The sequence below is a fragment of the Rattus norvegicus genome, chromosome 2 (assembly GCF_021556685.1).
Source record: "Rattus norvegicus strain SHRSP/BbbUtx chromosome 2, alternate assembly SHRSP_T2T, whole genome shotgun sequence".
In the NCBI taxonomy this organism is placed as follows: Eukaryota; Metazoa; Chordata; class Mammalia; order Rodentia; family Muridae; genus Rattus; species Rattus norvegicus.
Window position 1 is genome coordinate 196,635,230 of NC_141535.1, and position 72,089 is coordinate 196,707,318.

The 72,089-nt window shown below is 40.3% G+C and overlaps 1 pseudogene; it reads left to right on the forward strand.

Annotated features, from left to right (window-relative positions):
* The first annotated feature begins 12,827 nt into the window (after positions 1-12,827).
* On the forward strand, positions 12,828-33,716 carry LOC100912756 (60S ribosomal protein L31-like; annotated as a pseudogene).
* The last annotated feature ends 38,373 nt before the right edge of the window (positions 33,717-72,089 follow it).

Sequence of the window (72,089 nt, forward strand, 5' to 3'; positions counted from 1 at the left end):
GTGTGTGTGTGTGTGTGTGTGTGTGTGTGTGTGTGTGTGTGATGTACTATTCAGTCTCTTTGGCCATAAACGTCATATCATATGCTGAGGATTATTTGTTACATGTAAAATAATTAAAACTTAAAATTACGAAAACAGCCCTATACTCATCTTATCCATGGCTAAGAAGCTTGCAGCTGTTAAACACAAATAATGTAGTGCTGAGCCCCACATTTAAACTACTGAACTACCACAGTGTACTCAAACCTCCGTCAGTCCTATACCATACAATACAGCAAGCGCAGGCACCTGCCAGAAGGTGACAACACATCCAGACTGTCCCTGCACACTGTGTACCAATTGGTCAAGGTCTCCCATTGTCTGGAGACCTGAGAAAGAAATTCATCACCTGCACTTCTTCCAGAAACAGTATGTGTTACTATGTTTCTTCATAAATTTAAATTGCCACTCTTTATCACCAGAGTCTCTGTGGTTGAGACTAGCTTATTTTAAAGCTAAAGGACACAGTCATTTGGGCAGATCCAGGAAAAGCTTGGCATGCAGATGACAGCATTCCACTTAAAGAATTTCACAATGGTTTGGTCCCACAGTGAGAGTGGCCCAGACTGGACATTTTCAAGCAGTTCTCCACCCAAAATATTAATTATTCATAATGCCCTTAAATACTCTTCTATGATAAAATGTTAAGTGACATATTAAATATTCATTACGATGCACCTAGTACAAAGCCAAGGGTAGAACAGAGCAAAACAAATGTGATTTCTGATTATATCTCTTTAATTTGAGGCACTGCAAACCCCAGGAGGCTAGGACTCCATCCTATTCTAAAAGAAAACCAGGAAAGCCAATTGCAGCAACCCTTCACATCCTGCCAAACTGTCTGTATAGTCTTGGCAAAACATCTTTTCCATTTTTTTAACTTTTCAAAATTGAGGTATAACTTATATGAATATATATATATGCACACCCACATAACCAACACCTACATCATGTTATAGAATACTTATAGCAGCCCAGAAGTTTCCCTTATGCTTCTTCCAAGTCAATATCCATCCCACACACATACGAAGTCATTATTTTGACAAGAAGTTGTTTTTAAGTCTAACTTACATTCTTCCTGTTGTCATTGCTTTGACTTCTTATCCTTTTAAATTTGGAGCACAGCCAAGTAGCCATCACTGCCCATTGATTTCAAGTTGGCTGATGTTTGGAAACGGAAAACAGGAGGCCCCCGGGGTTGTTCAGGAAAAGATGGTAGGGCTTGAGTGTGGAAGAGCTTAAAGGAAAGGCAGGACAGGGAGATCTGTGGGGTGATGTGTAAGTGGTAACTGCAGAACTAGAGGGAGAAAAGTGAAGGAAAAATGGGGCCTGTTTCTGGGTTCTGATGAAGGCATCTTAGACTATGCAAACCATTTGCTTAGAAAGGGAAGATGGCAGATACCTTCTTAGAAGCTAAGAAGGTAAGGTAAAATCAGGAGCTCTTATGGGATCTGCTGCCTTCAGTCACATAGGAGGCATCCAAGTCATCTTAGACAAGAATCATCCTCCCATATGTAGGTTTCAAAGCTAATGGCAGCCTGGGCTCACAGAATAGAGACAAGGCCTGATATAGTCATGTAACTGCTCCTGGGAATGTTCATGCTCACTACCAATATGCCCTACCAATGGGGAAGAGGAAAATAAACATTGTGTAATACATAATTCAGTCTTGAAATTTAAGAAATTCATTTTTTAACCTGGGAGGGTTATTTTCAAAGGTTCAGGATTCTCACATGGTGATAAAAAGGGCCTTTGATTCTCCCTTTTGGTTGAGTAGCTGTACCTTTGGAATCCCAGTGGTCCCCACACTGAAATAACAGTGGTCACCACTCTAATGTCGTGTGTGTGTGTGTGTGTGTGTGTGTGTGTGTGTGTGTGTGTGTGTGTGCGCGCGCATGTGTGTGAGGGTGTTGTAACAACAATAGTTATAAAAGAGGTTGAGAATTTGAGAAGGAATGTGGAAAACACAGGAGAGGAGACAGGAAGAATGAAAATAATGTAAAATGCAATACTCGGGTATAAAATTCTTGAAAATGTTAAAAGTTTAAAGAGTTTAAATAAAAACTAAATAGTTCTAAGTGGTTATATTGGGCAGAGCAATTCAAGGCCTAAACCTCACTGATAATTGTTAACAGTGAATTGATTACTGGCTTTTAACACAGTGACATGAGTTAGGCACCCAGGAGATGGTTGAAAACATCTGCAGAATGAAAGAATCACCAAATAAATGTGAATAAATAACTTAATTCATCCTAAGGAAATGTCATAAATGGAGCTAGTTGCATTCAGGAGGGGATTCTTGGCAACAGTTCAGTGGGAACGGAAGCTAGTACAATTTGCATTACAGTGCCTTTCCACTTCCTTCAGACTCGGAAAAGCAGCTTCCTCTTTGCAAGTATTTGTTTACCCAAGCCTCCCAGCAAGGAAGACTCTCCATGTTGGAAGTAGAATGTCAGGAAAATGGAAACAATTGTCAGGAGACCCCAGTGACAGCTGCCAAGACTTCCTTTCCAATGCATAGAAAAGATTTTCTTCATGAACATCTCACAATAGCTCCTGCCCCCGATTTTGTTGACTAGATTCAATGGCTATGCCACAAACACCCATCTTAGCTTCGCCTCCTCCTTTCCATTTTACTTCTGAGCATCCCATAAGTACACCAATGCTTGATCTTAGGTTCACATCATCTAAACACTGATTGTGGCAGGTATCTGAGACATTTCCAGAGAAAGTGTGTAACACAAACAGCATATCCCCCTCCCATTGCTGGAAAACCTAGCTCAAACATTTGCCATGGCAACATGAACAGGATAGGCGTAACATAATTGATCCCTCACCCTTACCCAAGCTCAAAATTAGCTATATGCTGCTGTAACTTATGTAATCTTTGCTTCTGTTTTGAATTATGGGGTAGATGTTATTACATAAACCATACATAACAAAAATCTATCACTTTACTACTACTAATACAATCCCATGGTTCAGCTACCACTATCTCAAAAACTGTTAAGCCTCCAAACCTGATAACCACTAATCTAGTTTATTTTTCTGTAGGTTTGATAGCTATGAACTTTAGGGGACTCTTTCCAGTAAAATCGTAAAATATCTGCCCTTTTGTGATTGAGGGACATGATTTTTGGTTTAAAAAGTCCCTTTGAGATCCACTCTAGAGAAGAATTCAGAATGCACTGTCAGCAAGTGCCATGCCTTGGTAAGAGGCTGGAGGGGACTAAGTGGAGCACCATAGCATCCACCTCAGACTCCCAAGAAAAATCTTGCTATATTTAGGGGAGGAGGTTCAGGTCCTATAATCTGCCTAATGGTCATGAGCCATAGGGAAGGGTGTTTTAAAATTAACAAGAGAGAAAATGTAAGTTCTCTCTCTCCCTGATAAGTACATAGTTTGGATTGTTACCATCCTCTTTCTAGATAGATTGACAGACAGACATATAGATTAGACAGATAGATATAGAATAGGTATAGCTGCAAATGTAGTGAATCATTAGTAGAAGCCAAAATGAAACTAACTAAACCTCTTACAAAGGACTTTTATAAGGTCAAGCCTTTTTTATTGATGGTCCCATAAAAAAAATAAAATATGCTTTATCTCCACAATTCCCATGTTGCAGCAAATTTAGATTTTTTTCAGGGATTTAAAACTATATTGTTTTACAGACCTCTTTAAAAATGCAAAATTATGAGTAAAAATTGATATATTTCCTCCAAGGCCACCGAAGAAGGTCTTTCAGTCTTAAGGGACATTTCTGCAAGGAGAAATTTGAGGCTTCTTCCTTAAGGGAATGTGAACAAATTCTTTCTTGGATAAGTTCCCAAGAAGTCTTACTTTCAGGAAGGTACACTTACCTGTACTTCTGGAGTTACACAGTTTTCAAGAATAGATTTCCTTAAGCTGAAGGAATAGGGCCAGGCAAATCAAAGATATAATTTCTTGCTCTGAACAAAGAATAAAAGTTATCCCTATAATGTGCCTAACCCTACAGAGACTTGATTACCCAGGGTCAGGGGATGCCCAGGAGGACCCCACCCTCTCAGAGGAGAAGGGGAGGGGGTGAGGGAGGGACCCTGTGAGGAGAGTGTGGGGAGATAGGGAGGGGGTCATCGATTTCCTAAACAATATTAAAAAGATAATTTTTAAAAGGGTACCCTTAAGAAACTACTAGCAATGGAAAAAAGTAATGATTATTAAACAGTTAGCCCTAGATCTAATCACTTTACACAGATTTACACAGAACTCTCATATAAATGTACATAATTATATGTATATATATATAATTTTTATTATCATTTTAAAGCCAAGGGATTGGGGTACAGAGAGTTTAGTGAATCCAGACTCTCACAAGTAAGAAGCAGTGCAGTAGGGTACAAAGCTAGACCAAAGCTAGACTCTAGTGGCTTTTGTTCTATGACTCCCCTATATAACATGTATATACACACTACATCATGATGTATCACAAGAAGACAAGGAACAACATGTGTCCTCACTCAAAACATGGCCATTTACAGTTCTACAGAAGAACTCCATAGAACAGATTTCTGAGGGTTTTAAGTCCTCTGTTGAAGGGTTATGGGTTGTGTTTGATTTTTGAGAAAGTCTATGTAGCCCATGTTGACTTCAAACTACTACTTCTCTTGCCTCACAAATGATGAGGCTACATGGGTATGCCATCATGTCCAGCTCCACTAAAGGGTTTCAAATGCCAGCATCAGGCATGTGATATATCACTTAGGGTATGTTAAAAGGCAGAATGGGGCTTGCCATGCTTGTTCTAAATATTGCATAAAGCCTGCTTTATTTCTCTTACATTAACATCCCTTTTGCTTTAGAAATTGATTTTTTAATTTAATTTTACTTATTCATTTTACATCCTACTCCCTGTCCCTTCCCAGTTACCCCCACTCACAATTCTTCCCCATTCCCCCTGCCATTTCCCTCTGGCACCCCCTAAGTATGCCCCTAACCCTGGCACTTGAAATCTCTGAGAGGCTAGGCACTTCTTCTCCCACTGAGAACAAACAAAACAGCTCAGCTAGTAAATCATATCCCATGTACAGGCAGCAATTTTGGGGTTAGCACCCATTCCAGTTGTTCAGGACCCACATGAAGCCAAGCTGTACATATGCTACATATGAATGGGAGACCTAGGTCCAGCATTTGAATTTCTTTGGTTGGTGGTTTAGACTCTGGGAACCACAAGAGCCAAGGTTAGTTGGTCTTCCTGTGGAGTTCCTATCTCCTCTAGGACCCATAATCCTTCATCTAATTCTACCATAAGAATTCCCAAGCTCCATCCACTGCTTGGCTGTGGGTGTCTGCATCTGTCCGAGTCAGCTGCTGGGTGGAGCCTCTCAGAGGACAGCCAAGCAGTCTCCTGTCTGCAAGCATAACAGAGTATCGTTAATAGTGTTAGGGATTGGCACTTGCCCATGGCATGGGTCTCAAGCTTGGCCAGCTATAAGTTGGCCATTCCATCAGTCTCTGTTCCATCTCCAGTGCCTGCATTTCTTATAGACAGAATAAATTTGGAGTTGCAAGTTTTGTGGGTGGGTTGGTGTCTCTTTCACTCCACCAGGGTTCCTGTCTGGCTGCAAGAGGCGACCTCTTCAGGTTCCATATCCCCAATGTAGTGAGTCGTAGTTAAAGTTACCTCCTTTGACTTTTAGGTACCTCCCTTATCCAAGGTCCTTTATCTGTCTCCTCCTGGAGGTGCCCAACCTCCTCACACCCATCAGGTGCAGATTTCTAATCATTTTCATGGCCATCTTGCCATCTTTCTTGTCCTTTCCCACACCTGATCCTGAAACCCCCATTTCCCTTCCTATCCTAACTCTCTCCCAGGTCCCTCCCACCATTTGCCTCTTATGACTATTTTATTCCCCCTTCTTAGTCAAATTCAAGCTTCCTCATTTGGGTCTTCCTCCTTGTTTAGCTTCTTTGGGTCTGTGGGTTATAACATGGTACCTGTATTTTATGACTAATATTTACTTCAAAGTGAGTACATAGCATGCTTCTCCTTTAGGGACTGGATTACCTCACTCAGAATGATATTCTCAAGTTCCATCCATTTGCCTGCAAAATTCATGATGTCTTTGTTTTTAATAGCAGAATAGTATTCCATTGTGTAACTGTTCCACATTTTCTTTATCCATTCTTTAGTTGAGGATCATCTAGGGTGTTTTCAGTTACTAGCTATTACGAATAAAGCTGCTATGAACATAGTTGAGTGGGTTTCTTTGTTGGAATGTAAAGCATCTTTGGGTATATCCCCAGAAATGGTATAGCTGAATCTTGGGGAAGAACTATTCCCAGTTTTCTGAGATTGATTTTCAGAGAGGTCATTCAAATTTTCACCTACACCAGCAATGAAAAAGTGTTCCCCTTGCTCCACGACCTCCCCAGCATGTGCTATCCCTTTAGTTTTTTAACTTAGCTATTCTGTTGAATGTAAGATAGAAATTCTTGTTTTGATTGCATCTCCCTGATAACTAAGGGCTCTAAACATTTCTTTAAGTGTTTCTCAGATTCCTCTGTTGAAAATGTTGTTTGGTTCTGTACCCCATTTTTGAATTGAGTTATTGGTATCTAATTTCTTGAGTTCTTTGGAAATTTTAGATATTAGCCTTCCGTAAGATGTAGGGTTTGTGAAGATTCTTTCCCAACCTTTAGACTTCTGATTTGTCCTATTGACAGTGTCCTTTGCCTTACAGTTTTATGTGGTCCCATTTATCAATTGTTTGTCTTAGAATATGAGTCATTTGTGTTCTGTTAGGGAACTTGTCTTCTGTGCCAATGCATTCAAGGGTATTTTCCACTCTATGAGATTTAGTACATCTGCTTTTATGTTGAGGTCCTTGATCTATGTGGACTTTATGCAGAATGATAAGTATGGATCTATTTCATTCTTCTACATGCAGACATGCAGTTAGTCTAGCACTATTTGTTGAAGTTGCTTCCGTTTTTCTATTGTACGATTTTGGCTGCTTTATCAAAAATGAAGTGTCCATAGGTGTGTGGGTGCGTTTCTTGGTCTTCGATTCTATTCCACTGATCGACGTGTGTACCAATACCATGCAGATTTTATCACCAGTGCCCTATAGTACAGCTTGAAGTCAGGAATGGTGATTCTCCCAGAAGTTCTTTTATTTTTCAGTATTGTTTTGTTAATACTGGATTTTTGTTTTTCCATATGAAGTTGAGAGTTGCTCTTTCAAGGTCTATAAAAATTGTGTTGGAATTTTCCTTTTCTTTCTTTTGTTTTTTTCTTTTTTTCGGAGCTGGGGACCGAACCCAGGGCCTTGCGCTCACTAGGCAAGCGCTCTACCACTGAGCTAAATCCCCAACCCCTTTGTGTTGGAATTTTAATGGGGATTGCATTGAATCTGTAGATTTCCTTTGGTAGGATGGCCATTTTTACTATGTTAATCCTACCAGTCCATGAGCATGGGAGATCTGTCCATCTTCTGAGGTCTTCTTCAATTTCTTTCTTCTTGAAATTCTTGTCATACAGATCTTTCACTTGCTTGGTTAGAGTTATGCCAAGATATTTTATATTATTTGTGCCTATTGTAAAAGGTGTTGTTTCCATAATTTCTTTCTTAGCCCATTTATCATTTGTATAAAGGAGGGTTACCAATTTGTTTGAGTTAATTTTATATCCAGTCACTTTGCTGAAGGTGTTCATCAGCTATAGGAATTCTCTGGTAGAATGTAGGGGTCACTTATGTATACTATTATATCATCTGCAAATAGTGATACTTTGACTTCTTCCCTTCCAATTTATATTAGAAATATTTTATCATGCATATAGACCATTTATTTCTGCAACTGTCAAGAAACAAAAAAAAACTTGATAAGAATTATAACTGATGAGTCACCCTTATCCCAGTCAGCTTCTTCTGTTCAACACAGAGAACATAATTTCTTCTTTCTGGCCTTGACTCATTCCTCTGACAATATGAAGACTCTCTATCTGTTCAAACATGCAATATTTTTCTGATGTTAATCTGTATTTATTCTCAAGGTTCAAAATCTATCTTTGTGATGTAAACACAGAAAAGACTGTCACAGGTTTTAATGAGTCCTTCTTTCAAGATTTTAGAGAACAAGTAGATTCCCATGAACAGATGTTTTATAGATAAGCTTACTGATCTAAGTGGAAAAAAGAACAGCTGCCACACTCATTTTTCTCAGAATGCAGTGTCCCTAAATGTTAGGACATGGAGTAAATCCCAGATGAGCTTTACTCATTTTTTAACTACACTATATACTGTGTATTGTAACCAGCCATTATTCACTGTGGTAAGCAGAAAGTATGCATTTCTCCATGCTTATCTTTGCATGGCTTCTCTAGTATCTGTACATATGTACTCTGATTGTTCAAGGGAGGTTGGAAGAATGACAATGATTGGATGTCTCAGGCTTTCCTAGCTCTATTAGAGCTACTTCATCAAAGAATCTTTTCAATTTTAGATACCTCAAAGGAGACATTTTTTTCTTCTCTCCTCTGAACAGATTGCCATTACCTAAAATTTATTTTATGCATATTCTGGTTCTGCAAATATAAGGTTTGCCCTCCTGGCACCTTGCTTGACTGAGAAAGGCATGTAGAACAGAAATCAGAAAGGCCACCAGGGAATTTTTGAAATTCATTATCATAGACTTCTCATTGAGTGCAAAAAAATCTCAAAGCCACAGTAGAAAACTGAAATATGGAAGCATACAGATTATAGTCTCTTACTACACCCATCTTCCCTGACCACTGCATCCTCTTATAGACTCCCAGCTTCCCTTAGGCACCTGCTATTCTCAGCAGAACTCCATTATCCCACCACCTCTCTACGCACCTTCATCAGACCTGCTGATCCAGAAGTATGCAAGTTAGAGTCCCTTCCTATGTCCATCTTCCCTGCCTGCTGAGTCCTCTGGGAGACCCAGACTGCCCTGAGCAGCCTGGTACCTTCACCCCATTCTGCAACCACCTCTCAGTTCACCTTCATTACACCTGCTGAGGCAGAACCATAAGATTTATGGTCAATAGTACCAAAGGATACCTATCAGAAGCCTGTAATCGGGATCACTGAAGTTAAGCCCCTTCCCAATACCTACAGGGACTAAAACCATTCAGATGGCTAAAGGCCCTCAAAAGAACACAATCAACAAAAACCAGAGATATATGACAACTTTAGAGGACAGCTACCATACTACAGAAAGCCCTGGATATTCTAACACAACTGAAACATAAGAAAATGATCTTAAATTCAATCTTATAAAGATGATATTGGCCTTTGAAAAGGAAATAAATAAATCTCTTGAAGAAATACAGGAAAATACAATTAAACAGGTGAAGGAAATAAATAAAACTGTTCAAAACCTGAAAATACAAATAGATGCAATAAAGAAAACACAAACTGAGGGAATCTTGAAGATGGAAAACCTAGGGAAGAGAACAGAAACAGCAGGCACAAGCATTGTCAACAGAATATAAGAGATGAAAGAGAGCATTTTTGTTGTAGAAAATACAATTGAAGAAATTGATGTATCAATCAAAGAAAATGTTACACCTAAAAATTCCTGATACAAAACATCCAGAAAATCTTGGATGAAAAGACCTAACCTAAGAATAATAGGAATAGAAGGAGGTAAAGATACCCAGCTCCAAGGACCAGAAAATATTTTCAACAAAATCATAGAAGAAAACTTTACCAACCTAAAAAGGGAGATGCCTATAAACATACAAGAAGCTTATAGACTAACAATTAGCTTGACAAGAAAGGAAAACCTTCCTGTTACATAATAATCAAAACACAAAATCTATAGGAAAAGAAAGAATATTAAAAATGGCAAGGGGAAGGGGCTGGGGATTTAGCTCAGTGGTAGAGCGCTTATCTAGGAAGCGCAAGGCCCTGGGTTCGGTCCCCAGCTCCAAAGGAAAAAAAAAAAAGAACCAAAAAAAATGGCAAGGGGAAAGGGCCAAGTAACATGCAAAGGCAGACCTCTACGAATTATACACAACTTTTCAACAGTGACTCTAAAAGCTAGAAATGCTTAGATAGCTATCTTGCAACCTCAAAAAAAAAAAAAGATAAAAGAAAAAAACCACAGATGTCAACCTAAACTACTACATCCAGCAAAATTCTCAATTATTATAGATGAAGAAGAAAATAAACTCTTTCAAGAAAATCCAAATTTAAAGACTGTCTATCCACAAATCCAGCCCTACAGAAAATACTAGAAGGAAAACTCCAACATAAAGAAGATAACTACATCTAAGAAAACACAGGAAATAAGTAATTCCATACCAGCAAAAACAAGGAAAGGACATACACACAACAACAACAACAACAACAACAACATCTAAAAATAACAAGAAGTAACAATCACTGGTCATTAATATCTCTCAACATCAATGGACTCAATTCACAAATAAAAAGACAGGCTAACAGAATGGATGTGAGAATAGGAACCATCACTTTTGCTTCATATAAGAAATGCACCTCAGCAATAGATAGACATCACCTCAGAGTAAAGAACTGGAAAAAGGATTCCAACCAATGGATCCAAAAAGCAGTCTGGAGTAGCCATTCTAATACCTAATAAAATAGACTTCCAACCAAAATTAATTAAAAGAAACAGGAAAGCACACTTCATATGCATCAAAGGAAAAAATATCTCAATTCTGAACATCTATGCTTCAAACACAAAGGCACCCTTTTTGTAAAAGAAACATTGCTAAAGCTTAAATGTCACATCTATTGGGTCAGGCATAACCACAGGAGGGATGGCATGATATGGTCCCCATCCCTGGAGCAGAGGCAACAGGGCATGAGTCTTCTCAAATGTGGATGGTTGCTGTATCCGTAAGGCTTGTTTGTTTAATAATGTATATATTTTACTTCATATTCTTCCTGTGAGGAATGTTCTATTTGCAATGGTTATCATGGAATATTCTCTCTGCTAAGGTTAATGACCCCATAATAATCAGAAACAGCACAATTCTGGGAGGCGAGGGTGTGCCTAATGTTCCTCAGCAAAATGGTAATGATGTGACCTTTAGGACAGCCCTTAAGACTGTGGGGAAGAACTCTGAAAACATGAGATTCAAGAATATGAACATATTTTACTACTATGCAAAATATAAGGGTGCAAATAAATTATATGAATGGCTTCACAGACCTGAAAGACTGCACTAAGACTCAAGGTTCAAGTAATAAAGGAGCACCAGGAAGTGAGGGAGTGGTGATCTCATGGTGGGATCCCACCCAACTAAGATGTTTGTTTTTACAGGGGCAGGTAGATCTCTGAGTTCGAGTCTATCTGCATGCAGAGCAAGTTGAAGAAAGCACTTGTTTGGGTCACCTCCCAAAAAATCAAAAGAGATCCATCCATTGTTGGAGGTCCTGTTTCATGTGAACTTTCTCTCCTTTGATGAGAAAAGGCTGAGCCCTTACAAACATTGGGCAATTTTGCCAAAGGACACCCCCCTCCCATTGGTCAGATGGAGGGATCCAATATTCTCTCAACTGCAACCACCCATTCTGCTTCTGATAGGGGGGAATTATACATGTGTTTTCCCCAGGATGCAATTGCACCAATATAGGTGTACTCAAAAGATGTTCACCGGGCCATGGGGTGATCAAGGAAGTCAGGAGAGGATCAGGACTAGAAAGGGTAATGTACATACTGTGTTAATTATTTTTCTTTCAGTCTCGGAGGGCCGATGAACTCTGGGCTTTGGTGCGCCTGCCCTCCATTCTTTTGCCTGTGGTGGTTAACTCCCTGGCCTACCTGTTCTTTCTCTTCCAATTCGAGTTTGGGTTTGTCCTTCATACACTTAGTCTCTACTACATGACAATTGGAAGGGCATCTGGCCCATGGAGGAAATTCTCTGCTTTATCACCAATGTCTCCTCTATTGGCCTACAAAATATGACCACAGGGAACTTTCATAGTAATCTAATCTATGGTACCATGTTAGGCATAAAACTTCATGCTCTGAAGGATCCCCCAATCATATCCTGTCCACCTCTGCCTCTCTGTCCAAGTGTTCCTCAAATGTCTACTTTTGTGGTATTTTCCATTCCATGGGAACACTGCTAGCCTGCACTAGGTGTAAGATTTGGTGGGAACAACCCAAAATTATCATATATTGATATGATATTGATATCAATATATTATCATATATTGATAAGGTTTCACACTTGGCATGTGAGCATTCACCTCATATGACACTCCCAATATATGTTAACAGGGATCCTACTAAATTCTGATAAGACCCCATTATAAGCAACTAGAATCTATGTGGTTTCTCCAATTGTCTTTACTTATGCCCTCTTAGCCTCCTAAAAGGTTGCTGTCTCTATAATGGGACCTATTTACATATAAACCAGTTGGCAAAATGTGGACTGGCATAATCCCCATGAATGTGACCATTGGCAACCAGGATTGCTGGAAAGCCACCTCATTCTGTTCCCTCCCTTTTTCTTCTTGGTCACCAAAACCTCCATTATCAGAGGCAGCCTTAACTGCTTTAATGAAAAATGTCTCCTGACCATCTGCTTGATGGGGAATTTAACAACGGACATCCTGATGATAAAAACAGCTGCCATTTGATATATTACTCACTTTCATACTGTCACTCTGATGGCCTATATTCTCTTACAATCCCTACAACAGGGAAAGAGGGATTTTGGTATTATAGCTACCATCATGTGGCCATCATTTCAAGCATTGTTGGAGCAACAACAGCTGTGGTTGCCTTAACCCAGACAACCATGATGGTGGAGACTGTCAATAAGAGAGTCTCTAAATCTGCTGAGGTGCTGCAGGCACAGGAGGTACTAAATCAACATCTTTATCAAGCCATTCACATTTTGTAACAACAGATTGACCTCCTGCAGAGCAGCTGGTCCTTGTTAGGGACAAGTCTCTATTGGCCTGTGACCCCAGTTTCACTCAATCTGCCTATCCCCTTACCAAGTATATAATGCCACTGAAGCTCGACAACAGTTGACCCTATATCTTAAAGGTACCTGGTCAGACAAATTTCCTTAATTATTCTTTGTTGTTAAGTGAGAGCATAACCAAACTCAATGTGACCAGGATATCCCTGAATGCCATGTTTTTGGGGAAAGTGTGGGACAATATTAAGAGGTTGTTTGATCCCTCATGGATAGTCACTTACAAAATGATAGGAGGAATTGTTATTCTAATAATTATTTTGCTTATGTGTCTTGTACAGCATATTTCCAGGCACCGCTCCATAAATAAGGTGACCCTCCAGGTACTGATGGCTCTCAAGAGTACAGATCACAGTACCCTTAAGAAAGTGATCAAAGCCTGTATGGCAAATATCCATGAGACCACCATGTAGGCCGTTTCTCACCTCCCCTTCAAGTGACATGCTTCTGGAATGATGTCTTTTTGAGGGCTGCTAGTAAATGATGGGTAAGATCCTAGAAGACAGAACAACCTAAGACAGGCACAGTCCATTACACTGGGAATTCTCCAAGGCAGGGTCAACAATGTTGAGGCAATGGCACCTTGGCTCACACTAGGCTGTCAAAATCTAAAAGCAAAAGAGTGGATATATAGGAAGAACAACAGGCCTCACTGACAAGGCATGGTCACTTTAGCATAAATATGGGAAATACAGCTGTGGAGGCAACTTCCATAGGAGGGCCAAACTGAAGCCTGCCTGAGAACATAAAGATTAGTGACACAGGCAATGATAGCCAATCAAAAGCTGCCACTTGGAGGAAACACTTGCTTAGGACCAATGGGACACAGGTGGAGAGTATAAAGGGCACTGCCTAAGAATTAATAAAGGATCTTTCTGCCACATTCTCACCTCCTCCCAGAATCTGAGCTATTGATTCGGTACCACCTCATTCCCAACTCCTAACTCATCCCCAACCCCCCAAGGGCGAGTATGGTTGAGTAGTGGGTGTTCCAGACAGATATTGTCTTGTCTCTGTTTTATAAGTGTAGCTATCTCATTCAGTGTTTACCTACCTAGGCCCAGAGAAGAAGACTTCTATGAATAGACTTGGCATTTTGGAGTACATTGTCAGACCCTCTGACTTGCAAAGGAGGATACTGAATGCTAATTTTGAATGATTTTATGACGCCATCTGCATATACACAGAAGATCACAGAGGACAATCTAGGAGACTAGAGGACTCCTAGATGAAGGCTTCTCATGACTAGGAACCCCTCCTTACTCACTATCCACCCCAACCCTCTTCGATTCTGGAATCACAAAGAGTGCTTTTGTTTTACTGGAGGATATTGAACAAACCTCAGGGAATGAGACCTGCCAGTAGCATATGTGGCACACTTGTTTTCTCTTGCTTGAGGGACAGAGTTAGTTTTGTGTCACCCTTAGAAAATCTCCTGGGAATTACAGTTCTCTAATCCCAGCATTTGGGAGTCAGAGGCAGGAATATCACAGTTTAAGACTTGTCTGGTCTTTCTTAGCAAGACTTTGTCAATAGAAAAATATCTAAAGGGGTTGGGAAGAAAGGAAAAGAGAGAAAACGTCTTAATGAGGATGTGAAGAAATTGGAGCACATTTCCTCTGTTGATGGGGATGTAAAATGGTGTAGATGCTATGGAAAACAGAACAGCATATCCTTAAAAATTAAAAATAGAACTACCATATGATCCATCTATTTCTGAGTGTATACCCAGAATAACCAGAAATCAGAGGCTCAAGCTGACACTTGTATTTGCATGCTCATAGCAATATTATTTATAGTACCCAGAAGGTGGATGGAGTCTACATGTCTTCATCCCAGAGTATTCAAAATTCATAAGTGTCAATAGCCAAATGGTAGGAGTGACACAGAATCCTATTGAGATTGAATGCCCTTTCTTTCTTTTTTTTTCCTGATAATTTGTTGTTGATGTGCTCAATGGCACTGAGTCCCTAACTAGCCAACTAGTGACCCCCAAAATGCTTCTCCTGAAATGTGGAGAGCTGTGGCTACTGCATAGTTCTTCCTTTGATGCATACTTGAGCTGATTCACAGTGCCTTCTTCCTATGTATACATGAGGAGGTTAATCACAGTCCCAAAGGAATGTTCATTCTGCCCTCAGACTTACTGCCTAATTGATCCAGAAAATGCTTCTCATGGACAGTGTCAGCTAATCAAAATTATGAAGAAAGAGCATAAATTTGCCAAGAACACTGGAACAATTCGTGGAGGATAAGTAGGAGGAGAATGAGGTGGAGAAGAAAAGAAGAAGGAGGGGGAGGAAGAGAAGTAGGAGGAGGAGGAGGAGGAGGAGGAGGAAGGAGGAAGGAGGAGGAAGGAGGAGGAGGAGGAGGACATTAACGTTTGAAAGTGACCAGAAACTGAAAAAAGCAAGTACTTTTTTCCTGTTACCAAGTCTATTTAGAGCTGGCCATCTTGGAACTCTCACTCTGTGTGTAGACCAGTCTGGCTTTGAACTTACAGATATCCCTGTGCCTCTGCCTCAAGTGCTAAGATCAAAGGCATGAGCCACTGTACTTCAAATCAAGCCTGTAGAGATGCTTGCAGGACAGTATCTCTAAGTGCCTCACTGGTATTTTCCACATTCCTGCCTTGGTACCTGAATTGAAGCAAAGAGGAGGAAAACAACCAATGTCCCAATTTGGCTCTTATCGACATTAACAGATCCTGAACATTTAGACTGTAAATAAAAGTTAGAAGTAAGATGGTCCAAAGAAGACAAGCTCATACATAGTTACATACATGCACATATATACATATTTGTGTGTGTGTGTGTGTGTGTGTGTGTGTGTGTAAATGGATTTCTAAGTGGAATGTTGAGAAAAGAACATGTATTATTGTTGATTATTAATACCACTCAAGAGGCAGGGAAGGATTTCTCTGCTGTGAACTCCCTTTGTAAACTTTGTAAAACCTCAAGGCAGGAAAGTAGCCAGGCCTTCACCTGAAGAACTCCAGCATTCAGTCCACTCCCCTGACCTCCTTAACTGTCATAAAGGCTTTTCCACCCTTAACTGTCACAAAGGTCACCTCCAGACCTTCAGAAAAGTCTGAGCAAAAGCCATCAATCCCTGAGCTCCCCCCAAGTTCAGGACTTAAAAAATTCCACCAATCCTTACACTGAAAATCTCCACCCTAGAAAGCTCCATTCCCCAAGAGCCCTTATATAAGCACTGCCCTTTGTCCAATTCCCTGCTATCTTCTCCGTCCCAGGAGCTACTCCCGGGTTTGTCCCTCCATACCCTGGACCCTCCAATAAATCTTTTATGAGATTAGCTCTCTCATCAGAAGAAGACAAGAAGCAGTGAAGAGGAGAGGGGAAGAAGGGATAAGAAAGGAATGAGGCTGAGGTTCCTGAGCTCCTCAGCTCAGCTGGGGATACTCTCCCCTGCGAGCTACAACAGCTCTGCTAGGAAGGCTTCCCCTCAGAGCTATATGGTTCTTGAGCTCGCATGTCTCAGAATGCCATTCCACTGGATTACCTTCCCATCTCAGAGCTGTATGGTTCCTGGGCTTCCAAGTCCCAGGACACCTTCCCATCCCAGCAGGAATACAATATAATCATGAATCACATTACAACATTTAAATCAATGATGGGTCACACATCAGTGCCCATATTAGACTTAAACTAAAATATACTTCTAGTAATGTCATAATCATAGTATCATCACACTGTAAGGTGATGCATTTAAGGTGATGCTGGTATGTATAATTTGTGTTACTGTGCCACCAGCCTTATATAATTATATAGTGTATATAATCCTTGACATTTATAATAAATGACTGCTATTGGTTTGTATTTCTTCTACTGTCTTTTCAGTCAGAGTATATTCCTATTTATAGAAAGAAAAGTGTTCATTCATCACAGCTTCAACATCATTTTCTCGTATGACTTAACCATGTTTTTGGTTCCCTGTGGCCTCTAAATGAACAGGATCTACTATTAATGCTGTCAGTAGTGGAGCATGGTGAATGATCAGCTTAGAAACAGAATTAAAAATGACTAGGGACCACAAAGCACAAACTCAAAGATAGTTATTTCTCTCTAGTCAGGCTTGTCCCATTTACCTGTGATCTTGAAGAATTGCTAGACGTCAGAAACTGTGAAATCACTGAAGGCAAGGACACAAAAACAGCTTCAAGGAGAGCCCATGTTATATGTGGAATAGCTTCTGAGGACCTGAGCTGAAGACGAGGCACTGAGCTACATCAGCACTGAGACCGTCAAGGACCATGGCGGAGTTTGTTTTCAATGATAAAAGAAAGGATGAGCCTGATTTCTGCAATTCTGGAGGTTTAAGTAATTCTGGACTCATTATTTTTTCTCTGCGTTAATGTGATAACAGCTAAGAATTCTGGGACACTGTAGATAAGCTGCTTGTGAGAGTAAATTTCTTTCCTGAAGAAATCTGTAGCATGCATGAGACCTCTCCATTATGGACCAGATACCTGAAGGGTTAGATATGCAATGGGCTCACTGTCTAGGTTTCTGTGATAGTCACCTAAGTACAAAATTGTGTAAGGGTACACTTCTCATAATCCCACACCTGTCACACAACACCTGGCTATTGTCTATTGAGATGCTGTCTGACTTGTAATTATTAATAAATCCATGTAATTATTATAAATCCATGAAACCAAATGGTTGTAAAGGATAAGGCATTCCTCTGGACTGAGGATATCATGCAGGAGCAACTAGGGGGGTCCTCCACAGGCCCATGATCTATCAGAGACAGAGCTCTGTAGGAGGCCTCCTTCATGGAACCAGAGTTAAAGGCAGACAGAGAGTGGTAAAATTGGACCACATTCCATCCAGAACTTCCAGACATTTCTGCTTCTTCTTGGGTTAAGACTCAGGATGTGGTTTGTGGTTACTGGGAAGTCGTCCTGGACGAGGTGAGGAACATCACTTCTAGGTCTCCACTGTCTACTCTAGGGGAGAGCTTTATCGTGCAGCTTCAGTCTGGCAGCTGGAAAAAGCTGATCTGTCTTTTGTTGTCTCATTGGCTACCCTTCTGGGCCAAAGAATTTGCCTAGGATTCTCCAAAAAATATATTCCAAAATCCAAGATCCATCTCTGTGTCAAAAAAGTGCCAACTCACCCTCTTCAAATTTGAAGAAAAGTTATCTTTCCCAGGACCATGGGGAAAAAAATGTTACAATTTTGAAAACAAAGGTTATTTTCAATGGCATAACCTTTTCTTTGGACAATGCTTATATTAATTGCATGAGAATATTTCTAATATATAATACTGAAAATGACATCTTACTCCATCAAGGATATCACTGTATTTTATTTTTAAAAAGCAGCAAAAGCAATCCTCATCCTTTAGATGAGAAAGCAGCCATCAGGAACCATGGTTCTGAAACCCTAGACTTGCATAACTCCCCACATACCAGCAAGTGGCGCTATTATCCACCATGTGCCCTAGAAGAAGTTGTGTGTTCTTTTTATTTTTTTTTTTTATTTTTTATTTTTTTTTTACTCTTATGCCACTAATTTCCTCTATGTAGGGGATTTGTCATTGTCCTGGTTGTGTTTTTGTTTCTTCTTTACTTAGTAGAGTATTTTCTGCCTTCTTCTTTTTATCTACCTGGCTCTCATGGGTTGCCAAATCTTTATGATTCTGTCTCAAATGTGCATCTCAAATCTTTTCTTTTAATTTTAGGTCTCTAAAGCATATCAAACGCATGCGTGTGAGAGGCAAACAATGAAAACATGTTTTGAAAAGTCTATAAAACAAACTCCATTTCACAGTAACCTGTCCCAGCCCTGGTTCTGTCCCTAAGAGGCAAAGATACAACATAAGCCTGCAAATTAATATAAACCTCAATTGGAAGAAGCATGAAACACTTGCTCCTTGACTTACATGCAAGGCTGAAGCCAAGTTAATCCATCAACGCTTGAAAGCATCTTCAGCCTAGGTACCTTTAAGACACTTAGGAAGATGAACTTCAGAATATCTGAACTAGCCTATAGTTGGATGAAATCATCTAACACAGAATCAGTCAGTTTCACAACGAAGTGGTGAATATCTCATGCATGTGCACAGCTGAATAATTTTTAGACACGGTGGTATGTGAAAACGGAACACAAAATATCCAAAAATATTGCTGTCGTGTACTACGGTACATGGCTGAGTACCCATCACCTATGATGGAGAATGATGGGGAGCTTCAACTTGTGGCTGCTGCCTAACATCTCAAGAACTTGTCCTATTAGTGGACCGAGAAAAGACAAAAGTACAGTTTTTATTTAAATACATATCACTGTCACATGCTCGAAGCATTGTGAGTCAGAGATGGCGTCCTGGAATTAGACTTGTGCTCCTCTAGAGCTGTGTACTGCACAGCGCTCGGTGTCATCACAGTAATATAATCAGGGTGGAAACCATTTCCAGCTGTTTTAGCTGCATCGCTACTGTTTGTCTTAATAATCTACATAATAATCTTGTATGGTTTGCCCAAGATTCTCCAATATAGTTGTGTATTGATGTCACAGTATAAGACCTTCCTCAAGTTTCCCATAAGCCCTCCCTATACTTTTCTTCTTTATCCTCTCTGTATAGTTATAACATAATTTTCTTCCCACCAACAGACAACATTGATCTTGTCAGACTCCTGTACACGATATCCATTGCTGAGTCCAAGAGTTCTGTCATGCTGATTGCTTCCTTCTGCAACCTTACGTTTTTAGCACAGTTACCCTTGGCTTCCTTGTTTTTGTTTTCATTTTTTTCTTCATTTCTCTTAGTACTCTGTTTATCAATAACTGGCTAAATCTTCTCATTTCCTCCAACAGCTTCTCAAAGGTAGTTTTCGATCCTGCCATTATTTTTCTTGAAGATGTGCCTCCTCCACCTTTTATTCTTCTGCTCTGAGGATCAATTCCTTTCTGAATCAATTACACTGCCACTGTCCTGAAAGCTCCCTTCGCAACATACTCAATCTAAGTTGGAGAATTCCTTCTCTCTCCATGGCATCCGGTTCTTTGTGTTTTTTCTGTCTTCTTTTGTCTTGTCGGGTAGAGCATGTCTTAAGGTTTTTGAGGCACTATACCTTGAAGATAACTTTGCTGAAATTACTTTTTGTTTAAAATTTATCTGTGGCACATCTTAATGGTTTGGCCAATCATATATTCCCAGGCTGGAAAAGAATTATATTTTGAGGAGATGGCTTTGGAATTTTAATCTAAATATCTACGGATTGGGTTTTCCAAAAGACTATCAGGAGTGGGGAGACAGCTGAGCAGGTAAAGCAGTTGCAGTATAAGCGAGAAGACCAAAGTTCAGATCCCCAGAACCGACATAAGAAGTTGGGTGGACATGCTGGCCCCCCATGTAATTCTAGCAGAGATGGGATCCTGAAACTAAGCTATACAAGTAGCCCAATCAGGTAGTTCTGGCCTTAATCGAGGAACCTTGCCTCAATGAATAAAGTGGAGAGCAACCGAGGAAGACAACTGACATCAATTTTGAGACCCCACACCCATGTATACCAAATACACCTGTGTGCACACACGCAGCAACAAACAGCAAATACACATATATGCACAAATGTGTATCTTTTGCTTGCTTGTTTGTTTGTTTGTTTGTTTGTTTGTTTGTTTGTTCGAGACAGGGTTTCTCTGTGTAACTTTGACTGTCTGGAACTTGCTGTGTAGACCAGGCAAGCCTCAAACTCAGAGGTCCCCTGCCTCTGCCTTCAGAGTGCTGGAATTAAAGACGTGACCCACCATGCCTAGAAGAAATGTGCATCTTACACACATACACATGTGGAAAACTTCATCAAATCTTCCTTTGATAATTCTATTTTTATCTATTTCCTACATTCCCCCTTTCCATAGTTTCTATTAGCTGGTATTGGACTCTTCCACTTCAAGCATCTTTTTCTTATTCATATCTTTGAATGAATGAATTCCTTTCTTTGAATCTCTTCTTCAAAATTGTCAATTTTAGTTATATTATGGATTTGTATGAGCATGTTTTAATTCATTACATCCTTTTAATTTTCATCTAGTCATGTCAATATTTTCTTTAAAGGAAGTTTAGAGTTGTTTTAGTGTTTTTCTCTCCGGTTTTTTAATTGTGTTTTTTATTATTGAATGTGTATGATAGATATGTGTAAGTATGGACACATTCATGTGGAAGTCCAAGGACAACCTCCAGAAGTTGCTTCCCTTCTTCCATGGTGGATTCCAGGGGTCAAACTCGTGGTATCAGATTTGCCAGCAAGAACTTGTACCCACTGAGCCATTTTGCTAACCCTTACTCTTTTATGTTGTAAACCTTTCTAGAATATATAGAAAGCTTCAAATGTCAAAGTTTCCTTGCTTTGCCTGTGTTTTTAAGACTGGGACAATAGGTAGCTGCTTACTTATTACCCACATCCTAAGTCTTCACGAATACTAAGATGAACAGGTGTCTGCACACTGGAAACCTCAATCTACTAAACCTTGTGGAATGAAGTGATACATGAATGACAACTATTCCCTCTACATGACATAAGTTTCCCATATCCATGCCTGTCTGCTAAAATTCTACTCATTTATAGCCAACCTGGAGCTACAAATATCCTTAACTCCATCATGAAATTAGTCATCTCCATCTCCCCCACTGTCTTAGTCACCTTCTTTATGCTGGTATTTAAGTACTGAATCTAGATTATTTGAATGTGCTCACAGGCACGCTGTGTAGGTCTTCTTCACCTGATGGAGAACTCCTGGGTAGCAGGGACCATAACGATATCCCATGATCTATAGAAAATGAAACTTGCATAAAGCAGAAACCCAGTAAAAATGTGCTGAAAGTACGTTTCCCCGTTACAGAATTCAAGGGAGAAATGTTCGGTAGGTTATATAAGCAAGACTGAATTGCTTTATTCTTTCTCTTGACATTCAAACATTTATTAACCTACTTCAGGCAAGGCCCTGTGCCGTGTGCTGCAGCTCCAAAGACGAAGAAGAAACAGACATGTCATGAAATGGCTCAAAGTCTAGCAAGCAGGATAGATGAATGCACACAATCACAGAAGCCGGTGTCTGGCCATTAACTGTACTGGGACCAGGGCGGCAAACACTTAGAGCCATGTCTGGGAAAGAAAGAAGGTATAATGGCTTGACAGGAAGAGGCAATATCCAGCTAAGATGTGAAGGCTGAAGGGAAGAAAATGTCCCAAGAGAAAATAAAAGAATATAAAGAAAAACTTAATAGATGTTATGTCCATGTTTGCCTTTATTGGAGGACAAAACCCAGAAATACGTTCAAATATGTATTCTTCCAGTACTCACATATTTATTGCAAATCTATAGTACCAGGCTAAGTAGATGGTTTTAATATGGGTTGTCTAAAAAATGGATAAAGGAACAGAACATTTCAAATTATGCAAAATTAGAAAATAATATAGTCCAGATACAATTTTAATGGTCTCTAAATTCAAAGAAAAGGCGCAGAGAAGAACATACATAGATAACATACCCATTAGTCGGTTCCTCTGGAACATCAACTCTCCCGGAGAACATTTAGCAGGAGCTGCGTTGCACTCAGTTCCTGGTTGGATTTTCTGATGAGAGTCAGAAATGCTTTTATTCTGAATTGTTGATTAAAGGAAGATTCACGTGCTTTGCATACCAGATGTGCAGGGGGTGAGGCCAGCTGCCTACGCTAAATGATGAGGGGCCTAATCTATATTCTCCCTCAGAAGCTGGGCCATGTACTTCTCAAAGTGGTGCTGCATGTGCACATGTGCGTCTAATATATACTTCATGCCAGGCACCAATCAAGACACTGAGTAGCATCTACTTCGCTTTTCATATTATGTAGATGCCCGGAGAAACAGAACGTACTTTTTATGTTATACCACTTATTTAGATTTGTTTATTTCAGCCAGGATAATGCCAGCCAGTTCTCACTAGAAACACGATAGTCACCCTGGAATGCACTCTCTGTTTAGGGAGGAGTTGTTTGAGTAGCCTCTCATGTTTATGTTAAATGTAAGACAAGCTGGTGTTTCTTCCTTGAGGAATGTTACATAACAGTCCTTGCTTTATGTGTAGCCATGTGATATCTCCTAATTTCTTTGAGTTTCTGGAGCTCGGGAGTGGAAAGGAGTGAAACAACTTTGAATCATGCCAAAAAGCTTCAGGAAAAAAAAGTAGTGGGAAACAAGCCCCTTCATTTTGAGGTTCATCTTTATTAGAACTTCTTTGAAAAGATGTTCCCTCAACTTAAAGGCCCACTCCACAAGCCAAGCTTCAAGGACCTAGATGGTGGCAATCATATTTGATTGAGGTACTTGATAAATATTTGACAAAGGACTCAGTCTCAATTCCTCGGAGTATGCCTCTGCTGCTCAATTTACATATTAAAGTATAATTATTCCTTTTTAATTAATTCTCCCTTCACTAATCTTCCTAAAACAACTATTGAAAAGCGTGAGCAGATGTCAGTCTCTTCATCTATTGACACCCAATCGAAAATTACTCACACAATGTACTCAAATAGGAAACAATATCTGCCTTCTCCAAATATCCAAATAATCTGGAAACTCACTCATCCATTATGTATTCCAAGTAGTTTAATAATCCAAACAAAAGGAATAGAAGTTAAAATGATATTTTGCAAACTTCATCATGGGAATTTTATCTACTACCAGTAGATCCCATTTCTGATTTTAGGTATATTTGCAATATTCTATGATAAATTTGTTATTTTGAGATGACATGGTATTTGTAAAAGTATTTAAACTGAAGTTTCATTTTTTAATTTTTTTTAATTTTTGATTTAGCAGAATTTGATTCGACGTATTTTAAAATAAATAAACCGTCATTGGTTAGATAGTTTGGGTAGTTTCTATAAGCCCAAGAGACTATTAGACAGAATTGATTTTAGATTGGTATTAATGTGACCAACTATGGTTTGAAAGAGAATCAATGTTGCTTCAGTTTGATTCAATAGACATTATCAACTATGTACCAAACATCATGATACATGCAAAAAATATAAAGATGTGGCACATGGTTGCTGCCTCATGAAGGCAATATCCTACCAGGAAGAAACAGGTGGCTACAAGAATGACTACAATGCAGAGTCAGATCTAAGGGGCTGATCTTTCATAGGATGGAGGAAATGCCCATCCACTATAATAGATGAGAGTAGGGGGTATTAATTCTCTAGGTATAGATGGCTTCTCTTCAGAAGTATGAAGTGATTCAGTCCATATTATTCTTAATCCACTTAACCCCTTTACTACTATGTATGTGGTCATATTTAACACAACAATATTTGGGTCTTAAAAGAGCTTCCAAAAAGAACAACATAGGCTAGCCTGACCACCCAGTACTCCCAGAGTCTAGACCACCAACCAAGGAGTGTACCTGGAATGATCCATGGCTCCAGATACATATGTAGCAGAGGATGGCCTTGCCTGACAGCAGGGGAGGGGAGCCTCTTGGTCCCAGGGAGGCTTGATGCCCCAGCATAGGGGAATACTTGAGCAGTAGGGCAGGAAAGTGTGGATGGGTTGGGGAGCACTCTCATACAGGCGAAGGGGAAGGTGAAGGACAGATGTGGGATGGGGGGCTGTGGAGGGATAACCAGAAAATGAGATATGGAGTGGAGGGGGTAACCGGGAAGTGGGATATCATTTGAGACGTAAATGAATGGAATGATTAATTTTTTTAAAAAGCTTCCAAAAGAAATGGTGACCCTCAGCCTCATATAGAACATCTGTCTGAATGACTGAAATAAACGGTTAAGGATGGACAATTAATGACCAATAATCCTTGACTTCTTGGTTAGGAAAGAAATAAAATATCTTCTTTGTTTTACAGACTACCAAAACAATTATTAAATTGTTAAAATAAGTTATCCTGGCTATGTTTTCATCTTCTTGGTCTTTGAAAGATTGACAGTGAAGCAAAATGATGCAGTAGAAATGATTTTTATTCTATCAGGCAATTCTTCTACACTATTATGTTAAGCAAGAGATGTCTAAAAAAATATATGAGGTTCAGGGAGTGTTTTCATTTTTGTAATATTGTGACTTTTAAAGTATGCCCCAGGAATACTGTGCTAATCCTTCCACTGCATTGTGCCAATTATGCTCAGGACAATTGTATAAAGAAGCTGTAGAGCCACCAGAATACAAGGTTTCTGTACAGAGAGTCTCCCTTCTCCTTACTTGTTTTCTCCCTGGTAGTGCATAGCAAAGCCTGCTATTACACCACTGCTTATAAAACTAAATCAAAGGATGGTTGTACAGATGTCAAAATCACACAACTAACAAAAGGTTTCTTAGGACTCCAACTCAGACATATCTGGTCTCATGATCTTTATTTCTAACCCCTGAACTCTATTGTCTGCCCAGGCTTGAAGCTTTGTTTTTAGTCAGCCAAGAACAGAGAAAAGATCAGGAGGTCTAGTATTCCCAGAGGTTCAAAGTGAAAACTGGACCAGGTATTCTTTTTAAAAACCTAGAATGTGAGTTGAGGATCAGTTCTGCTTTTAGGAAACCAGAGGCTAATAAATTAGTCTATGGATTCTATCAAACTGAAAGACTTTGGAGATGTACTGGAAAAGCTAAAGATATCTACACATAGTGTATTTTAAATGGTACTTGAGATTTAGTAAGCACTAAGCATTTATATTCTATGGTTTCAGGACCCGTGAAAGTAGCTGTAAATTACATTGAACATACTAATGGCAATAATCCTAAAATCCTGAAAAAAATATGGTGGTAAATTTTTAGAGTGATTTTAAATGAGAAGCCCAATGTCCATCACAACTGCTTGACTCATACCAGATACAATAATTTTAATCATATAATAGCTTCTCTCTTGTCTTCCTATTTTAATAGAGCAAAGATACTGAGAAATAGTTTTTGGTCCTCTGCTAATTTTTTTTAAACCTTAACTTATTTAACCTTCTTAACCTTTAAGATATATTGTGCTATGCAATTGTACCTTACATATAATTTATGTCATCCTGTCAACAATATGTTAATTTATTGTTTGATAAGAAAATGAAACACAAATATCTCAGGAATTGGCCAGAATCAACCAGCTCTACAAGCAGAGATTGAATTAAATTCAGCCAATATGGCTTTAGGTCTTCGCTCCCACTCTATACACTTTATAAAAGAGAGTGGTGTAGTTATCCCTGTCAATATAAAAAATGAAGAAAGCAAACAACAGCAATAGAAAACAAGACAGCTCTGACCTCAGAGGAGATGATCTGAAGCTAAATGTTAGTGATCATGGCCCAGGAATACAAATTTAGGTTACCACGAGCTCTATGTTCCAATGAGATGATTCACTTGAAGTATTCTGAGTAACAGAACAAAGTCATAGATTGACATAGTTTTCAAATCCACTGGTGAATAGGTAGGTCGGTGAGAGCAAAACAGGAAATCCTCTGAAATAGACCTCAAATGTTATCTGCTGGCATTCTTAGCTTTTGAGTTTATAGAAGCTAGAGTCTGTTCATGCATTCCAAAAGTCATTACAATTATGTTAGGTCTTATATACAGATGGACAATAAAGGAATATTCAAAGCAGACCAAGATAATTAGATTCTGGACCTGAAACATTTCTAACCTCTCTACAACCATGGAATTTCTAGCCAGTCAAGCAGACTTTGAAGAATGTCCAATGAAAACTGTGATTTCTTCTGGGAAGTTCAATTCACCAGCCTAACTCCTATGCTTTCTGGAATTCATAAACAGCTCTCTATATGGCTCTACATGAAAACTTTATGACACTCGTTACAATTTTGTAAATTATAAATTCTTCAAATTTGTAGTACTTTGAAGCTCTGTCGCTTCAAATACTTTAATTATCTTTATTAGAACAAGGGCCAAGCATAAAATCTGTGATCCAAATTCACTCCCACCTTAATAAGCTGATTGTTCTGATTCTGGCCAAAGAGCAAATTAAATTCAAAGTAAACAGAAGAAAATCACAAGGAATCAATTACATAACAATGACAGATAAAAATCAATACAAGTAACTGGTTATTTGAAAATACTAATGAAATTTGATAATTCCCATATCTACTTGTATTATTGGCAAGGTTAAACAATATGACTAGAATTTTTTTCCCTTTTTTTCTCACGAAAAGACAAAAGCCTGTACTGGTGTCCCTTAATCACTGCTGGCTTTGATGATTTGTTCAAGACTAATAGAATTTAGTGTATCTGGCACTTATTTACTTCCAAACTTTATCAAAACCAGGAAATTAACTTCCACCTGGTTCTCTTGTGATTCCTGCCCTGGAGGAAAACGGCTGCTGAGCTGTCGCGCCCATAGTCAGCACCAACAACCAGCCTTGTAAGGAAGGCATCTTGAATGTTCAGCCTAGACACTAACATGACCAAATCCCACTGACTGCTAAATGTAACTGAATTAAAGTTTTCAGTGTTTCAGTTGAGCCATCCTAAAACTTCTGAGCCACAAACTAAATTGGTGGGTTTTAGCAGTAAGTTTAATTTGTTAGGGGGCAATAACAACCAGGATATTTTCAGAGAATTACAGGAGAAATTCTAAATTTCTAATCTCAGAAAAGTATGAAAAGACATCACTATACATATTACATGTGTGGAAGAGAACCACTAATTTACTCTGCTGAATGGACATACTATTAGGCTGACTCCTAATCTCTCAAACCTCATCAAAGAAGTTTCTATTCCATTTGTAGAGAATGACTATCATGGGAACCTATAACTGTTCAAGGTACAGAGAAAAAATGACTTTGAAATTCTCAACCCTAAATATAGCAGCTATATCACAGTCACTCCTAGAAGACCTGGGGATCGCTGTGTAAGAGGGGGACAAAGGCATGTAGCAGGCATTAGATGACTTAAAGAAAACAATACCTTCTGAATACAGGAGGGCAGCTGCACATAGGAACTCATAGCATTTGTGATAACCTGCACAAAATGAAAGCAGATAAAATTAGACCATGAAAAGAAGAGGTGAACATGAAGTACCACCCCTATCTGAAGAGCTATCTGTGATTAATAGCTGCTAGAAGAAAGCATGTTGATTTCCTCTAACAGCGTAGCACTTGGTAAATCCTCCACACTCCAGTAGAGAACCATACATCCAAAAATTTGGGGGCAGCACAAACTAATTATGATGGGTTCGATTTTTTTAAACATGGACACAAAGTTGGAAAGGTAGGGGGAACTGTGTGGATCTGGGAAAAGCTAAGACGAAATAGGGTAAATATAATAAAAACATGAAATTTTTATTGAACTAATAAAAATGTTATAAAATGTCTGTCTTTAGTTCTATTCTATTGATACACCTGTCTGTCTCTGTACCAATACCATCCAGGTTTTTTTTCTTTATCACTATTGCTCTGTATAAAGCTTGAGGTCACGGATGGTGATTCCCCAAGCTGTTCTTTTATTGTGAAGAATAGTTTTCACTATTTTGGGTTTTGTTTGTTTTGGGGTGGGGTTTTTTTTTGGTTTTTTTTTCATCTTTATTAACGTTGGTACTTCTTATTGGTTTTGGAGGGTTGTTGTTGTTGTTGTTTGGGGGAGCTGGTTTTTGTTTATTTGTTTGTTTATTTTTGCCTTACGTGATGAATTTGAGAATTGCTCTTTTTAAATCTTTGAAAAATTGTGTTGGGAATTTGATGGGGATTGCATTGAATCCGTAAATTGCCTTTGGTAGGATGGCCATTTTTACTATGTTAATTCTGCAAATCTATGAGCATGAGAGATCTCTCCATTTTCTAAGATCTTCTTCGATTTCTTTCTGGAAAGACTTGAATTTCTTATCTTAAAGATCTTTCACTTGTTCGGTTAGAATTACCCCAAGATATTTTATATTATTTGTGGCTATTGTGGAGGGAGTTATTTCCCTAATTTCTTCCTCTGCCTGTTTATCATTTGTATAAAGGAAGGGTACTGATTTATTTGAGTTAATTTTACTTAAGCACACTTGATCTTTGACAAAGAAGCCAAAAATATATGATAGAAAAAAGAAAGCATTTTCAATAAATGGTGCTGGTCTAACTGGATGTCTGTATGTAGAAAATGAAAATAAATCCATATTTGTCCCCATGCACAAAGCTCAAGTCCAAGTGGATCGAGGACCTCAACATAAAACCAGATAGACTGAATCTAATAGAAGAGAAAGTGGGAAAGAACCTTGAACTCATTGACACAGGGGAAAATTTCCTACACAGAACTCCAATGGCTCACACTCTAAGATCAAGAATTGATACATGGAACCTCATGAAACTGGAAAGCTTCTGTAAGGCAAAGGACATAGTCAATAAGACAAATCAGCATCCTGGAGAAATTGAAGAAGACCTCAGAAGATAGAAAGGTCTCCCATGCTCATGGATCAGCAGGATTAACATAGTAAAAATGGCCATTTTACCAAAAGAAATCTGCAGATTTAATGCAATCTCCATTAAAATTCCAACACAATATTTTATAGACATTGAAAGACCAATTCTCAACTTAATGTGGAAAAACAAAAACCCAGGATAGCCAAAACAATCCTGAACAATAAAAGAACTTCTGGGAGAATCACCATCCCTGACTTCAAGCTGTACTATAGGACAATAGTGATTAAAAAAGAAACAAAAAACATGATATTGGTGCAGAGACAGACAGGTCAATCAATGGAATAAAACCGAAGACCCAGAAATTAACCCACACACTATGGTCACTTGATTTTAACAAAGAGGCCAAAACCATACAGTGGGAAAAAGAAAGCATTTTCAACAAATGGTGCTGATATCTGCATGTGGAAGAAAACAAGTTGATCCATTTTTAATCTCCTTATATAAAGCTCAAGTTTAAGTAGATCAAGAACATCCACATTGCGGATACATTGAATCTAATAGAAGAGAAAGTGGGAAATGGTCTCAAGCACATTGGCACAGGGGAAATTTTCCTGAACAGAATACCAATAGCTCAAGCTCTGAGATCAAAAATTGACAAATGGGACTTCATAAAATTAAAAACTTCTGTAAGGCAAAGGACATTGTCAATAGGACAAACTGGCAACCTACAGATTAGGAAAAGATCTTCGCTAACCCTACATCTGATAAAGGGTTAATATCTAAAATATACAAAGAACTCAAGAAGTTAGACTCTAGAAAGCCAAATAACTCAATTAAAACAGGGTACAGGGTTGGGGATTTAGCTCAGTGGTAGAGTCCTTGCCTAGGAAGCACAAGGCCCTGGGTTCTGTCCCCAGCTCCGGAAAAAAAGAACCAAAAAAATAAAAAATAAAAAAAATAAAACGGGGTGCAGAGCTAAACAGAGCATTCTCAACTAAGGAAACTCGAATGGCCAAGAAGCACTTAAAGAACTGTTCCACATCCTTAGTCATCAGGGAAATGCAAATCAAAACAGCCCTGAGATTCTACCTTAATCCAATCAGAATGACTAAGATAAAATTCCTCACGCCCTTCCTTTCCGCAGAAGGCTCCCGCAAAGAAGGGTGGTGAGAAGAAGGACCATTCTGCCATAAACGAGGTGGTGACCCGAGAATACACCATCAACATTCACAAGCGCATCCATGGAGTGGGCTTCAAGAAGCGTGCTCCTCGGGCGCTCAAAGAAATTTGGAAATTTGCCATGAAGGAGATGGGGACTCCAGATGTGCGCATAGACACCAGGCCCAATAAAGCCGTCTGGGCCACGGGAGTAAGGAATGTTCCGTACCGCATCCAAGTGCGATTGTCCAGAAAGCGTAATGAGGATGAGGATTCACCAAACAAGCTCTACACACTGGTAACTTACGTGCCTGTTAAAAACAATAACTTTATAAACTTTGTAGGCAAATGGATGAAACTAGAAAATATCATCTTGAATGAAGTAACCCAGACCCAAAAGGACACACATAGTATGTACTCACTGAAAAGTGGATTTTAGTCACAAGCTCAAAATACCCACAATACAACTCACAGACAACATGAAGTCTAACAAGAAGGAAGACTAAAGTGTGTATGCTTCAATCCCACTTAGAAGGAGAACAAAATAATCACGGGACGAAGTGAGAGGGAGGGACCTGAGTACAAGAGAGGAGGGGGAGAGGAAAAGGAGGAGGATCCGGTTGGGGGATGGGGGGAGAGACAGCAGAAAAGCCCAGAAATATGGAGCAGTGTTGGTTGGGGAACAGGTGGTGGGGAACCACTAGGAAGTCACAGACAACAGCTTGCAATTCCACTAGCATTGAAAGATTGTTCCTCTTTCTCCACATCTTCACCAACATGTGATGTCGCCTGAGTTTTTTATCTTAGTCATTCTGATTGGATTAAGGTAGAATCTCAGGGCTGTTTTGATTTGCATTTCCCTGATGACTAAGGATGTAGAACACTTCTTTAAGTGCTTCTTGGTCATTTGAGTTTCCTTAGTTGAGAATCCCATGACACAATGTGGATGGCATTAGCCTAAATGCCCAACAGTGGGGGAAATAGAACCTGAACAGACCACCTCCAACAGACAGACATGGCTCCCAGTTGAGGGATGGGGCCTCCCATCCATCTCAAAAAATTTTAACCCAGAATTGTCCCTGTCTAAAGGAAATGAAGAGGCAGAAATGGAACAGACTCTGAAGGAAAAGCCATCCAGTGACCACCCATCTTGGGATTCATCCCATCTGCAGACACCAAGCCTGGACACTATTGCTGATGCCAAGAAGTGCTTGCAGCCTGGCTTGGCCGTCTGAGAGATTCTGACAGTACCTGACTAAGATAGATGCAGATACTCACAGCCAGCCATTGGTCTGAGCCCAGGGACCCCAGTGGAAGAGTTAGGGGAAAGACTGAAGGAGCTGAAGAGGATAGAAACCCCATAGGAAGAACAGTATCATATAACCATACCTCCCAGAGCTCCCAAGGACTAAGCCACCAATCAAAGAGCAGAGATAGGCCAGTCTCTGGCTCCTGCTATGTATGTATCAGAGGGCTGCCTTATCTGGCCTTAGGCCCTGTGAAGGTTTGATGCCCCAGAGAAGGGGGATGCTAGAGGGATGAGGTGGAAGTGGGTGGGTAGGTGGGGGAGCACCCTTTTAGAAGCAAAGGGGAGGGGGAATGTGGTGGGGAGTTCTTCGAGAATGGACTGGGAAGGATGACAACATTTGAAGTGTAAATAAATAAAATAATTAATAAAAATAAATTTAAAAATATATCATTTAACAAAAAATTATACATCTAGACCTCTAATAAAGAGGTGCCTATGCTGAGAACCATAAAACACTGTCCAGGAAATTTAAAAGACTTAAAGAAATGGAAATGCAGATTGTGTTCATGAATTGCAAGACTGTACATTATTAAGATATCCATTCTTCCTGAAGAACCTACAGGATTATTGAAAATGCAATCAAAATGTCAGTGTTTTTTGTAAAAAAAAAAAAAAAGAAAAGAAAAGAAAAGAAAAAGATAGATAGATAGATAGATAGATAGATAGATAGATAGATAGATAGATAGACTGACTTACAGATTTTCATGAAAATTAAGAAATTTTTCATAAGAAATCTTGTGGGTTGTAGTGTTTGACTCTCTCTCTCTCTCTTTCTCTCTCTCTCTCTCTCTGTGTGTGTGTGTGTGTGTGTGTGTGTGATGTCATTCTTCCCTAGGTATCATCCGCCCTGTTTTGTGAGATATAGTCTCACAGAATAAGTCTGTATGTCACCATTACAGGCCTTAGTAATTCTTATGAGAAAATTTGTTCCATTTTTCCCAAATCTTGGTGAATATAATATCTTTTAAACATCACTTACATCTGTTCTTCCTGATTTTATTTACATGCACAGTTGCTTGATGCTGCACCATGCCCGAACCGGTGGATCCTCTTAAAAGCCATATTCTGACTTAGTAGATCTAGGGGAGGACCTGAGATTCTATAAGTTTGTTGTTGTTTTGCTTGGAGTTCTGGGTTCTCTTTTTCTGCTTTCTGTCTGTTTGTCTGTCTGTTTTGAGACAGAGTTTCACTGTGTAACCTGGTTGGCCTGAAACCCACTCTGCAAACCAGGCTGGTTTCAAAGTCACTCTCCTTCTCCTGCATGCTGGCATTAAGGGCATGTGTCATCACACTTGTATCTCAGTTTCTACGTTTTTAAGAAATTCCTATACGATATTGATCATCATATAGGAGTAAAGCTATTGGTGAATGCTTGTAATAGAAAGCTGCTTGCAATGTGATAGCAGGGCGGTATTATTCTCTTTTACTTGTAGGTTTGAGTACGTTATCATGGAATGTGGTACCAGAGAAAAGTGAAGAAAAAGAATAAAAGAGCAACTATGAGCCTCTTCTCCATCTCCTGCCCTGCCCTTCATGCTTCCTACTACTAGTACAAATGGCTCTGTTTCTGAGGAGCCATAACACATAACCCCCAGTGGCACCTGTCTTCTAAAGATGTGTCAGAGGGGAGGAAAGGCAGAATTACACGTACGGTAATAATTTTCTGTGTCCCACATTGCAGGAGGAACTACTGAGGCCTGAGGGGACCTCTTGGTGTATCTTTTTGAATTTCAAACTAAGACAACATAATGCACCACCAGTGGTAGACGGGACTGAAAACTATTCTTGTAGGTGTGTTGGTAGGATTTTCTTGGTGCTTATAGATTAGAATCAGATGTGTCCTTTTGTCCTTATAGTTCTTGGATGAACCCCGGAGTGATCTGGTGTTCTGAAAGGTCTCCCATCTCAGCAAGTCTGTTTCTTCACTCTACATCTTCCAGGTTATCTTCTCTTACCAGTATTACTGTTTTAATTCAACAGACATTTGCTGAGCACTCATTAGCCAGGCTTTGTGTAGTCATTGTTGAATACCAAGAATAAGAAGCTCATTTCTTATGCTGGAAGACACAGACATGCATAGAAAGAAACTGAGCTAAAAGAAGAGAATACTTACTGTGTAATTACTACATGACAGAAACTGTACAGGACTTTTTTTCAAAATGCCTTAATATAGGAAAGCACAGGGTGCTTGATTCTGACAGGGAGAAGGGCATTGCTCCCAAGCCATTTCACATGAACTCAGCCTTAAGAAATGAGTAGAGTCTGTGGGCAGAAAAAGTACAGATCTTCAGTGCATTCTGGGCAGGAGGAAGACAGCTTGAGCAACTGAGCCATGGTGTTAGATGATTTGAAGTGTATGGGCCTTTGAGTGGCTCTGGCTGAAAGGAGTCTGAACTGCATTTGGCGTCAGGAGCTCTCCTTTCTAGCTCGAGCCTTTACAGCGGCTGCGTGTCTCTGTATGCATTGTCTTACTTGATCTAAGCAGCCTGCCATTCTCTTCTCAGCTAGAGCACTAATTACCTGTCTGCTAAAACTAGGAAAGCTTTGGACACACCTAGGAAGGGCTGGAAGGGATGTTAATCAAAGCCATTCTGAGAAAGTGATTAAAATTCCCAATGTGTTCTACAAGCCTTCTGCTGCTCCTGAATTTTCAATGCAATTATTATCTCATTCTTTGGGAGCAGTCAGCTCTCCAGAGAGGCATCCTGAGAAGCTCTGACATTTAAGCTTCCAGCTGGCTGAGGGGCCTGACAGCTCCCTCAGAATTCCAACAGCTACCTGGCTGCTGCCCTGTGGTGGCCTCTGTTTTAGACTTGGTTTCCTGCATTTCTCAGCTGGAACTCTCTGTCACTGTTGTGGCAGAAGCCCACAGTGACTCTGAGTCCCCCAGCTACAGAAATGAGAGCCAGAGAGCATAGAACGCTCAGGAACAGATGTTCAAACATAATACTTTCCAAATTTCTGTGTGGATTTTATGCCCCCCAGAGGCTTGTTAAGAATGCAGGTGGCTTTTTCTCAAAGTAAATAATCACATTCAGGGATTCTAAAGCCAGCTCTGAGATTCCCCCACCCCCAACACTCTTTTGTGAAGAGGGAGCAAGATAGGATTTCATTCTCTAACACAGACTTACCTGAAATGCATCCTGTATCCCAGGCTACCTTAGCACTCAGGACTATCCTCCTGTCTTAGCTGGCATTATAAAAGTAAGCCTCCATGTCTGACTGAAAATCCACTTTTTTAAAAAGTACATTTTTTTTAAGGACAGAAACCAAGAATTTGAGTTTTGAAATCTCTGTGATGCTCTCACAGAGACCCGAGTTCATCGGTTTCTGATGAGACATAAAGGTGAGGTTGAAGGGCCCAGATAAAACTCCCTAAAGCATCTTAAGATACATCAGTGGAATGTGGTGCTACTTTTCCAGGCTTTTGGGGGGTGACACACCCACAAAGGTTCTTACTCAGTGAAGGCCTCTGCCCTACCCCTTGCCAGCTCTGAGAATAATGCAGCCCCAAAACAGGGTCGTTCCCCCCTCCTGTATGGTTCCAGGGTCACCCCTCACCCCTCCAGCACCCTTTTTAGCCTGTCTGGAATGCCTGAGCAAAGAAATGTTTGAAAACCACTTTCAGCCTGGCTAATGATGTAGTTCTTCAAAAAGCATCACCAGGATGAAAAGTAGCTCAAAATGGCAAGTCCCCCTTATTTCACCAGCACAGCTGGTAGGGAGTTCCTGCCAAGCAAGATCAAACTTCTTGGGAATGTTTTGAAAAGCTGATGGAAACAAGGGCCCCTGACACACTCTGCAGAGCTCCACCCCAGCTTGTGGGAAAGCTCATTTGGAACCGAGCTAGTCAGTCTCGGAGGCTCACAGAATTGATGTGCCCGCTGCACTGTCATTTCCACTACAGTCTGAGCTACATCCTCTTGCTTCTAAGGCTGAGTGGGAAAGGTTAGAGAAATATCCAGGTTTTCCCTAAAATAACCACAGCGGCTTGAAGATGCTGTCTAAAGAGATGGCTCCAAAAGCATCCCCTGTCCCTTGCCAGAAGCCTGTGCAGGGAACGTTTAATTTCCTCCTCCGTCCCCTGGCCTCTGTGCAGTGGTCCAGGTGTCCTCTGACTGTGAGAAGCTGCACCATCTGTCAGGCATCTCGCTCCTTCTCCCTAGCCTTCCCTTTCACCTACACATCTTGATTAACAGATGACAGTGCTGCGCTGATGTTTGTTTTGCCTTTGATGGGTTTTCAGCTAATAAACAAGATAAGGGATGCTTTATCCTCCACAGAGCTAACGATGCTTTCTTTGGTTCTCCTTTCTAATCTTCCAAGGAAAGATGCCGGTAGGTACTCAGAGAGAAAGGAAATAACGAGTGGGTAAGGTCATGTTTTCCTTGCCCTCTGTGATATAGAAAAGTATTCGTTTATTTCTCCAAGTATCACCGGACTGACACAAAGTGGCAGACGAAAATAGACAGGGGATTTATCCTGTAGGTCAAAGCAAATACTGAAGTCAGAAGCGAGGTTATTTTCTTGGAAACAAAACAGCAAATTGAAACACACAGCCATCTTTAATCCCTAGTTTTCCCCTCTATCACTCCTTATCCTCAGTATGAGTCTTCCTGGAATTTAGGTGAGGTCTCAGGAGAGAAAATAAGATACAGAATTCAGAGATGAGAACAGCAGCGGGGAATGGAAGTGGGAAGACACACATCCATCCACTGAGCACTCAGCCAAAGAAACCACTTAGAGACTCGACACTCAGACCCATTGGCTCGATGAGTCAGTCACCCACAGAAGGAAAGCGCAATGATGCGGCATGAGCCAGACTGTGAGGCTTCCCCACTCCCTACTCAGTTCTCTCACATTCTGTATTCAACCCATCACTAGTCTTACAGAGTCTGACTCCCAACAATCTGCCAAACCCACCTGCTTCTCTCAGTCCCGTGGGTGGTGTAGAGCTCCTCCTACCATTCACTTTTGCCTAAGCGAAGTTAGTAAGAGACCCCCAGCTGGTCCAGTCTACTCCACAGCAAGCACCTTGAAAGGCCTTTCAAGAGTACAGGCAAGGTTCCTGTTATTTCTGTGATAAACACCTTTCAAGATAAGCATCTCTCCCCTGTGTAGGCCCTGCTTTTCTGTTCAAAGCCAAAGGCCATGATGATCTGCTTTCTATATCTTTCTCCAGTTACAACTCTTATGACTCCTTGCCTCAAACAGCAGACTCTAGAAAACTACACATTTCGCTTTTAAAATGAGCCACTGTGCATGTTTTAATAATCATCTGACATTTCCAATCACCTTTGATTCCTACCTGAACTTTACATCTCAACTAAAATTTCACTTCCTCTAAACTACCTTTCTTAACTCTCAAAGCAGCACATCCTGGATTCTCCTCTGTGACCCTGGAAATTTATACATCCTATTTCTGGTTCGGTCGGCCCAAGAGTGCAGGAGTCGTGACAACTAAGAGAACAGAGAAGACTCATAAGGGTTATGGCTGCTTGCTTTTGCTTAAGCAATAAGAGATTTATTTTTCTCATACTTCATCAGATCAGAAGCCCAAGACCAAAGAATAAGCTGGGGTTTTTTTCCTCCTGAATCTTTGTCTTTGAACAGTTTCAGACTCACAGTATTTTTATGTATCCTTTCCTCTGTATGTAAGAATCCCTGATGTCTCTCAGTATATTCAAAGTTCATATTTTCAAAAAGGTAATTGACACAATCATTATACGTATTCATGGCATGTGGTACAATATAATATAGCACAGATTATAGGCTGCAGCAGTCAAATCAGAGTAATCAATATCACTGCAGGTATTTATCATTTCTTCAAGTTGAAAATATTCCAGTCTCCCTTCTAGCTAATGAATTACTATATTACTGTCAATAGTTCCCATGCTGTACTCTATGTACAAAACTACAAGTTAATCTTCCCAAATAATTTCACTGTTTTTAAGACAGGATTTCACTGTGTATACTTGGTTAACCTGGAACTCACTATACAGACAAAGCTAGCTTCAAACTCATGTGAAACCACCTGCATTTGTCTTCCAAATGCTAAGATTAAAGTATATATGACTCCATTCCCTGCACGCGCACACACACACACACACACACACACACACACACCCACACACACCCACACAAATATATATATATATATATATATATATATATATCCTTCATATATCCACCTCTGTTATCCACTATTCTACCTATATATCTTCTATGATAATTGTTTTTTATTTATTTATTTTTACACTCCAGATATTATTCCATCCTGGTCCACCCCCTGAGGGTTCCACATCCCATACCTCTTCCCTGCCCCCCCCCACTAACCCCCTGCCTCCACAAAGATGTCCCCACCCCACCCACCCACCAGACCTCTAAACTTCCTGGATCCTCCAGTCTCTTGAGGATTAGATGTATCTTCTCTGAATGAACCCAGACCTGGGAGTCCTCTGCTGTGTATGTGTTGGAGATGTCATCTCAGCTGGTGTCTGCTGCCTGGTTGGTGATCCATTGTCTGAGAGATCTCGGGGGTCCAGGTTAATTGAGACTGCTGGTCCTCCCACAGGGTTGTCCTCCTCCTCAGCTTCCTCCAGCTTTTCCCTAATTCAACCACAGGGCTCAGCAGCTTCTGGTCGTTGGTTGGGTGCACATATTTGCATCTGACTCTTTCAGCTGCTTGTTGGTTCTTTTGCAGAGCAGTCATGATAAGACACTTTTTGTGAACACTCCATAGCTTCAATATGGGACCTCCCCTTGAGCTGGATCCCACTTTGGGCCTGTCACTGGACCTTCTTTTTCTCAAGCTCTTCTCCATTTCCATCCCTGCATTTCCTTCATACAGGAAGAATTATGGGTCAGAGCTTTGGCTGTGGGATAGCAACCCCATCCCTCACTTGATGCCCCGTCTTTCTGCTGAAAGTGGGTTTAACAAGTACCCTATCCCCACTGTAGGGCATCTCATCTGAGATCCACCCTTTTGAGTCCTGAGAGTCTCTCACTTCCCAGGTCACTGGTATATTTTAGTGTCTTCTCAACCTCCTTCCTCCCAAGGTCACCTGTTTCCATTCTTTCTGATGGACCTCAGGGCTTCAGTCCCCCTCAATACCAGATCATATTCCCCTCTCCCCCCACACCCATTCCCTTTCCCTCCCCTGTCCCTCCATCCCTCCTTCCTTGTAGTTGCTTTCTTCTCCCTCCCAAGTGGAACTGAGGCCCTTTTGAGTTCTGTGGACTGTATTTTGGGTATTCTGTACTTTTATTGCTAATATCCACTTATTAGTGAGAAGATACCATGCATGCCCTTTTGGGTCTGAGCTACCTCACTCAGGATGATATTTTTTTAGTTCCATCCATTTGCCTGGAAACCTCAGATTGTTATGGTTCTTAATAGCTGAGTAGTGTTCATTGTGTAAATGAACCACATTTTCTGTATTCTTCTGTCATGAGACATCTGGGTTGTTTCCAACTTCTGGCTATCCCAAATAAGGCCACTATGAACATAGTGGAACATGTGCTCCTGTGGCATGGTGGGGCATCTTTTGGGTATATTCCCAAGATTGGTTTTTCTAGGTCTTTAGGTAGGTCTATTTCCAATTTTCTAAAGAACCTCCAAATTGATTTCCAGAGTTGTTGTACTAGTTTGCAATCCCACCAGCAATGGAGGAGTGTTCCCCTTTCTCCACACCCTTGCCAACATGTGTTGTCACCTGAGGTTTTGATCTTAGCCATCCTGACTGGTATAAGGTGGAATCTCAGGGTCGCTTTGATTTGCATTTCTCTGATCACTGAGGATATCAAACATTTCTTTAGGTGCTTCTCAGACATTCAAGATTCCTCTATTGTGAATTCTTGGTTTAGTTCTGTACCCCATTTTTTTAATTGGGTTTGGTTTATTTGGTGGTAAGTTTCTTGAATTCTTTATATATTTTGGATATTAGCCCTCTGTCAGATATGGGGTTAGTGAAGATTTTTCCCAATCTCTAGGATGCCGATTTGTCTTATTGACTATGTCCTTTGCCTTACAGAAGCTTTCCAGTTTCATACGGTTTGGTCCCATTTATCAATTCTTGATCTTAGAACATGAGCCACTGGAGTTCTGTTTAGGAAATTTCTGCCTGCGCCAATGAGTTCAAGGCTCTTTCTCACTTTCTCTTCTGTTAGATTCAGTGTGTCTGGTTTTATGTTGAGGTCCTCGATCCACTTGGACTTGATCTTTGTGCATGGTGACAAATATGGGTCTATTTTCATTTTTCTACATACAGACATCCAGTTAGACCAGCACCACTTATTGAAAAATGCTTTCTTTTTTCCATTGTATATTTTTGACTTCTTTTCAAAGATCAAGTGTGTGTAAGCATGTGGTTTTATTTCTGGATCTTCAGTTCTATTCCATTGATCATCCTGTCCATTTCTGTACCATTACCATGCAGTTTTTATCACCATTGCTCTGTAGTAGAACTTGAGGTCAGGGATAGTGATTCCCCCAGCTGTTCTTTTATTGTTAAGAATTGTTCTCACTATTCTGGGATTTTTTTTTTGTTTTTTGTTTTGTTTTGTTTTGTTTTTTGTTTTGTTTTGTTTTGTTTTTTGTTTTTTTGTTTTTTGGTTTTTTTTTGTCTTTCCAGATGAATTTGAGAATTGCTCTTTCCATATCTTTGAAGAATTGTGTTGTGATTTTAATGGGGATTGCATTGAATGGAAAGATGGCAATTTTTACTATGTTAATTTGCCAATCCATGAGCATGAGAGATCTCTCCATTTTCTAAGATTTTCTTTCAGTTCTTTCTTGAGAAATTTGAATTTCTCATCTTAAAGATCTTTCACTTGTCCAGTTAGAGTTTCCCCAAGATATTTTATATTTTCTGTGGCTATCATAAAGGGAATTGTTTCCCTAATTTCTTTCTCATCCTATTTATCATTTGTATAAAGGAAGGCTATTGATTTATTTGAGTTAATTTTATATCTGGCCACTTTGCTGAAGTTGTTTATCAGCTGGTGAAGTTCTCTGGTAGAATTTTTGGCGTCACTTATGTATAATATCCTATCATCTGCAAATAGTGATACCTTTAATTCTTCTTTGCCAATTTGTAGCCTCTTAATCTCTTTTTTGTTGCCTTATTGTTCTAGCTAGCACTTTGAGTACTATATTGAATAGAGTGAGCACCCTTGTCTTGTCCCAGATTTTAGTGGAATTGCTTCAAGTATCTCTCCATTTAATTTAATATTGACTGTTGGTTTGCAGTAAATTCCTTTTATTATGTTTAGATATGGGTCTTGAGTTTCTGATCTCTCCAATACTTTTAACATGAAGGAGTGCTGTATTTTGTTAAGTGCTTTTTCTGCATCTAAGGAGAGGATCTTGCAATTTTTTTCTTTGAGTTTGTTTATATGATAGATAATACGTTAATGGATTTTCGTATTTTGAATCAACCTTGCATCCCTGGGATGAAGCTTTCTTGATCATGGTAAATGATGGTTTTGATGTGTTCTTGGATTTGGTTTGGGGGAATTTTATTGAGTATTTTTGCATCGATATTCATAAGCAAGATTGGTCTAAAGTTCACTTTTTTGGTGGGGTCCTTGTGTGGTTTAGGTAACAGAATAATTATGACTTCATAGAATGAATTAGGTAATGGTCCCTCTGTTTCTATTTTATGGAATAGTTTGAGGAACATTGATATCAGGTTTTCTTTGAAGGTCTGGTAGAATTTTGAACTAAATCCATCTGACCCTGGGCTTTTTTTTGGTTGGGAGGTTTTTAATGACTTCTTCTATTTCCTTATGGCATATGGGTCTGTTTAGAAAGTTTACTTGCTCTTGATTTAACGTTGATATGTAATATCTGTCTAGAAAACCATGCATTTCATCTAGATTTTCCAGTTTTGTTGTATATAGACTTTTGTAATAGGATCTGATGATTTTTTTTGAATTTCCTCCATTTCTGTTGTTATGTCTCCCTTTTCATTTCTGATTTTGTTAATCTGGATACTGCCTCTGGGCCCTTTACTTAGTTTGACGAAGGGTTCATCTATGTTGAGATGGCTCAGTTGTTAAAGGCTGGCTCACAGCCAAAAAGTAATCAATTGTTTTTACTTCCGTGTGTGAGCGAGAACCTATGGTATTCCTCTCTTTACAGGACTCAATAAGAACTTTTGGAAGATAAATGCTTGTGCCCTTTTTTTCTACACTTAATTATTAAAACACTACAAATGTGGTGTACTTTTGTCTAATAACCATGAAATTGCTCTTCATAGTTAATGAGATTAAGGTGAAAGTAGTATCTGTTCCTTCTCCATCCTTTAGTCTGCAAACCACCTGTCATGGCTCCTTCACCAAATTCCCTGAGCTAAACCCAGTCCAATTCAATCTACTGGAAGTGATACATAATATCTCACAACTATATCTTGTCTTGGCTATCAGTCAAGTGGTTTTCTGATAAATCCTCTCTTGTCTTAAACTGTCCTAATCATGACTCAACACTTTACAGCTTTACAGCACATCTGCCATCAATACTATGAAATCCCATTAGGACATTTTGCGACTCTTTCATAGCTCCCCTATAAAAATAAAGTATATCTATAACAGTAAGATTTTTGTTAAATACTGAGTGAAAGAGTAAGTGATACACCATATAACTTGCATCTGTTTATGTCTGTCTAGTGCTGGAGACCACCACAATTGTCCTAAATGTAATAATAGCTAAAAAGTTGAAGAGCATATAAGATCAAAGTGCTTTAAGACAAGGGAAGAGGCTTGTCTAGAATAAATGGTACTAGGCAACAGCAAACTGAGTCAGTTCTTTCTGTTAGTTCTCATGGAAGAAAAGGCATATCTATTACTATGATGAAATAGCTCCTATCAGAAAAGCTCATTTAAAAGTTTCCAGTCTCCACAGATCCCACTAGAACAGACAAGACATGTTAGACGTATTTCAACATTGCTTTGGCAGCAACTGAGCAATGGAAGGAACCCTGAGTTTAGAAGTAAAAACAAACTTAAATTGCCTTTTCTTGAGACGCTATAAATTGTTGTTTTGTTGGCTAAGCATTTATTGTTCTCAGTCCCATCTTTACTGCTTGTTTATAAATACTTCTCTGCTTGGTGCAACTGCTGGTATCTATGTGGCATTGATCAAAGCACTAAGAAAGGAATGCACTTCAGAAGAACTGAAAGAAAATCAGGAATATGAGATTTTAATATTGTTATCTCAGAACCATTAGGTAACTTTCTTGGCCGTTGGTTTCTCATTCCACATGCCACTCTCACCTTAGAGCTAGGACTGTGATAAAATGAAATGTTATGGACTATAATGCTATACACCTCATGAATCCATGTGGTTTCTTATGAAGAAGAAACATTATAGAGAAATAGTAAGTCCTTCTGAGTTAATAGTCTTGACTGTAGATTCTTCTTTTTTGGAAAATAAAAAAAGTATTTTATTTACTATTCTTGTAAAGTCATACTGTCTAAAACTTACTTTAGATGCCACTATAGCTCATAAACTGCTTCAACAAAGTAGCTGGATATAAAATTAACTCAAACAAATCAGTAGCCTTCCTCTATACAAATAATCAACTGGCCGAAAAAAAGTTAGGGAAACAACACCCTTTCAAATATCCACAAATAATATAAAATATCTTGGTGTAACTCCAACCCAGCAATGAAAGGTCTGTATGACAAAAATTCCAAGTCCTTTAAAAAGGAAACTGAAGATTTATTTAATCTGTTAACATATTTTAAAAGTAAAAATAAACAACATAAAATGAGTTTTATTAGAATACAATACTTATAAATTTTCTCTAAATTCTTTAAACATATAATCAAGAGCTAATTATTTATTCTTATTTACAAAGAACCCATTAAACATTCACTATCTGCTAGTGTTTTATTAAATATTGGTATAAATAAAAAACCCTATTAAGACTTAATTATATAGAAAGGACAATCCATAAAAATGACAAGCTAATGCCTTTAAACATTAATCACAAGTGAAATTCCGGGGGCTGGGGATTTAGCTCAGTGGTAGAGCGCTTACCTAGGAAGCGCAAGGCCCTGGGTTCGGTCCCCAGCTCAGGAAAAAAAAAAAAAGAACCAAAAAAACCAAGTGAAATTCCACAGTGGCCATAAGCATAAGGAAGAGAACAGCACAGCTTCTGTATGGCGACATTACAGGGTTGGTATTTGTACTTTCAATACTTAGGAGATAAGATACATTCTTGGAATGTGTACAAGCTTCGTCAGGACACAAATGGCATGGAGCTCCAGAGACTGACTTCCCAAACCACTCTTGAACATCTATGCCAACAAGTACACATGTTGTGCATTTTAGCATTCATTACCCCATTCCCTATGAAAGTAGAGTGAAGCATTGTGTCCCATCACTATCCTCAGATGCTGCCAAGTGGCAGGGACAATAGGCACATTCAGGGAAAGTCTTTTCAGCACCAAGGACAGGGTGCCGCGGACATTTGACTGGTTTGGGAACTGAATCCAAGGCTGTATCGGGTGCTGTCTTCTGCTGTTTACTGGAAGTCATCCATGAAATCTTGGATCTCACTTTGCTGTTATGTGGCTTTCTTACCTGAACCCTGAGATATAGAAACGGTGTGTTTAGTGGTGCATGGCAATGTTGGCACTGACATTCTCATTCAACCCCTGCCCATCTGCCTGGTCCTATATGTACTGTTCAAACCCATCTGTCCTCATCGAAAACTGCATTCCAAGCCATGGTTTATTATTTTCTATTCTATTTACAAATCACATTTCCAAGGGCTAATCCATGTGATCCTGTCAACACTGTAGAACTCAATTCATCCCAGAGGCCAAGGAAGAGATTAGATACCTGGATTACAACTCAAACAGAACTGACTAGGTGTGGGATAATCAGGTCAACAGAACAAGATGAGGGAGGACATGGGCTCAGTAAGCACTCATCGATGAGGAAGTTTATGGTAGGTTTTGAGCTGTGCGAGGACCGGGACAGGATTCAGTCTGTTTACTATTCTATTTCAAGTATTTCATACTTAGTAATCATGCTTAAATTGTCCCTTAAATAAATAAATAGTCGTTGTATGTATCTCTAAAATCCATGGAACTATATTTTATTTGAATGAACTTGTGGTTTAATAGGTAAAACAGAATCATGAATCTCCGAGTACAAAACCAAATGGTTATGAAACAGAACAATTCGGTTTGAAGGTTTTATATATATATATATATATATATATATATATATATTATATATATATATATTCATTCTTATAAAGTATACATATTCATATACAGTATATATGCCCATATATACCCATGTGCAGTATATACATATATACCCATATACAGTATATGCATATATGTACTCATATACAGAATATATATGTGTGTGTGTGTGTGTGTGTATATATATATATATATATATATATATATATATATATATATATATCCAGAATGGGAGTATAAGGCAAGTGAGAATTCAAATAAATGGGGAAAACACAAACTGAAATCAAGCAAATTCTGTAGGGAACAGAGGAAGCTCGGAGTGAAGTACTGAATGAATATGTGTATTGAAGTGGGCACTGCCGCGGCAAAGACTCAAGGCCTTGAACCCATGGAAAATTATAAAGCCATTTCACCCATATGGGGCAGTCTCAAGAGGAATGGCAAAACATTTCTTGGGGGTTTGAGTGCAAGCCAAAGATCAGTGTGTACTAGAGCTAGCACCTGGAGCTTCCTCCTCCTCCCTTTGATGTTTATAGTCTGAAACTGCCCACCTGTGGAGACATCCTACAGAGACTAGCTACCTCTCCTGCTGTGCTGTACATAATAAACATGCTGAGGTTCTGCATTTCATGGGTAGCCCACCCCACCTGACTCTATCTTTCCTGTATGTGTTTACGTGCCTGTCCCTTTTTCATTCCCTTGCCACCCATAGTCAGGGTTTGAGTGCCCAAGCCATGTGGGTTATGGTTAATCCCCATCCTTGTGACCTGGTAAAAGCTAATTAGTCTCTAGTCTCTAACATTTTTTAAATGGCAGATTACAGAAAACAAATCATTCCTTATTCACTATATTGCAAAAAGAGTTCATTAACATCCTGCCCTCCGGACCAATAAAACCAATAAGTTTTCTCTGGCTGTCAATCTATTCCTGCCCTGAGTCAACTTGGATTTTACCAGCTATAGAAGAGTTCTGGACTCAGCTACCTCATCTTGTCTCAGAACTGATCCTTGTTCTGATCCTTGAATCTTCTTTCTAGTGTCATCAAGGAACCAAGAGATTTGCGTTCTGCTTCTGGCCCTGCCAATGCTTGTTGTTTCCCTTTTACAATGCAGACACCACAGTACTTTTCCTGTCTGTCTGTTTACCTTCCATCCTTTCCTAGGTGTTCTGGGAACTGTGTAAACAAGGTCAGCCATGTTCTGTTCATGTCTCTATATCCTGTCCCATGATTCCTTCTACCTGTGGAAAACTCCTCTAATTTCTAAAGCTTCACATGTGGAAATGCATCCAAAGCCTATCAAATAAAACCTTGATGTTTCCTAGCTCTCTATTCCATGGCTCTTGACATCAGGACAGTGCTTTTCAACCCTAGCAGTACATTAAAACTACATGAGGAGATTATAAAAACATCAGTGCCTGGATGCAACCTAAAACACTTGCATATGCACATTTGATGGTGGTCAGTCTATTATTGAAGTTTCCCAGATAGTTCTCATGTGGAACCATGGCTAAGGATTTTAACTGTCCTTCTTTCTTTTTTATTTTATATTGATTGTATGGAGTCATGTAGGGGTCATATGACAAGTTGTAAGAGTTAAGAAGTTGGTTCTCTTCTCCTATGTTGATCTCAGGAATAAGAAGTCAGATCATCAGGCTTGGTGGCAAGCACTTTTATCTGCTAAACCATCTCCCTGGCCATCACTGTCCATATTCCTATAGTTTTACTTTTCTCACAGTGTTTGACGTCAATTCATAAAGTCCTTGAAGGCAGAGAGTGCCCATAAGATTATGATTCAGTGATTGGCTAAGAATCAGTACTTAATGAGCAATTGTTGGAATAAATTTTATTGGATTGAATTGATTACCACTAGAAGAAAAAACATTTAGGCACTGTTCATTGGCTACAACTAATCATAGAGACAGACACGAGCTATGTGTTTCTTTCCTTTCATTATCATGGAAAATATGAGATTTGGGGTTTATGTCTGTCTTTCTGCTCATGTACACATATTCCTTGCTTATTTCCAAAAGGACAGAAGCTAATGTGATATGATCTGATACAGAGTGGAGCACGTCTCCCCATGGACAAAATCACCATATCTATAAAGTATATTGCCAGAACCCCACCCACAACTTTCCCCTTTTGCTTGCCTCCCCTTCTTACACCTGGGAAAATGCAATTTCATAAAAAAAATATTGTTTTCTAATTGGCCTTGCAGGGAAGTCGCAAATAGTTTTGTTATTTTTGGTTTGGTTTGGTTAGGTTGGTTGGTTGTTTTTGTTTTTGCAAAAAACAAATCCTTTGTTTTGCAAAATAATCTACATTTCCCAGGCATCTTCCAACTCTACACTTCAAAAATTTTGATTGCATATGAAAAGAACAACTCCAAGTTTGATTATAGGAGGGGACAGTTCTTTCTTTCATTAAAAATAAAATTCTTCACCTTTGTTCTAGATTCTCAGTGTTTTGTGTGTATATACATGAACACACATACCCACGAATACACACACACACACACACACACACACACACACACACATACATGTACACAAACATACATGCACACACCCCAGTGCTTGAGCACCTTCCCTGGCTGTGAGGTGTGAGAAATGTGAAGGAAGACTGGACTTCAGCAGAGTTATTCTGGTGCTCACAGGGCACGTGAACCTGAGAACAGAGTGGGTGCAGTGGAAACCCAACCCACGTCCTTCCTCTGACCTGATGCCTGGATGATAAGACACAGATCTCCATCTCCCACCAATTACATAACCTATCAGTGAGTTTGGGCATCAACAGCTAAGACCTCTTTTTATTATCTGAGAGCTAGATCTACCTTCTGAACAGAAATGCAAAATCATAGCAATAGGTCAATTTAAGACTAAAGAAGCCTCAAACATCTTTAGTAAACAAAATGGTTAGTATATTTCTTCTTCTGTGGTTTTATTTTCCAATCATGCATAAACTTTCTCTTTCCATCTGTCTTGTCATATTATTTATTCTGGTCAAATTTAAACGTTATTGCAAATTGTCTTATCAGCCTTAGAATTTTTATCAAGTCCAGAATGACAGGGACCATTATTTTTTCTACATGTATACCTCTTTATCTCAACACACGCTGCAAGACTGTGCGTCTACTAGTTTTCTGGAGCTTCCATAACAAAGCACTAAAGCTAGATACTTTGGAATAATGAAAATGTATTACCTCATGGTTCTGAAGGCTTGAACCATGTCCTATGATTATGATCCACAGCACTGACAGGGCCATGGTGGCACTGAAGATGATAGGGAAGAATCACTCTAAGGCCTCCTGGTTTCTGGGAGCCTCAAGAACCCCTCAGTTCTGTCACTTTGATGCTGCTTTGTCTGCACGTGAGCATTATTTCTGAATCTTCCCATCACCTTTTTCCGATGTGTGTCCCTTCCAGTGTCCATAACCATTATTATGAAAACAGAAGTCATACTGCACTAGTGCATACCCTGGTGACCTCATTTTGATGTGATTACCTCTGTAATCTGTAAAGATCATAATTTCAAATCCGATCACAGATACAGGGATAACATAATTCATTAAAACTACAGACACTTCATTTCTTTTTTAGTGGTATAAAAATGATTAAAGTGTCTTAATTAGTGAGCGGAATAATGATCCAAAGTCCTTTCCTTCTATGACTCAGTAAAATATTTAGGTAAACTGTCTCAACCACTTACTCTCCTAAGGTGTAAAACCTGTGGGCACCCAACTTTGTTCACCATCACCTCCCTTACACATACTCTAGGCCACAGAATTTGTTGAGAATATCCTTTCTCTGCTCAACTTTGTTGGCAAAATGTTTCTTATATTGAAGACAAATTTCCCAAATTATCATCTTAAAAGTCAGGCAGAATTTATTACAAAGATGTAAAGGCAGCCATGTGTCTTATATGCTCTTTATACCACATCCAGCAGCTTAGATCAGCAAAAAGAACCCAAGGAGGAGCCTTACAGAACACAGCAGAAGAGCCACATCCTGTCTTTGAATCTATATGACCGTGACCTGAACTGTTTTGCTCCCTTCCTGCTTAATTAAGTATATTAACAAGTGTGTGTCGTGAACATCTCATGCACTCAGCTCTTGGATCTCAGTAAAGAGTTCTTAGGTGATTCCAGTATCTTATTTAACATTCATAAGAAGTCTTGAAAATTCTCTTACAGGCAAGAAAAATAAAATATAATTCTAAAACATAGACTTAGTTATAGCTTGTTAGTAGAAGAGCCCAAGCTAAGTCCGTGTTTCAGAATTTTATGCCAACTGTACTTTCCACTGTGTTTGTTGTAGTTTATCAAAATCATGACTTTTAACCTTCATTCAGATGATTAGTTTATCATAGCACAAAACACATATCCAACCCTGTGACACCTTTGGTTATATCTATGATACACTAATAAAAAATTCAATCAAGATTCTGGTTCTAATGAAAATTTATCTTTCAAATAAATCTGGCACATTGTCTAATTTGATGATTCTTAGCATCTGGAAACTAAATATAGTAGGGCCACTTTGCAGTGATACAAGCATTTCTGGTCTGTTTACTGCTAGTCATGCATTCTGTTTCCATTCTTAACTCTACGAGTTGGCATCATGCAAACCTGTAATTTCTTCAAGTGTAGGTATGAGATATAAATTATACATAATTATAATCATTGGGTTTTTAAAAAATACAGTGAATACTATATGAAATCCTTCCAAATAGAAATTAATTCAGCCTTAACAACACCCTTATAAAATAGGTACCTTTACTATCCTGATTCAAATAATGAGAAAATTGAGAATTGAATGTTGCCACTCTAGTTGGAGTGAACCTTGGAGGGCAGGGCCTAAAAACAGAATACATTAAAGTCTCATGCAATAGCCAACTTTATTCAGAGCATCAAAAACTCATACTCTGGAAGTTAAGAAGAGTCAACTTAGTTGTACAACCACAACTTTGCTTCATGTGTCAAAAACATGTTTTTCCAAAGAAGCATATAAATTAATAATAATAACCAACTGTAATAAATAAGCTTAAGTATGTACACTCATATCTACTATACACATTCCAACATGCCTGTGTTGTGGTAGAACAGAGATCATAACACCCTTATCCTGTTTACTTGGAGTTTTTCACAAAGTCTCAGAAATCTTCTCACTCAGCTTCATTCATGAATGTGTTCCAACAATTGGAGAGTCAAACAAATGACAATTTACTATGGTATGTCAGAATAATATGTACCAGTTTTAAAAGAAATAGATATATTTATGTACTAACAAAAAGATACACAAGTTATTGTAATAACAGAAGAGCAGATTGGATAATAATGAAAGAACAACTAACAGTGTATGAGCTTGGTGTGTTGTCTGAAACTATTTCTGTGAATACATGGACAAATATCTACTCTTCCTTGGTAGGGAACCAATGATAGACCAAAGTGAGGAAACAGAAACCATTAAGTATTATTGAGATATTCCAAGAATATGTATGGGGGCTGGAGAGATGGCTCAGCGGTTAAGAACACTGACTGCTCTTCCAGAGGTCCTGAGTTCAATTCCCAGCAACCACATGGTGGCTCACAACCATCTGTAATGGGATCTGATTCCCTCTTCTGGTGTCTGAAGAGAGTGACAGTGTACTCACATACATAAAATAAATAAATCTTTAAAAAAAAAAGAATATGTGTGAAGAGTTACATATAGGAGCAGAAATAACTCAAGGACAGCTGCTTCAAAGGCCACCTTAGCTTAGCAGACCACACATGAAAGCTGATGATTGCACAGGCAATACAATGACTGCAGAGTATCCATTCCATGCATCTCTGTTGGGCTAAGACTTTTTCAGACAGCTCAGCTGCTCTCTGCAACTCCCAGGAAGCTTGGTTGGTCAGCAAGTATCTCATAGCAGTCCCAACTGTTACATACACATTGCTGGGGAGGGGCCTAAGGAATCTAGTCAGTTTAAGTGACTTCCTGAAGCTATTTCACTGTTTACTTCTTAAGTTTAATGCAAGGTAAAACATTTCACCTTCCTTTTAACATCCTGTGTCTTAACAAGCTTTCTTTCAAGATATATTTGTATCTTGGAAGAAACATTCAAAACATGGAGGAATTTTCTTTTTGAAAAAAACACACAGGCAGAACATTGTGATAGTTAATTTTTATTATCTACTTGATTGGGTTTGGAATCACCTAAAAGATGTGCTTCTACATAGGCGTTTGTGAGAGTGTTTCCAGAGAAGATTAAATGAGGATTGTAGACACAACCTGACCTGTAAACCCATAGGACTGTGATCCTGAACCGAATTTAAAAAGTAAAACAGAGAAAATGTGTCAGATTTCATCTTTCTCTGTCTTCTCAGTCCAGATGAACTGTAAATACCACTATCACTTTCCTGCCACAGTAGACTATGAGTAGACTATTCTCCCTGAAGTTGCTTCTTGTCAAATACTTCATTACAGCAATGAGAAAGGTAACTAATGGAAACATAGAGATTCCTACTCTCCTAACAGAAGGAGAGTAGGGATTTTATGCAGGAAACATCTTATTTTTATGTTAAATACATTTCTGGGATTTACTATTTTTCTTTTAATTAGTATTGTAATAACCCACACAACTAGTAAATATCATGGTGATATCTAAAAACCTGAATTATTTTTTAAAATTTAATTTAACTTAATTTATTTACTTTTTCACATTACATCCCACTCACTGTTCCCCTCCATCACCCCTCCCATAATCCTTCCCCCATTCCACTCCCCTTCTCCTCTGAGTGGGTGGGGGCCAGGTACCCTCACCCCACTGGCACTTCAAGTATCTGTGAAGCTAGACACATCCGTTCTCACTGAGGGAAGACAAGGCAGCCTAGCTAGTAGAACATAGCCCACTAGAGGAAACAGATATGGAAACTAGATGGGGGATGAGATAGCCCCCATTTCAGCTGTTCAGGACCCACATAAAGGTCAAGCTGTACATCTGCTACATATGAGCAGGGAGGCCTAAGTCAAGCCTGTGTGTATTCCTTGTAAAACCTGCATTCTTAATCAAAATGCTGAGTTGGTACATGCCATTAAACCACAGCATTAGCTGCCTTTAATTTTCTGAATTCAGTCTCATCCCTTTCCACAAAAGAAATCATAAATTAATGACTTTGCCCGATGACTTATCTAGGACAAGCAGGCTCAGGCAGAAGGCGACATGCTTATCCAGAAGTAGGCAATGTCTGGGTTCAAAGCATGGTCATAACCAGGACTCTCAATCTTCTTTAAAAACTATAAGCTTCAGTCTTCATTCTCTTCCAAATACAGGGAGAGATTTTCAGGGGACAGAAAATTAGTGAAAACAGGTCATATTCTTTTGGGTTATTTAACATAGCAACTCAGCCTCAAGGAAGAGGATTCCCTCATGGACTAAAAACAAAAAGTATAAGTGCCACTGAAACATTCATAGGTCAAGTTTCCATCTGCATTGAGTCTCCCCCAGGGCCTCTGTTGGTAAAAATAAGTGTTATCTAGTTCCCCCTATGAGGGGCCTGCACTCTGCACATGCAGATGTGTTAGCGATCTACCTAGGAAAACAAATGTGTTAGCCATCTACCTAGGAAAACAGCTCTTTCATACCTCACCGAGGAACTCAAAACAGTCCTCAAGTTGGCTGAAGGTTATCATTCTCTTTGCATTGTGTAGGAGGGAGACAAGTCTGGCCTGCAATGGTCTCCATCTACTTTCAATAGCAACTAGGACAGCTGCTTTGAACAGCTACAATAGAAACCATGTTGTTACAAGCCAGCCTAGAGCTCTTTTCTCAATCTCAGTACAAAAATTACACACGCATGCACACATGTGTGTGCATGTACTAGCCAAAAATAATACCAAATAAATGAGGCTGTATTGGCTCTAAAACAAGGTAGGTAGCCAATAGGGCAGGTCCCAGAGTGGCTCCTCAAGAAAGTAAGGGGTGCACATGTGGCCCATACATATACAGCCACCCAATTAGACAAGATGGATGAAGCAAAGAAGTGCAGACCGACAGGAGCCGGATGTAGATCGCTCCTGAGAGACACAGCCAGAATACAGCAAATACAGAGGCGAATGCCAGCAGCAAACCACTGAACTGAGAATAGGACCCCCGTTGAAGGAATCAGAGAAAGAACTGGAAGAGCTTGAAGGGGCTCGAGACCCCATATGTACAACAATGCCAAGCAACCAGAGCTTCCAGGGACTAAGCCACTACCTAAAGACTATACATGGACTGACCCTGGACTCTGACCTCATAGGTAGCAATGAATATCCTAGTAAGAGCACCAGTGGAAGGAGAAGCCCTGGGTCCTGCTAAGACTGAACCCCCAGTGAACTAGACTGGTGGGGGGAGGGCGGCAATGGGGGGAGGGTCGGGAGGGGAACACCCATAAGGAAGGGGAGGGGGGAGGGGGATGTTTGCCCGGATACCGGGAAAGGGAATAACACTCGAAATGTATATAAGAAATACTCAAGTTAATAAAAAAAAAAAAAGTAAGGGGTGAACTTTGCACAGGAGGCTTGCTTAAGAAGCCTGGCAGCTATGGCGCCTGATTCAGGACTTTTGTATGTGCTCTCTGAGCTTCAGTTCTGGCACCAGTGTTTTGCTCATATGTGTTGGCTACCCTTGCAACCAGATTACATAAAATAATGGAGTTAGTCACTACCTTAGGAAGGACAAATGGCAACCAGAACTGGGCATTCTGTGTCCCTATGAACTGGAGAGAATTGCTTTTGGAACTTGGAAGGGATCAGGTGGCATAAGCATGCTAGCTTAGGAAAATTCATCCGGCAAAAATCTGTTTTTCACTAAAGACAGAAAACATGGTTGGAAAACCCAACCTTTCCTATTCTGTCTTATTATGAACTAAAATACTGAAAATATTTGTTATTTGGACCTTTGAAGGTGTGTGTGTGTGTGTGTGTGTGTGTGTGTGTGTACATGGGCACATGAACTCCTGGCTTAAGAGCTCCCTAGAAATGTAAAACTGAGGTTCCCTCAGTTCCCTCTCCCGTCCCTGAGGAAATGGAAAACAACAGCTTGATATTTGAAAAGCAGTGATATTTGAAAAGTTCCGGAGGTCCCTAGGCCTTTTCTACCTCCACACATCCTTAGGAGGCACTGAACCTAAAAAGGATGTCCTAAAATATTAGGACTCTCATGGTACCCTAGAGCCAAAAAGGAGAGAAATGCACTTGTCAATAAATACCTGGGCAGAAGAACTAGTCAAAGTCCCTCAGGACTTTAGTAGTGACCTAACTTAAGAATTCTTCATATCATCAAACTCCAAAAAAATATAGGAAATGAAGAACCTCCAATGTCACTGACCCTACGGTTCATGGTTTTCCTTAGTAACATGGCTGTTCTTTGTAAAGAAACTGCCTTAGAGCAAGGTTGCAGGTCACCTTTCAAAGGCTGGTAGATGCTCTTGAGATGGGTCAAGGACTGTTCAAGATGAAGGTTACAAACAAGTTTCAATTTCTCAGGACATGGGAGAGAGAGTTAGAACTGGGCCCAGACAAAACCTAGGTGTGCCCAGGAAAGAAACATGCTTCTCCTGCCTTCACTAGCACCTCCCACACTCACTGACTCTTCAGGGATGATGTAGCCAAGTCCTCACATGAAAGAGAAAGGAAAGAGGCTCAAGTATCCATGGCTCACGTGGCTTGGCTTTCGTAAGTGGTCCCCACTTTGGTAGCCAGGCTGACAGTGCCCACTCAAGGTTGGACATTCTTTGTCCTGCACAGAAACTCTTAGGAGCAAAATGGAACCTTTAACTAGGCAGGTTTCTTTCTCAGAAACAATCAAATCAATTTTGAAAATCCAGGAATTATGTGATCATTTAAGAGGGGGGAATTCCGGTCCCCAGCTCCGAAAAAAAAGAAAAAAAAGGATAAGAGGGGGGAATTCTCTTCTTTTCCTTCTGCCCAGATTTCTGCCTCCAAGACAGGATGAGTCCTAACTTCTACCATTCACAATCTCTCTCCTGCAGTCTCCATGTCTCCAGCTTGGGTCTAGCTCTTCTCTGGAGTTGATGTGTTCTTTTTCCTTGTAGCATTTCCTCCCTGACCTCAGCTCGGCCAACTGGCCAGTCCCCTACTGGTTCATAAGGCCTCAGAGGCCCTTCCACTAGAGACCAGATTTCACTCTCAAAAGAAAAAAGAGGCCTGCATAAAAGCTACTTTGGGGTCTTCAATAAAATGGTACCTCTACTTTCATTTCTATTTCCAAATCTGGTCTTTGGAATTCATCTTGCTTTGTATATCTATCTCCTCCTGTGATATTTTCTGGTGCAGCCCCAATCCAAGGGAGGGTATGAGATACCAAAAATCTTTCCCAAGGCCCTGAATAGATGTCCAAGATGAGCATTATAGAAATGGCTTTTTCCCTTTATCTTCTAGACATTGATATCCATAGCCCCTTCATTGCCAAGGTCTCTGGCCTCTGATGTTAATTTTGTGAATTTGGAGCAGGGTACTTAATTTGTCCCTACTCTTCTGTGTCCTCTGACTAATTTCCTAACTCTAGAAAATTGCACTTTTGGTCAATTTTTATGTTGGTTCAGCTATGAGGCCTTTGCAAATTACTAGCAACAAATGTTCTGTGCAAACATTTTGCTTTCATCCCACCATTTCTGCAGCCTTCTGTCTCTTTCTGAGTAATTCTTGAATCCCATGTTCCTGAGCAAACTCTTCTCCCATGGTGTTCTCCTTGCCCTATATGTCTTCCTCTATCCACTGGGATAGGACCCAGAGGACTAGCTATGGAAATGTTCAACTACTTGTTTAGCCTGACAGATATTCCCACCCCAGTGGGAAGCTGCTGGGAAACAGAACCAGGAGAGAATAGTCTAGATCTGCTTCCCCTAGTTCCAAGTATCTCTTCTATTTAATTTATAAACAACAAAGACATCCAAGTTAGCATACTGGATGTAGCTATTCTTTGTTTAGCCCCAGGAATATTAGATTATCCTCTTCAAATATTTTCCCTGGATGGTGGGTGGAAGAATAGATTCTCTTCATAGGATTATTATGAGGTGAACAAGGGTATGCATAAAACATGCTACAGAATCTGGCCCATGGTAAGTCTTTAAGGAAAGGAGTCTTCTCTGGAGATTCCTTCTGAATTTAGTCTCGGCTGGTCCGAAGGTAGTGAGTTATCTCAATTGATTGTTCACAGTCAGTTACAGATTGAACTCCTGAATTTAGTCTCCCCTACAGACTAGGACCCTTGGATCTATTTACTCTAGAATATTCAACTTCCATTTTCAGCTTGACTCCAAGGTCAGGTTAGAAAGTAGAGATCAAAGAAAGTTTGAGGAGTAGCAAGTAAGGAGCGAGCAATAACGCTAAGAGCAATCACTCACTGAAGGCTGTAATTCATCCTCCTAGCAGCTCCGTCAGCTCCAGTGTTGCTGATGGTGAGCTTCTGCCAGCTGAGCAAGTTGCTCCAAATTACATGGCAGGACTTTGCTTTGAACACAGCCTGTCTCTAACGCCCACAACTTTTATTATTAATATTATTATTATTATTTTATCCTAATTCATATGAGATTATTTCATTACAGTGAGGCTCGAAAGGGGACAGGATGAGCATGAGAGACAAAATGTAAATAAGATGGGAAAGTAGAGGAGACTCTGGAAGGAGAAAGAATACAAAGAAGTGAGAACTTCAGAGCCACAGAGAGGCAGGAATGGCTTACACAGGTACTTACCCTCACACATAGGTTCATATTCATATCCAGGCTCCCCAGCCTGGCTGCTAGCAATGTTTCCCACAGCTGCTAAAATATGGTGGTCCAGGGACCCTGGTGCTCTGACAATACTGGCAAACTAAATGTACGGACATAAAAAGAAAGATGGGTGAGTCTCTTTGTGCTCTCTTATAAACAGGTAGAAGAAACAGAAGCAAACCATTCTTGACTGAACGAGGAAGACACAGAGAGAGAAAACTCAATCAGAAACTTTAATCAGTGAGATGAAAGGGTCAGATGTGAAGACTTTCCACTTACTATTGCTGTCTCTTAAGAAATGTTCTAGACAGTTCTGTACCGGAGGCTATAACTCTCACTTTCTGCTTAGACACACTTCTGACAGATGCCCAGAAGTCTGTCAAGCCGAAGCCAAGAGAGGAAGAAGATAGATAGCTATGTAGTCAGCTGTCTACACTCAGTCTAGACCAGAGGTTCTCAACCTTCCTAATGCTTCGAGTCTTTCATACAATGCCTCATGTGGTGGTGACCCCCAACCAAAATATTATTTCATTGCTACTTCATAACTATAATTTTGCTACTGTTATGGATTGCAATGTAAAAATCTGATATGCAGGATATTGGGTTTGTGACCCTTGTAATATGTTGTCAGATATCCAAAGGGAGTCAACCCACAAGTTGAGAACCACTGCCCTTGACCAAGGAGTTCGTGCAGACCACACCCTGATGCCTAATGGGCCAATGGGAGGGACTTTTAAAGTATGTAATAGACACATACACAATAGGACCCAGCAGCAAGGTTTCTTACCATCACTGGTGTCAAATTCAATAGCAGTCCCACCCTCTAGAATTCCTCTGAGATACTTAGGACTCCAGAGCCTTCTCCTAGAGGCAGCCTCATGACCACTTCCTATCTCCTATTTGTTTGTTTTGGATATGATCTGTCATGGAAAATGGAGGGTGATTGAGTCAGTAGATATTTCTGTACTGCAGTTCAGTGATAGTGTGTTTGTGTGGCATACATAGCAGCATAGGTTCAATTCCAGATACTGCCAGAAAAAAGTCAAAAGAAAAAGGATGAAAAAGAGCTGAGACACAGTGGAGTGAGCAGTATCCTGCCAAGACCATCTCACAGCATAGACATGTGACTTACAATCATGGAGTTCCAGGTATCCTTGTAGGAAGTGAGGACTGGGTTCTCAGGGTCTCAGCATATGACTCTAGCCCTGCTTTCAGAACTAAATGTCTCAATACAATATGGTGGATATGCACTGAAATAACCCTCAGGGGCACTGCTATCCTAGTTGCATGTCTAACCTGCCGCCTGTTTTACCCAGATCCCAGGTATCTCTCAATATACCTTGTTCTCTTGGCCAATCTAGGTTTGACCTTGGAAAATCAGAGGCTAATAACCCAGTCCTCCACCTCCTCATCTCCCCATCCATTTTCTGCAGTCACGTTTCTACAAGTGAACAGACAAAAGATGGCTGAGTCTTGGAGGATAGAGATTATGTTTGTGAAATCCTGTTGTGGTACCGATAGAACTCATGAGCCAACACTGAACTAGCTAATTGTCTAGTGTCTGGGAAATATCTGCCTTAAGAGTAAAAGGGAAAAGGGGGAGGCAAATTCTGGCAAAGAGACATAATTCCTCTCAGATGCTCTCAAACAGATTTATGTAAGGATCTACTATGTTGACACTTTGTCTCTATTACATTTCAAAGAAAGACTTTCTGAAATGGAAGCAAGTGTTGTCAGAGATGCCCAAGAGACACCACAAGTGGTCTCACTCCAGAGGTAACAGAGCAGCTGAATATAATGCTTATAAAGAATTATTTGGGGATAGAAAGAAACCAAAATGAAAGCAGCCATTTCTCTTTACCCATTTCTCCAGGCTATGCAAACTTCCCATGACCATGGCTGGACTGAAGAATCAGGGTGAAAGAGAGGGAGGAGGTACCTAAAGATTCATGTTGGGAAGGATTGCGAGAATTGTATGAAGTTCAACCTTGTTAAGGATTTGGGCTTTGAAATTAAGAGCTGTAGGTTCAAATAAATACAGGTTATGCCTCTTTTGAATTATGTGATGTTGGAGACTTTCTTACCCTAGCAAATTTTTATTTCCTCACTGGTAAAATGATTAGTCACTTCATAAAGTTGGTTGGCACTATGCCAGCAGTGGGTATGTAGTGTTATTATTATCTGAAGCATTAAACTTGCTCTGAATTCCATACCCTAAGTAAATCATGCAATCATAGAGCACTTAAGAATGTCCTGAGATGACTGGGATCTATCTTCCATTGTTGCTAGTTTTACTACTGCCAGAAGATGCTATGAAGAATATAGGAGAGGAAAAATGTCAATGATCCAGCACAAATCCTGCAAGTGATATGGATCCAGCTATGATATGGATCTGCCAAGTAAGATGGGCTTACTAGTTCAAAAAAAGTGACATGACCATTATGGGGGAAACCAATTGCTTTCTGATTGGACTTGAGCATGTTCCACAGAAGGGAGGTGTTTAATACTATAAACCTGGGCAAAATCCCATGACTGAGGGTGTCATGGGCTCCAGGGGAGGACCTACTATGGTTTTACTTTGGTTAGAGGAGCTTCCTTTTGCAGTGGAAACTGGTTAATACTGAAACTCCCGAAAGTGATGAGTCAAAGTGCTAAGAACAAGTGACTATTGAATATTAGCCCTAAATGAGACATCTATATCAACACACACACACATACACACACACACACACACACACACACACACACACACACACACACACAAACTTACAAGCTCCAATTCAAGGAATAACACAGAAGAAGGAGCAGGAAGAATAGAAGATCATGAGGAGGTGGAAGAGTATCATGAAAGGTCTTCAAGGTTTGAGATGGCCATTGCACTCATGAACTTAGTAACTGTGCTTACCTGCACAAGATCTCCATATAATCAAGCCAGCCAAAAGCCTCGCATAAACATTATAGGGATTCACAAGGTTCTAAGAAGATAGGGTTGATGATTCCTGGAGAAGGTAAAGTCATCTTTCTTTGGGTGTATGATAAGTTGCCCATGCTCCAGCAGATGGTCCCATAGTCCTGCACATACAGACTAATTCTATTCAGTGTGTCAGTTTTGTTTTTTAAAAAGAGGATATGAAGTTTAGAGAAGGATGTACTGAGGGCAGGGAAACTGGATAGGGAAAGTATGGGTATACATAATAAAATATATTGTGTACATGTACAGAATTCTCAAAGAATGAACAAAAATACTATATTTTTTAAAAGAAGGTTTTGAAAGGACCTTGGTAAATTGCAGAGGAGCTAAACCAGGTATGACAACCTCATGAACCAGTATTTCAGAAGTCCCTGTTTTCTTGGGTACCAATTCTGCAGTCACCACTGGAACCCTAAGAAAGTAAGAACAGACTTTCTCTCCTTTGTTTTATGACTTGAAGTCATACCTTTAACCTCAGATCTCAAATTAACCTTTAAACATCTTTTAGTAAAATGTGTCTTCCAAAGATGACTTCTGTCTCTGAATAAATGTAGCATGTACTGCCCGAGCACTGAGTGAAATCCTAAATGGAAAAGCACATCAAACACGATCTCTGGGATACTGTAGAGAAGACCATCGTCTGATAAAGAGTTTCTGGGGAGCAAGTGTTTGGTGGCTGAACGACATGAAGAGGTTGGTCCTAGGTTTTCAGCCTTTGTGAGAGGAGTGCTGAGGTCCATTTCTGAGAAGAGACAGAGAGCACTGAGTCTTTCTTCTCTCGCCTTTCTCCTCCTCTTCTCCCTCCTCCTCCTCCTTCCTTTTCTTCTTTAAAACTTGGTCTGAGTTGAAATTTAAGATTGTACATTACCAGCCTAGGACACTGGAATACCCCCTCCTGATGTTTTGTTTGCTTGTGAAATTTTCTTCTAAATGAAGACAGATGAAGGTGGCAAATTGAGAACATCTTGGATGCACAATACATTGATCACTGAAGCGTGTCCTATAGACCTTAGTGTGTGCACAGCCTGAGTCCAAAGGAAAGCAGACTGAAAGACCCACATCAGGGACACTGCTCTGCAGAGGAGAAACAATGGGATGGCCCTGGAGGAAGATGGGAACTGAGCTGTCTCCCTCCCCACCCTGCCCATTCTTTTGCTCTCCTAATCTAATGTATTCTCCTTTTCCTTATGCTTCTTATCCAAGTTCCTATCCAGTTGCTTTGATGTTCCCTTCTAAATATGCTTCAAAGCTCATTAGGCAGCAGAGCAATTCTCCCTACACCCTGAGTGAGCATTCAGCTGACATTTCTCAGTGCCTTCAGTGCTCTCTGAAGTCCTCCATCCTCCTCACCCAGGAGCCTAGACAACAGGCATCTGCCTACAGCAAACACAGACTTGGCTCTGCAGCCTCAGCCCCCAGGGCTGCCTGTGAGGCAGAAGAAAGGAGAAACTGCTTGCTAGATTCCCTTTAGGGGTGCTACCTCATTAATGAACACTGTGGGCAGGGAAGAGAAATGGGAACTGAAAAGAAAATCATAATAGCAAAAAAAAAAGAAATCACCTTGTTTTTACATCACCATTTATATATAGTCCCCTAGGTTTCTCACATCTCTTGTCTATTGTGTTTTCATTTCTGTACTAGTTTCCTACATCTGCCACAACACAGTACTACAAACACAGTGGCTTAAAGCAACAGAAAATCATTCTCTCATGGATCCAGAAGCTGGAGGTTTAAAATCGAGCTGCCACCTGGGTCGTGCTTTCCCTGAAGTCTCCAGGAAAAGCCTTGTACTTCTTTTTGATTTCTGGAGGCTTCTAGGAGCCAACAGAATTCCTTGTCATAACTCTACAACATTCTATTCTGGTATTACATGGCCTTTTTGCCTGTATGTAAACCCTTGTATCCTTTCCTCTTCTAGTCATCAGTCCTTGGGTTTGGAATGCACTGGCTCAGTAGACTTATGTTAACTAATCTCCATCTTACATACTCCATTACTAGCTGAGGTTGTATTCTGACAGTGGGGTGGACATATATCTCTAGGAACATCATTGAGCACAGCACAGTACCATTTGACTATGCTCACCTCCTATGTAGGCCCTTTTAAGCAAAAACTCAGGTGTGTATCCTTCATTTTTTCTGCAACCTTTCATCTTTCCAAGTCCTATTTAAATATCCTTACACCATATCTTTTGTGCGTATATGCAGTATATTTTGTATTTATTGTTGTACCTTGTAAGTTATGTTTCACCCAAAATTGGGCCTTAACATTTGACTTCAAGTCCTTACTTGGAAGGCATTGGCTAAAAGTACTGGGGGCGGGGGTGGGGGGTGGGAGGTGGGAGGTGAGGAATGTCAGGAAGACTCAGGAAGTCCACATTGTTATACTGTGGGAATAGGTTCCGTTTCACTGGGAAAGTCTAGAAGACTATGTAGAGACACACTCAGAGCTGTTCTGTATAAGAGGTAAGGGGGAAGTATTTATCCCCAACTCCCATCTGTCGTTAGTTAACTGGACTTCTCCTCAGGAGTATCAACTCCACTTACCTCAGACTTGTGCTTTGGATGGGCTAAACAGTGCCCTGCAGCTCCAGAAACCTATGAGGCCACGGGAATCACCAGCAATGCCAGCAAGTAGCTGAAGACCTGCTAAGGAAACAAGGCTCAAAAGAATAGGTGTACAAGCACTGATAGCACACGTGGTGACCAGCATGATAAACCCCTTACCAGGTTTCTCTTAGTAAGTACTTAGAGAATAAGTGTGGAATTTTATTGCCATAGTAGTCATTTAAATAAAGACTAAAGATCAATCATGCACTACTGTGCTCTGTAAAATGTGGCAGAACTTGGAGAGGTCAGTCTTACGTGATTTTGAGTTTGGTATAAAGTCATTGCCTTAACAAACAGCCACTGTGCTGGTTAATTTTTTTTTCTTAATTTGACACAAACTGAAGTTGTCAAAAAGAGGGAACCTCAATTGAGAAAATACCTCTATCAAATTGTCTACAAGCAGTTCTATGGACACTTTTGTTTTTTTGAGTAATTGATATGAGAGGGCTGGTCCACTGTGGGTGGTTCTACTTCTGGTCAGATGGACTTGTATCTAATTATAAAGCATACTTGCTCTGGAAGCAAACCAGGAAGCAGTGTACCCTATGGTTTCCACCTCAGTTCTTGCCTCCAGGTTCCTACCTTCTTTGAGCTCTTGGCCTCCCTCAGTGATGAACTATCTTCTGAACGTGTAAGTCAAATCAACCTTTTCCTCCCCAAGTTGATTTTGGTCAATGTTTTATCACAGCAATAGTAAAGCAAGCTAGACCAGCCACCAAACCTGATCTTCACCCATTACCATCACCCGAAAACCCAGACTCCTTCCAAACTGACCAGCTTCAACTAAAAAATTCCAATCTCTAAAAATCCTGTAATCCAATCTCTGTAATCTCTAAAATTCCTAATTGAATTTTTACCAATTAGGAAGTTAACATGGAGAACCTGACCTCATCCCCCTGCTCCAGAATTGAGTAAGAACCAATGAAAATTCTGATACTACTGACATTGACACCATTTCCATACATCTTCCCTACTCAACTACCATCCAGGCCAGCCAGACTGCTTTTCTCAGAACATGTCCTGTACCAGTAACACTAGCACTCACCTTGCTCCCACCTTCAGAGCAAACAGTTCCCTTAAGGTCTCAACATGGTTTCTTTCTTTCTGTTGTCATTTTTGGGTGAGCTGACACAAAGCAGACAATTCCAAAACAGGCTCTTCCCTGTAGCCAAGCTGTCTGATGAGCAACATTCCCCAAGGTCAGGCTTGTCAGAGATCTGCACAGACTCTGGGTCTCTAGATCTCGCCTCATGTCAGAGACCTGCTTCTTTCCCTGCATACTGAGAAGGTCCCCGTCTCTCTGCCTCCCCAGGGCCCTTGATGTGAGCTTTTAATATTCATCTCCCTCTCCTTCTCTCCATGTGAATTAAAAGAGCAACTTGCAAGGCAAACAAGAGGAAAATAACAGATTGCTGCTGCTCATTACAGCTTCGGCTCAATAGCGTTTGATAAGAGCTAGAGCCTGGCCCCCTCCCTGTTCAGTGGTGGGAACTGGAGCCACCTTAATTACAGAGCCTTGAATGTGCTGTGAGCCGGAGGGATTTTGCAGATGGAGATCCAGTTTTCTTCCTGGAGCTTGAATATCTGCTGGAACCTGAGCCTAGGCTTATCTCTCTCATTTCCTGGCACATAATCTTATCGAATTCAATTCAAATTCCGAGTTTCATTTGGTTTCCCTACCTGAAAATGGGGGGGGGGCGTAATTGCTTTCTAAATTAACTGTAAGGCTAAATAAGCAAGTTAATGTGAAAGCATGCTGTAAGAATTCATTCTCTCTCTCTCTCTCTCTCTCTCTCGCTCTCGCTCTCTCTCTCTCTAAAACACACACACACACACAGAGAGAGAGAGAGAGAGAGAGAGAGAGAGAGAGAGAGAGAGAGAGAGAGAGAGTTTAAATCAGCTAACCAGCATTTTTAAACCTTGAGGCCAACGCTCCTTGGAGCACAGGTCCTGCTTCAGCTACCACCCTGTTTCTTTTCTCCCCTTTGAAGACAAATCTTGTGAGAAGTCTGTATCTGTTGCAGGCACTTCTTCACCTCCCACGCCCACTCAGTGCTCAGTTTCCAGCACATCACTCACTCCCCTGTAACACTTCTCATGTGGGCAATAACACTGTTGCAAATTCTAACTAATAGAATTTAGCTGTCATCCAGTGTGACCTTTTTCTTTCTCTAGCTGGGTTGTAGAACACCGTCCTTTGAATGGAATAGCATTCATTATCATCTTCACCAGCAGTAACTGTGACTCAGGAGACACATGCAAGAAAGGGCTCTTTTGACATTGACATTCCTTCACAGAGGGAAGGGTTGGGGAAAAGACATCAGACCTTCACCTGAGATCTCAGCCACTTCCCTGCACCCCTCTTGTGACCTGTACATAAGGGTGTACAGAATACACGAGGGGTTAGCCGTAGAAGAGTTCTATCTACACAACAACCAAGATGCCCGGGGTGGGACTTTCTGGTGTTGCAGCTGCTTTGGGGCCACCCACACTGCTCTAAGCAGCTCTTTCTGTGTGCTCTGTAAGCAAGCCCAGTAAACTGCTCAGTTCATCACGTTGGTGACCAATCTTTATTTCAGTCTGTCACCAGGGTTGTATCTGGAGGAACTAGACTTCGTTCACGTGACCTGAAGAAGACATCAGGAAACACCCTGGTGATTCATCACTTCCATGCCCAAATAGCTAGCCTTGACATCTAAATGTCATGACTTCCAGACCTTTCTCTTTCATTTCTGGTTAATCCTCCTTAGGCAACTGCCTACATTTACCATTAATTTCAGTTTCCCAGGACCTATTCTTATTATTTGTTCGCCTAGAATATGTGGATTCTATTCGCAGCCCAAACTTTGTCTTCACTCTGCAGCTGAATAGCTACAGCTACCATCCATTACTACACTCAAATTTTATAGGAGAATCTGATCCATCTGCCAAGCTTTTGAGGACGTTATAGTGACATCCTCCTGTGGGCCAACATCCATACTATGTTCCCTGAATGTCACCTGCAGATGGTGGAACACTGTCCTGAGCACCTTTTAGATAGGTGAGGGCTTCGTGGGAAACGCACCAACACTATACGCTGACTTGGGAAAGCTTCTGGGAGCAGGCACTAGAGTCAGGTCCTGGAGGTCTCAGTCACTGGTGGAAAATAGAGCAAAACTACAGGAGGCATCAAGACACAGGCAGGGTCCTACAAGCTGACATCTCCCCCACCCCTCTCTCTCTGCCTATAAGGACTGTTATTTGGAATCTGAGATATGACAGTAAGGGCATTTGGGGCAGAGGGAGGACTATGGGAAACCCTCAATCGTGGAACATGTTCCTGGATAACAGAAGCAGAAATGTTAGGTATGCTAAAGTAGGTGAGAGCTACCAGAAGAAAGACCATAGTGCTCTGGGGGTTCCCACTCCCACCACCCCCCACTAGTAGCCATTACTACCAACACTGCAGGCTGGTGAGTCTCTGACCAAGACTCACCTTCATCAGCTTATTGGTGACTCCCTTCTTCCTTCTCCTTGGCGTCTTTGGACTGTCTTTTCCCCCTGCTCACAAATATACAGCCAAACATTCCACCCAGAGCTGCCTACAGAATAGCAAAACGAAAATGGATAGCTCTATGTTCAAAGCCCACAAAAAAAGCCTGCTTTTGAAGGTTACTAAAATATAAAAGTTTTTCCCCCCAAATCTCCCTTTTGACTAAACACGGTGGCTTTTAGTTGACATTTAATGCCATTCTCAGTAAAAGGAACTACTGTGAGGTTTCATTCATCGTCATATTATATAATGTCGGCAGTAAGTGAAAATATGAGTATTGAATGTATATGGATTCATTAACATTACAGTTTGTATTTCCTGGCTCTTATATACATCTAACTATTCTTGCCAGAATAAAGGGATGGTAGGATAGAGCACTGCACAAATGTGACAACACAGTTTTCTTTTTACTCTAGCTAATGTGTACTTCTACCAGAATTGTACTAATAAGCAGGGAGAGCCGAAAGATGAGCTATGGTGTCCTGTCTTTCCCTTTCTGTCTTTGTTGTGATTTTCAGTGTAAATGGTTGCAAATATACAGAAATAATGTACAAAAGAGCACTCCTTGCTTGTGTGTGTGTGTGTGTGTGTGTGTGTGTGCGCACGCGCCCATGTGTTTGCAACCTTTCTACCTTCTTTATGCATGGACATAGTGGTGGTTTGAATGGAAATGACGGCCTCTAGAACTGTAATTAGCATCCTTGATTACTCGGTTCTACATGCAACATGCTGATTCTTGTGTGTGCCATGTCATCAATTTCCATGCATGGTAATCCCACCGGAATTCTGTGTTTGCAGATGTTGCAGATACTGTCTGCAATCAGGACATTCAGGATCAGCTCCTAAAAGTGACTTGTCCTTCCCTTTGCCTGAGCTTTATTACTGGCTCTCACTCTCTGACTCTTTATCCTCAACTTGCAGTGTGAGCTTCTGTATGTAAGCCTGGGGCTCCTTCTAACATCCCAGAAGCCAGCTCCCCATTTAGTCTAAGTTCCTGATTTGGGCATTTTACTTGGTGTCAAGGTAAGGCACCCTCAACTTCTGCTCTCACAGTATCCATTGTCTGAAGAAGCCTTCTCTTTCAGATACCACTGGATACCTCCTAGTCAAGGTTAGAAGATTCAGACATAATGGTCTGTGTTTATCAGAAAATAACATATACAATACACATACATACATACATACACACACACACACACACACACACACACACACACTCACACACACACATCAGAGTTGAAAGACTCAGAAATAAGGGTCTGTGTCCATCAGAGAATAACACACACATATACACACTACACATACAAATATATGCAAACCACACATACATTCTCCACTCAGTTCACATACACCCCATCCAGACCCACCACATAAACACTCTATGTACCATACACAGAAAATCTATAGAACCATATCCTAATACACTACCTGCCACACATACATGCCACCTTTTTATTGTCCTCCCACTCTTGTCAGCTTATTCAAACTGTGCCTTTAAAGACTGCTCATATTGCAAAACCAGAAGCTGTTTATATCTTCTTTCCTTCAATTTAGCACATTTCTTGATACTGGATAGTCTTTTGTGTCTCAGAATCTTTTATTTTGGGCTTCCTTCATGCTGAACTACCCTTATCCCCTTTCACGCCGTTCAGTGTATCTTCTCTTCTCTGCATGTGCCTGAAGACCCTCAACACTCAAGCCTTCAACACCAGCATTCTAGCATTCTCCTTAATCCACATCCTTCTTAGCCTTTGACTGACAGCCAGAAGTCTGCATCTCCCAGTCTGACACCTTCTCATAGGAAGTCTGTTAACACCAGTTTCCCTTTCCACTCCCATTTCCTGATCTCTGACATGAGACGTTTGAACTGATCTCAGTTTATGCCCCAACTTTAATAGTGTGTCTTCTCACGAACTGATTCATCTTCTTCTCGTTGACTTAATGCCACTGAAGCCTCAATGTAAAAACAGCAATATTCACATCAGCTCACTTTTGTGGCTCTTCCCAAAGGAATATTAAGAAGGTTATAGTTTGTCTTACGCTATGACCTACAGCCTTTCATCTAGGATTCTTGGTAGGCATTTTTCTCACTTACCTCTTCAAAACAGTGGATACGTAACAATGGCAGGACATCTCAGGCCACAGTACATATTGAAATCCTGATAGTCGAATTACAGGGCTATCACTTCACCAATTCTTGTTGACTACAGCTTAAGCAATAAGTCTATGTTAATACATTTGTTACCATCTTTGTGTTGGGGCTCCATAAGAGTTAGCTGATTTGTTCATTCCTAGTAATCAGAAGACTTAATTCTTTCTTGGTGAGTGCCAAACTTCAGTCTACTTTCTGTAGCTACTGCTCCTTAATCCTAGAAACACGCTTCTGTGGCTTGCTTGTTTGTTTTATTATTTTGGTTTTTGAAATACTAAAAAGCCCAAGTTGACTTGAAACCCTGGATCCTCTTGCATCAACCTTCTAAATACTGGAATGCACCTGTGTTCATTACCACCACCACCACCACCACCACCACCATCACCATCACCACCACCATCCTTTGGAGTCTGATTCTCAAGCTTCTTTGTGGGAGACTACATTTTTCTAAGACTTTTGCTTACCAGAAACCAAGCAATAGCTAAAGTACAGCTCTCCTGGCCTATGGAGTCAACAGACGTGCAAGCATTTTTAATCATAAATCACAGAGACAGCACAGCTTTTTATTTAATAATCACAAAATATTTTCTATCTAGAGGGGAATAAAAAACAGCATTTTGTGTTCAATTTTAAAGTGGGAAGGGTATTTGTTTTCAAAATCAGTCAGATACATTTCAATTATGAGTCATGCAAGCTCGTTCTTCCTGTCCTTTCCCTTCATCCTCTGTTCATTCACTCAACTAGGCCTGCTGGGTGACCTTCTTCTCAACTCTTTTTTTTTCTACTCTCAAGTAATCCTATCTGGACTGTCATTCTGGTCCCATGACTCATCTCTGACCCATCTCTCTGCTTCTAGTCTTTCACAGGACCACTCTGCAGATCTCTGTAACAAAGTATCCCATGGGTTTCTTCTGGATGTCCTGCCATACCCTAATGTCTTTAGTGATTAAATACAAAGTATCCAGGACCCAGCAGAGTTAATAAAGAGAGAAGAAAGTGGTAGCATTGTAATGAGATCCAAATTAAACAGCTGGCACCAAGTCCAATTCCACCACTTGCTAGGTATGTAAATACAGAATGCATCACTTCTTAAATTCTCAGCTTTCTGTGGAATAGAAATTGCAACACAAAGCCTCAGGACTGGAGAAATAATAAAGTAGAATGATACATATAAAGTGTGCATACTTCAGTGTAATGTGATTCTAATGCAACTTTCCAGTGTGAGCTCTCCCTATCCGCTGTCCTCTTCCCACTCTTGACTGACCCTAAATGGTTGCATGCTACATATGAGAAGATGTTTGAGGTGGACCCACCTGATCTCTGTTACCAGAACAGAGCCTCTGCCTTTTGGAAGACTGAGCCTTCAGACTTCTTTGATAAATACAATAAATCACAAGCTGGGCATTCAAAAACTACACAAACAAACTCTGTTTGCTTCTTTGATATCATTGTGTGATGACGTATGAAATATCTTTGGAACACTCTGCTTTGAGAATTGTTTTTCTAAGTTTGATTTTAAGGTATTTCTACCTTGTAGGTACTTCTGAATTAGCTCGCTTTAGGAAGCAGGGATGTGAATTAGACTGATAATGAGAGTATATTTGCTTGGGAGGAATGAATGATTTCTACATGCTCTGCTGTCTCTTGCCTGATTTCTGGTCCTTCCTCTAATTGGTAACCCTCCAAAATGAGCACCACATTGTCCTCCTCCTTTCTGACAACATTCAGGAAATACCGTGCATTGTTTGGGAAGAAAATTCTATTCCATACAGGATGTGTGGAATGACAACCCCTGTTCTTCATGCCAGACATGCCAACATTCTATCCTGTGGGAAGTTTTGTTAAGACTCGGGAAATAAAAAAAATATGCAAGGCTCAGCATGTAAACAACACAAATTTCAGGAAGTTCCTGAAACATACACAGCCCCTTCCCAAGTTATATAAGCAGTAAAGCCTGCTGGGGGGAAGAAGACAGCCTGATTAGATGAACTGCAAACCTAGGTGGAATACTCCAGTGATGCAGGTTTCAGGAGTTGATACCCAAGCCAGGGTGGACTTTTCAGTAATGCAACTGCCTCTGAGTCCCATGCTCCTAGAAGTAACTCTTTGCCCATCCCAATAACCAATCCCAATAAAGATATTGGTGCATCAAGTTAGACTTTGGTAGTTACTTTGGTCTGTACCCAGTCTGAAATGAGTAGATGCTTGATCTCCTTAGCAAATACCAAAGGTTATAGTTACTTCCACTAAATGTGTGCCTTCAAGTTGCTTCCTATGTACTGTGCCAGTGCATTAGTAGAGAAGGAAAGCCCAATCAGGAAACTTTCAGATAGACTGGAGTTGGTGTTACAGAAGTGAAAGAATGAAAGGGAGAAGTGCTGAAATAAACCACTGCAGGATGCTCCTCTCAGTCCCAAACTGGAAATAAAGGAAAGATGTCGCATCAACCCCAGCAAGGTGGCCAGAGGTGGTCCAGTAGTGAAGGCTAAAAGAGGCATGCAGAATCTCCTGGAGATGCTGCTAGCAAGAGTAGCTAAATCATGTTTCTGGCTTGTCCCTATTCTCTTTGCCTCCAATTCCCTGCCAGCTTGTCTGAGAGTAAAGAAGCCCTGAAATTGTCAGCATGGGAAAAAAAATTGTTGAGCAATGAGTGTTCATCCAGAGAACCATTGCCATCACCACTGAAAGACCCCCAAACCTACTCATCTAAGCAAGCAATCTAACTTGGAAAGGGCTCTCTGCTCAAACCCATCATTAAAACAAATGTTTTAGCTCCTCCTTCCCCCTAGAACTGGAGCCATCCCTGTCATTTCCAACCCTCCAGGAAGTAAAGAGAATGGCACTGCCTCTGGATTCTCTAATTTGACCTGCTCAACACACCTTAGCCGAGACAAGGTCTCAATCACCACATGGAGCTGCCTTGTGACCAATTGGTCATTTCTTATGCCACCCTTGAAGGTCACAAAAGTGGAAGATTTTCAAATACAAACTATCTGGGAACCAAGATGGGGGAGCTGCCAGGAAATGACAAGTGGTAGGCACAGTCTCCAGGGTAAAACACATCCCAGCTGTAGTGATTAATGGGTTTGGCCTCCTTTGGTTGGTGCCAACCTGTCAGCCCGTGATAAAGAGCTCACCAAATAGTTTGCTGCATGAACCAGAATAGAAAGAATAAGAAGAGTTTCATTTCCATCTGAAACACAGAGATGGGCAATGACTTAGCAGGCAAGGTGAGCGAGGAGCCCTGAGGGAAACAACACCTTTGTATCCTTCCTGCTAGCTCCCCTGAGATTTCCCTTCTCTGTAATCAGTGATGTTCACCAAGGCAAGAAGAGACCCCATGAGGAACAAACAATACATAGAAGACAGATTAATTTAGCATCCAGGAGGTGATTCATCAGGGAATAGATTGTGAAGGCATTGGAAGACAGCAAAGAAATTGGGATGTTGGGATGTGTTTCTAAGACCTTGGGATCCAGTGTGTGTGTGTGTGTGTGTGTGTGTGTGTGTGTGTGTGTGTGTGTGTGTGTGTGTGTTATGTGTGATGCATTAACATGTACATATGTGTACACGAGTGCATGTGGAAGACAGAGAGATCAACATAGGATGTCTTTTTTCATTCATCTCCAAATTTTTTAAATACTTTATTTATTCATTGAGATTTCATACACTAGATTCCATCCCCAACCCATGCTCTAGATCCCCACCATATTTCTAATCCCCACCACCACATTTCTTTCTCTCCTAGCTTTATGTGCTTTTATTCAAACCACTGCATCTAATTGTTGCTGTTAGTAAGTGCATGGGCAAAATGTCATCCCTTGGAGCATAAGCAACATATCCAGGGAGGGCTGTTTCCCTAAAGAAGCCTGATATTTGCTTCCCCAGCAATCATCAACTGCAGATAGCTATTCAGCCTCGGGTGGAGTATCATGAACCATTCCTGTGGCAGTTTTAACTGGTTTGGTCTCATGCTAGTTTTCTGTATGTAGCCACAGTGGCTGTGAATTCATCAGGCAA